General features: G+C 45.1%; 5 protein-coding genes across 12 annotated transcripts; 1 reads left to right on the forward strand and 4 right to left on the reverse strand.

Moving 5' to 3' along the window:
- Window positions 1–15,360: 15,360 nt before the first annotated feature.
- LOC102236978 (forkhead box protein B1-like) lies at window positions 15,361–16,965 on the reverse strand. Its single transcript, XM_005816335.2, has one exon. The coding sequence runs from the start codon at window positions 16,721–16,723 to the stop codon at window positions 15,824–15,826; it is 900 nt and encodes a 299-aa protein (XP_005816392.1). The 5' UTR covers window positions 16,724–16,965; the 3' UTR covers window positions 15,361–15,823.
- Window positions 16,966–26,537: 9,572 nt separating this feature from the next.
- LOC111608437 lies at window positions 26,538–34,241 on the reverse strand. 2 transcript variants are annotated; one of them, XR_002752658.1, is made up of 3 exons: window positions 33,915–34,241; window positions 26,687–33,833; window positions 26,538–26,605 (listed from the first exon to the last, which is right to left on the reverse strand). XR_002752658.1 is itself a non-coding variant. In XM_023332745.1 (3 exons), exon 3 carries the CDS (start codon window positions 33,255–33,257, stop codon window positions 27,153–27,155), a length of 6,105 nt encoding a protein of 2,034 aa, XP_023188513.1. In that variant the 5' UTR covers window positions 33,258–33,833; window positions 33,915–33,971; window positions 34,049–34,241; the 3' UTR covers window positions 26,612–27,152. The 2 variants fall into 2 exon arrangements, 1 of the variants encoding a protein (XP_023188513.1); XM_023332745.1 differs by lacking the exon at window positions 26,538–26,605 and having other exon boundaries at window positions 26,612–33,833; window positions 33,915–33,971; window positions 34,049–34,241.
- A 233-nt stretch (window positions 34,242–34,474) lies between these two features.
- On the forward strand, window positions 34,475–36,761 carry gtf2a2 (general transcription factor IIA subunit 2). Of its 2 annotated transcripts, none has more exons than XM_005817062.3 (4): window positions 34,475–34,648; window positions 35,874–35,978; window positions 36,052–36,240; window positions 36,564–36,761. In XM_005817062.3, the coding sequence occupies exons 1-3, from the start codon at window positions 34,577–34,579 to the stop codon at window positions 36,208–36,210; spliced, it is 336 nt and encodes a 111-aa protein (XP_005817119.1). In that variant the 5' UTR covers window positions 34,475–34,576; the 3' UTR covers window positions 36,211–36,240; window positions 36,564–36,761. The 2 variants fall into 2 exon arrangements, with proteins under 2 accessions (XP_005817119.1, XP_005817120.1); XM_005817063.3 differs by having other exon boundaries at window positions 36,052–36,178.
- Window positions 36,762–39,393: 2,632 nt separating this feature from the next.
- LOC102229133 (zinc finger protein 395-like) lies at window positions 39,394–47,489 on the reverse strand. 5 transcript variants are annotated; one of them, XM_023332754.1, is made up of 10 exons: window positions 46,603–47,489; window positions 41,915–42,051; window positions 41,754–41,845; window positions 41,572–41,684; window positions 41,302–41,498; window positions 40,899–40,999; window positions 40,614–40,821; window positions 40,369–40,446; window positions 39,966–40,036; window positions 39,394–39,890 (listed from the first exon to the last, which is right to left on the reverse strand). In XM_023332754.1, the coding sequence occupies exons 2-10, from the start codon at window positions 42,047–42,049 to the stop codon at window positions 39,779–39,781; spliced, it is 1,107 nt and encodes a 368-aa protein (XP_023188522.1). In that variant the 5' UTR covers window positions 42,050–42,051; window positions 46,603–47,489; the 3' UTR covers window positions 39,394–39,778. The 5 variants fall into 5 exon arrangements, 4 of the variants coding, with proteins under 4 accessions (XP_023188522.1, XP_023188523.1, XP_023188520.1 ...); XM_023332755.1 differs by having other exon boundaries at window positions 46,557–47,489; XM_023332752.1 differs by lacking the exon at window positions 46,603–47,489 and adding an exon at window positions 45,880–46,449.
- A 2,988-nt stretch (window positions 47,490–50,477) lies between these two features.
- LOC111608438 lies at window positions 50,478–58,993 on the reverse strand. 2 transcript variants are annotated; one of them, XM_023332762.1, is made up of 6 exons: window positions 58,732–58,993; window positions 56,946–57,088; window positions 53,158–53,218; window positions 53,020–53,080; window positions 52,862–52,939; window positions 50,478–51,720 (listed from the first exon to the last, which is right to left on the reverse strand). In XM_023332762.1, the coding sequence occupies exons 2-6, from the start codon at window positions 57,065–57,067 to the stop codon at window positions 51,431–51,433; spliced, it is 612 nt and encodes a 203-aa protein (XP_023188530.1). In that variant the 5' UTR covers window positions 57,068–57,088; window positions 58,732–58,993; the 3' UTR covers window positions 50,478–51,430. The 2 variants fall into 2 exon arrangements, with proteins under 2 accessions (XP_023188530.1, XP_023188531.1); XM_023332763.1 differs by lacking the exon at window positions 58,732–58,993 and adding an exon at window positions 57,412–58,099.
- Between the last annotated feature and the right edge of the window lie 5,599 nt (window positions 58,994–64,592).

A 64,592-nucleotide genomic window follows, 5' to 3' on the forward strand; every position in this document is an offset into this window, starting at 1 on the left:
AGCACTGTTACACATGGGATTACTTTGGAACTTTGAAATGAAGCATACTGAAAATTTCAAAATAAAAGCCTTGAATATTTTTACATCAGGTAATTGCTGTTTTTGGCTTTATATGACTTTTTCATCCAAAGCACTGTTACACATGGGATTAGTTTGGAACTTTAAAATGGAGCATAATAATAATTTCAAAATAAAAGCCTTGAATATTTTTACATCAGGTAATTGCTCTTTTTGGCTTTATTTGACTTTTTCATCCAAAGCACTGTTACACGTGGTATTAGTTTGGCCCTTTGAAATGAAGCATTCTGAAAATTTCAAAATAAAAGCCTTGAATAATTTTACATGACGTAATTGCTCTTTTTGGCTTTATTTGACTTTTTCATCCAAAGCACTGTTACACGTGGTATTAGTTTGGCCCTTTGAAATGAAGCATACTGAAAATTTCAAAATAAAAGCCTTGAATATTTTTACATCAGCTACTTGTGTTTTGAGCATTATATAACTATTTTAACCCAAGGACTATTACGCATGGGATTAGTTTGGCCCTTTGAAATGAAGGTTAACAAAACTTCCAAAATAAAAGCCTTGACAACATTTTAAATCGTACCGAACGGTGCACGTCCGCCTCGCTTAACGTTCTTGCGGTTCTCCGCGTGCCACTGATCACGTCGCGGCGTCCTTTGGCGTCGACGCCGATTTGTGGCGCGACGACGCCGGGCCCATGCCCGACGGGCGCGCCTTGGCAGGCCCCGGCTAAATTTCTTCCGAAATTTTCTAGTTTTTACAATCGGGACTCTGAAGACTCACGTGAAGATGACGTGTCGCACGTCTTTTCCGGTCAGTCGTCATGGAAACAGGACGCTCATCCAGCGTGCTGATGCGGACCAGAGTGGAAACAAACATGTTGTAAAATGAAAACAAAGTACCACTGTATCCACCTTTATGTGTGTAAACACCCACTGTTGCTGCACCTCATTTTTTTAATGTTCAAGTAAAACATTTTAGAATTGATTTTATATTATATTGGGTATTGTTAAAACGTCAGTGCTTAATAAATGTTTTCAGAATCTTGTAATATTGTTTATGAAGCATATAATATCTATGAATATGATCTATAAAACTAATTTTATGAAGAATGAATATTACTCTATGCAATTGCATTGCCTTTATTTTAGTGAGGTAAGTACAGTTATTTCTGCACAACAGACCCTGTCAGACAGACAGACAGACAGACAGACAGACAGACAGACAGACAGACAGACAGACAGACTGCTCTGATCAGAGGAGCACAGAGAAACTGCAAAATATTGACCTTATGTTTAGTTTCTACCTTCATTAAAGAGCCTCAGACTAATTGTGACGTTAGATAAATGACTTGTAACTTGTTGGTTGTTAAAGGGAGAGTGGAGGCTCAATTCCACATCATGGTTTAAAACCAAACCTGCATGATCAGAACCTTGGACCCGGTGTCACAGCTCTCGTCTCTGCGGCATCACAATTCTGGGCCCCGTAAAGCATAATCTCTTGTTTATGAGGTTGTTCATGAGGCTAACATGAAGGTAATAACCTCTGAACTATACATTAGCCCTTATATATTTCTTCTCCCAGGTACATGTCTGATCATTTCTTTCTCTCTTATTTCTGTTGCAGCCAGAGTCTTTGTATGTGGACACTCAGTATTTGCCGTCTCTTCAGTTCCTCTTGTCTGTCCTCCACAAGCAGGGACTCACTGATAGACCACTCTGCTTCTGGGGCTGACACACTCTCCCACGTCCCCACACCCAGTGTATCCTGTACAGGTATGCAAGTTTGCTAAATAAAATAAATAACATTGACCTTAAAGGTGTAGTTACCTTAACCAAACACCTCAGTTATGGGAAAAGGAACTGGAAATGCAAGTTGTGCAACTTCACAACATCAAAAAGATTAGACCTGCTGAAACACAGCAGGCTAATGCATGGGCATTTTGGTCGGGTCCACTCCATCCCCTGCCTCTATGCAGATTGTCCTTGCACTGTCAAGACATGGGGTGCATTAAGGACACATTTATCAAGGCAGCATTCTCAGTCTGTCATTTAAAATTTTATTTGTGTCCTTTTATTTCCTAGATCAAGGAAGAGTTCAGACGTATCACGACAGTTTCCTTGGAGGAGACATTCATGCTAAAGCTTGATGAGTACACACCAAGTCTTATGCAGCTTATGCGTGCTAAAGGAGGGGCTGCTGGTTCCAAGATGCACCCTCTGTTGGACACTTTAAATGACGTATGTTATTTAACTTTTTTTCTCAAATATGTCATTATTGATATACGTGAATTAATTTGTAAAGAATTGCTTTGTTGTGCACAAAGTTGAGCTCCTTACCAACTTAAACTACCCTTTTTTTTAAGCAATTCGGTGTTAGTGTATGTAATTCTCTCCCCACTTTCCACTAACAGTCTTTTCACTAAATTGTATCTCCCTACAGACACAGAGCATTGAGAAAAATAGGGATGCAGTTGTCTGCTGCCTCATTAACTACCTTGGTGAAAGACAAGAAGATCTTTTCCATGACTGCCAGGTATGTCATTGATAACAGATGATTGATTAACTCAAGGGATCCTCTCCTCTTTTGATCACTCCCCTCTGCTCTCCTTTAGATAAGTTGAAATGTATTGAAACAGCATATTCAATAAAATTAAAAATGTGTATCTTTTTTGTTTCTTTCTTTTTAACATGTAGGAATGTGAGGACTACACAGACAAAATAATGAAGGTGATCGTGATGCACAACATCATGGCTGAGGAGGATCCATCAGATTGTGATTGAGGGAAACCAAGTGATGGACGGATGTGGAAGCCGAACATCTGTACTGCTGATGGGACTGATATATGCCCTCAACCATGACTATCCAAAGCAGCTCAAGAACACATTTGAAGCTTTTCAAAAACTTTTTTTGGAACTTGATGGGGCAAAACTACTGAAGAAGATCCACAGCCTCAAAAACAAGCTCATGCAATAGACATACATTTCCCCTCTTATTCCAAGAGGATCTTTTGTCTGGACAGAGAGTTTTAATGGAGTATAGTTTTATATTTTTGTTCTCTTCCCTCCTCTGCTCCACACACAGACACAGAAATATCTGTACAGATGGATACATAAGTATGTTGCAACCTCTCTCAGTTTTTTTGTTGTGTATAAATACACCTGCAGATTTCAGATTTGCTCAGTCACTGTTGTGTGAGGCCGAAGAAACACAAGTAAGAGTTTAGATACAAGAAAATCTTCATGTGATTGGACATCTCTTGCACCTCTGCTCTGATCACCTCACTTCTCCTTTTCTCTGATCTACTCCTTTCTTATCGAGCAGTCTGGATGTTCTAAAGCAGGGATATGTTTTATTGTCCAACATTACTGAAACAACAGTTGAAGTTGTTGGGTTATAATGCAGGTTCATTATTTGAAATGTTGTGTGACACTGTTGTGCTGCAGTTTATTCTGTGTTTTTGTTTTTGATGACTTTATGGATTAAAAACATTGAGAAGGTGTACGAGCTGAATGTCTTTTTTGGGGGTACATCTTACCTTCTCTGAATAAGTAATGGTTATTAACTGATTTTAATTAACTTTGATTTGTAATTATCAGGTATTACCTACTAGCAAACAAGACATAGTTTTACCTAATTTAACTGAGTAAGTAGCTGTTGAATATATACATAAATATGAGGTAAAGTTTACCCAATTTCTTTAAGTATTTCATATATTTTTTGTTCAGTTACTTTATACTCAATATATGGAATTGAATTTACCCCAAAAGAGTCAATGCAAATTGTTACCTCAGATTTATTAGGTAAATTCTATAGATGAGTTTTTTCAGTGTGGAAAAATTCAGAGCAAACATGAATCTCTGATACCAGAGGTTCTCTTGTCAGAGGTTCATGGGACTGGTTCTGGACCGTTTTGTGCTGGTCCAGAACCAGCAGAACCAGTCCGGTCTGAAGCTCCACTTGTCTTTTCTTACAGTAAATCCAGCAAAAATGATTTTATTTTCATTTAAAAAATAAATATTAATTTCAGCAGTCTTTCAGGATGCGTTCAGGGACGGTGGGAGAGTTGGACCCGGCTGGTTAACCAGAACCAGAACCGCAGCTTAAACCTCCATTAATTATTAAATGAACTCAAAGCCGAGAAACGAGATCAGACACCGAACCGGGGCAGTAATCTGATTACTCTCTTTCTGGTTTCACCCCGATGGAACGGGTCTGAGTTGATTTCCGCTGGGACCAGCACCAGACTGGAGCTGAAGCATCCAACAGAACCAAAACTCAAAGAGCAGAACAGAAGAACTTTAGACACTTGAACGTGTTTTTCACAAACAGAAACATTTTATACTTTGTCAGGATCCAAACAGGGCTCAGCCGGAGCAGAAACGGACCCGGTAGCGGCCCGGTTCCGATGCAGCAGCCCTGAGGAACACCAGGCTGGCTCCTGATGGACGCGCCGTCTCCCTCATAGTCAAGCAGCCAGAAAGAGGCAGCAGGAACTCTGACCTTCATGATGTAACGGAGCAGCGAAAGCCAATGAAGTGAACAAGGCCGCGCCCGGCCTCTGATTATGATAAAATATGTCTGAGCGCCACCAAAGACAAACGCACGTCCCCCCGTGACAGATATGGCTCCATATTTTAATAACGGCCCAATTTCTGCAGCACTAAAGTGTTTTACTGCAACCCATAAAACATGGAGGCCGACACAGGAAGCCTGGTTCCCAACGCCAACGAGCCAGAGGAGCAGGAGGAAACGGAAAACACAGAGGAACCAAAGAGCCATGGGAATATCCAGATAATGGTTTTCCAAACAAATATTTCCCCATCACACTAAAACTGGGTTTAGATTGCAGTAAAGGTGTAGTACGCATCATCAGGCCTGTTCAGTCTGCTTTAACCCGACTCCGGTCCGTTTGCTATAAAGTCCGGTACGGTTGGTGAGGTGTGGACGCTAACCGACCTCTGACCTCTGGTCCTCTGGTCCTCCAAACCTCAGTCTGGGTTTGGTTGAAGTGAACTCTGGTTTGGTTTGAATATGAACGCCCAGCAGACCAGAGGCTCCAAAAGCCGGAAGTGGACTACAGCGCAGGGCATTCTGGGTAAATACAACCAAAACAAATGTGCTAGTTTAGCGCTAGTGGGAGAAATGGCTCCTGGTCTTTAGCCAGAAACAAAAGAAACTGGAGGAAAGCCGTCTTTGATAATGTGAAAAACTACGATATGTTACTGTTTTTTAGTGGATGGAGATTGTAACTTTATTAGCAACATTTCATAAGAGATACTAAATAAATACTAATAAAGTCCTACCACTTTTTAATAGCTCAATAACATTTTTATTTTACAATAAAAATGATTGAACTATTACTTACCATAACTAAAAAACAGTTATTATGCACATGAAAAACTTCATACCTGGTCCCAGCGAACCCAAAGGAACGGGCTCTTTGCACCTGCTGTTTTTATTCATTATGCTTGGGTTGTTAGCTTAGTCCCAAATGCGGCTCTTTTTTACCCTTTGAGTTACCATGACAGCTAGAAAAGACAAAGTCTTATTTCAGACGCAGATAAAACAATACTATGAACATTATTGTCTTCCTAATATAATGGGCTTTTAAGTTTTCATGGATTTCCAAGCGGTCCTGAATTAAGAAGATGGTGGCTTGTAAATATTCGTGGCTACCAGTTAAAGCTAACGCCGCACAGCAAAGTTTACAGCCTTCACTTCACTCCGGATCAACTTGTTCAGCCTAAAGCAGAAGGTAAAGGAGCCTCCTGTGTTATTTCCATGGACTCACTTCTGTATTCAGCCTGAAAGAGTTTATGGGAACCAGAGAGCAGACCAGAGCCAGACAGCCGAGCTACTGATCCGCCTGTACACACTGCTGGAAACACCGTCCTGCTTCACTAGAAACATGCTAAACTAATAAAGCGAAATAACATGGAGACTTTAAGGAACACGGCCATATTTTTCTAAAAGCAACAACTGAACCTGAACAGTCAGCTGAACTAGAACTCCGACACCAGAGCTGCTCTACTGTTAAGCTATGGGCTTGTTGTTCCTCAGGCTGCAGAAACAAAAAGCCTGAACCGTAAAATCCCCGTTACTTGGTCTCTGACACTAACAACAATAAACCACGTAATATACTTGAAAACAAGGTAAAAACATTGTCCGTTAGAATGGATGAAAAATGTTTAGATACTTAAATAGCACATTTTTATAAGAAAAATGTCAGAGAATATTGCCTACTAGCATAAGCTAAAGCTAATGTTAGCCACAAAGTTTAAAGAAAGTAAAACTCACCTTCGTATCTGTATAACGAGGCGAACATCTTAAAACCTTTCTCCAGCTTATTGTCGGGGCTTCAGATCGATGTTCATCATTAATTGTTACCTTGGACAAGCCCTGCTAACACCCAGTGGAAAGAGCCTTTTTCAATAGATCGGAAACGATTGAGCCGCTTTTCCCCGAACGCGGAAGCTGAGGAGCAAAGAGCCCATAGAGACCGTATGCTAGCAGGAAACTTCTGACCCACCATAATGGTACGGCCCTGTAGGAGCCATTTCTCCATTATTTTCAGTTAAAGTTTAGAATGTAGATTATTTAGTTTATTTTTTTGTTTTGTAGTTTATTTATAATTAGAATGTTTATTTTGTTGTTTCTAAATAAGGTTTTGGTTAGTAATTCACTTAATTAGTTAATTGATTTCAGTTTGGGAAGTGGGTGTGTTTCACAGTATAAATACGTAGAGTTTAGATGAGTCTTCAGGCTTATGGGTGGTCTTATGGTTTTTTACCTGTCTGTCTGTCATCAGTCAGTCAGTCAGTTTTATCAGTGAGAACAGGTCCAGGAGTTAGGGTAGGTTTATCTGAAGCCTGCAATTTGTTTTTAGCCAAAAAAACTGAATAAAGTAAACAAAAGCTGCATTATGACTGTTTTGACCTTTTGTTGGACTGCGTAAACCAGAACCCATGATGCCCAGTATTGACTGTTTGAGTTTATTTCATTTTGCTTTGATCACCTTTGAGATTTGAATTTTTTTGATTTTGGAATTAAGTTTTTGGGACAAATAGTCAATACAGGCCCGTTAAATTTATGCATTTAAACACCGAACTGGAACCCAAAATAACACTCTACGAGCTTAAGAGCCCATATCTCACCATATCCATAATAAAGGATAGACGAGTCAAGCAGCATGATCCGGACCCTTGGCTCATTTGCGCATGCGCTGAAGAAATTCTTCCGGATTCTTTAAACATACATCAACAAAGTGTAAAATATTCATTTATGTTGACTGAAATACTCCTTGTTATAAAACACATTTTAGGCAATTTTATAATTCTCTTAATGAATAACTGTCATAATTTAGCTAAACGATTATTAGATTAGAATATTGTGTATAAAATATACACAATATTACGGAAGAGGATTAGGGCCACCGAAAAAAAAAAAAAGAGTTCCCTAATCCTCTTCCGTACAATATAGTCTGCGGGATGAAAAGCTACCTAGACTGTTAGCTAGTAGCTACCGTCAATGCTCCCTCTGGTGGACTCATCAGAGACCAAAAAACTTTATTTTTACAATAATTACGGTACATCTTTTATGAGATTAAATGTGTTATTGGACTGCACAAGACGACATACCGTGTTCATGGGAAAACTAATTTATTAGTCATGGGCAAATTAGTTGACACCGGAAGAGATCGCGCAGTGACGGCTTCCTTCTGCTCTATTAATAACCATAGTTTCAGGGATTTTGTTGGGAAATGTTTTATTTTACTTTTCTACATTTTCCAGAAAAGATGCTAAATGTTGTTTGCATTTGTTTTGTCTAATCAACACCCAGCTTGGTGTTCATGTAAGTGCTGTGTTCTTTGTATAGCTACTTCATTCGTTGGTTTGTTGTCATTTATTTAAAAGTAAATGAATAAATAAACTTCCTCCTGCTCCTCAGAAAAGGAGGGAGTCTCCATAGCAATCTTTGATGCAGCAGCCGCTTTCTCTCCCTGATGACATTAAATCAGATTTTTTAATGTGTGTGGTCCTGATGACGTCACTAATCTGGACGGCGGGCCCTGACAGCCGGCAGGGAGGCGGGATCGTCCCGCCGCCATGGACAGCTTCAACGCCAGGCTTGAAATTAGTTTGGAAGTCTGCGGGGTGAAAAGCTGAGCGCCTCCACTCTGGAAAAGCCAAGAAGAAGAATTAGGGCGACTGGGAGGACTGGGAGCATGTGTGGTCCCTTCAGTCGGAGTGGAGGGAAGCTGTCAGCCGGATGAGGAGAAGGAGGATGAAGAGGAGGAGGAGGAGGCATTGTTCCTCCTGAGTGTCGGCAGCCGCTGAAAGGCAGAGAAGACGGCTCCGGTAGTTGATTTAGTCCGGACAAAGCCTCGGTCTCTCTCCCGGAGGAAAGTGATTGAGCGCGGCTTTGTTTGGGCCTGAATGGCTGCGAGACAACACGGCTGGAAGTGAACTGTTAGCTTAGCACATAAAGCCGCCATGCAGCCCAGCAGGCAGCTGCAGAAAACTTTACCACAGCTTCAGAAACAGAAAGATCTCATTCATCCAGTTATTTATTTACCTGCTCAGGTGAAACCAGCTAACAGGGAGAATTCACCTGAGAGGCTCCAGCTTCACTAATTATAGTTCATATTCTCAGCAACAAACACATTCAGAAAATGAAGATTTTAGCAGGAACTGTGATGAGGTCATCACATTTTAATAAAACCACATGTCAACAGATTAAGCAACATTTAGAGTGGCTAAAACAAACACCAACTTTAGTTCATTTAGAAACCAGGAGTTCCCATTCCAGTTCTCTCAGTGAACTGGTTTCTAAATGAACTGGTTTCTGTGAGAACTGAGGAGGAATCGGGTTATTGGAGCAGAATGGACCGGGTCGGCGCTGCAGCAGGAGAACCGGCCTCTCGCTCCACTCCACATGAGGCCAGACGGGAGCAGGAAGCTGGATGAGGCCTGGCCTGCTGCAGCCCGCATGGCCTAGTTAAAGGCTGCATGTGAAGGATGGCAGCTGTGAAATCCTGATGAAGAGAATGAATCTTTTTCTTCTGTCAGGTTTTGCAGATTCAACTCAAACTGTTTGTTTTGTTTTAATCTCTGGAACCGATCTGTGGTGACCACCTGGGGGCGGTTGCCACGCCAACCTGAAATACTCGCAGGGCGTTCACACCGACATCAGAACCACAGTTCTGGACCAGAACCAGTTTAAAGCTGTTTATGGATCCAGAAGAGAAGAAATGCTTTTACATGTTGTAACTGATAGCTGTGGACAGGAAGGAGCTCCTGTAGCAGCCTGTGTTACAGCAACTCTGAAAACCCTCTGACTGAAGACTTTAGGTGTGACAGTTTCATGAAGAGAATGTCAGTCATCTGTTCTTGATTTTATGAAGAATCCTTCTTTTCATCAGAACCAGAACTAGAGACTGAGCCGCTCCAACATGGAGACACCAGAAGAGTTCAAGTTTGAGTCAGAATCTGCAGAAATTAGACTAAAAAACAAAAACTTTGCTTACAAGAGAAACTGGTTCCAGTAACTGGGACTAAACCAGGCCTGATGGAAGACGACTGGTTCTGTGCCCTCCCAGTTCAGAACCAGTTCAGAACCAGTTCTGGACTCCCTTCCGTTCTCATTCTGCAGCATTTTGTTTGGATTCTTGGTTTCTGATCCTTAAAATACATTCTGTGCAAAAGTATTCACACTGGGACAGGAAGCCTGATGGAGAAGAATCAGAACAATCTTGGATGGCTTAGATGGGTTGGAATGGCCTAGTCAAAGGCCAGACCTGAATCCAACTGAGAATCAATGAGAGATGATAAAAACTGATCCAAACTGGAGGAGAAAAACTGCAGACGGCCTGCAGCCACAGGACCTGAGTGAAGTTGGCCCCCCCACCTTCTTCAAATTAGACAAAATTGGTGTCAAACGTTTGTGCTGGTTTGTGCAGCAAAACTTTTTGTTTGTGCCGCTATCATTTTAAAGATATAAAGAAATGTTTTTAGAGGTCATCAAAGGTCAACCAGCCCCCCACCTTCTTCAAATCAGACGAAATGGGTGTCAATCAACTCGGCTACATTTGTGCTGGTTTGTGCAGCAAAGATTTTCATTTGTGCTGCTTCGGTTTTGAAGATATTAAGAGGGCTGGTTGACCTTTGATGACCTCTAAAACATTTCTTAATATCTTTAAAATGATAGCGGCACAAACAAAAAGTTTTGCTGCACAAACCAGCACAAACGTTTGACACCAATTTTGTATAATTTGAAGAAGGTGGGGGGGCCAACTTCACTCAGGTCCGTCCCAGTAAGTCAAACTGGAGCTGGGGGTGTGAATACTTCAGGATAAACAGTTGTTTCCTGTGAACCAGTGGCGTGACCTCTGACCCCTGTTCCTCCTGGATCCACCTGGCTTCCCTTCGCCGCCTGCTGCAGATTGGCACCAAGAAGCCAATCTGTTGCCATGGCGACCGACTGCCAGCCTGAATAAATCATCCTACAAGAAGGTGGAGCGGCGTATGACCCGGCAACCACGGCAACAAGGTTTCATCTGCTGCCCAATCAGAACGCCTCGTTGCGTATCCAGAACCAGAACCATGGACCGGTCTAATCATAAACAAAACAAAGGAGATGACTGTAGATTTGAGAAGGAACGGGGTCAAAGGTCATTATTTCCACCATAGGAGAAGATGTGGAGGAATGTAAGTAGCACAGACTGCTACAGGAGCCTCTGACATCACAGCCCTTTAAATTACAGCAACATTAATTCTGGAGTGAATCTTTAGAAAAATGAACAGCAATAATTTATTCAGCAGAAAAACATGGAGGTTCAGTTTTCATTTAATTATAAAAATCATTTTAAAATAATATTTTATGAACTAAATATTTAGCTAATATGCTAATTAGCTTGTCGACAATTACATTCATAGTTCTTCTGATCTGGAGCTTTAATGGAACCAGAACTGGATCGGGTTCTTGTTTCCGTCTGAGAGGAAGAGAGATGAATCTTTATTGTCATTGTCACAACAAAAATAAAAAAAAAATAAAAACAACGAAATTCAAAAGGTGCCGTCAGTCAGTGAACATGCTTAAAAAGAAAAAATAACTGTCCCACAATTCACACACAATGTAAGAATTAACAAATAACTGGTAAAATAATAATAATAATAATAATAATAATAATAATAATAATAATAATAATAATAATAATAATAAATAAGAACCAGATTAGCCCGAGCGGGTCGGAACGGAACCGCTGTCACTGAGCCGGTTCTTTTCTGGACCGGTTCCTCCTCCTCTGGTCCGAGGAACTGTTAAAAACATTTCTGCTTCCTAACCGTTAGCAGATCTGACTGGTTCTGATCCGGACTGTGTTCTGAAGGAGACGTGTTGGTTTGCAGAACCTGAACGGACCCGTTGGGTTCCTGTAGGAGGCGTTGAGGCCCGTTTGGTTCCCAGGCTTGAAGATGACTGATGGATCCGGACGGAACCGGTTCCAGGACCCTCGGGTCGGGTCGGGCAGGGCCGGGTTTGTCATTTTGACTCCTGAAGCTCCGCTGCGGTTCTCCTGATCCAGTTGGTTCTGGTTCTGCTTGTTGCTGAGGAATGCTGAGATGATAACAGACTGCCGGCCGTCACAACCTGCCGCCTGCGGCGCTTTGCGGCGCTTTGCGGCGCTTTGCAGCACTTTGCAGGACTTTGCGGCGCTTTGTGGCGCTCTGCGGGTTATTTACGAGCAGCTCAGGAATCCTCTCCGGCCGTAAACTCACACCTTCAGCCGCGCGTCAAAGCCGCCGCCGCATCGAGGCGTCAGGCGTCCCGCGCCGCGGCGCTGCGCTGCGGGCCACAGGGCCGAACCGGGCTCCAGCGTCAGGCCACAGAGGAAACTGGACTCATTCTGTTCATTAGAACAAGCTCCAGTTCTTATCAAGGCCAGAACATTTCAGCCACCTGATGCTTTGCCAGATGAAAACACCAGAAACAAACAAGAAACTTTATTTCACAGCAGCAAAGTAAAGAAAACGATGAAACATTAAATCCAGACTGGAATGAATCTATTTCAGTTATTATTAGTCAAAGGAACTCTTAAGTTTTACACCGCCAACCTAAAAAGTACCTAGGCTAGCTCTGCTAATGCTAAATTGCTACACCAACAGGGTATTTAACAAAAGCTAATGCTAAATTGCTACAAAATGGTATTTAGTGGACGCTAATGCTAAAGCGTTGAATTTAACCATGTGTCAGGAAAAGAATGTGAATTTTTCAAAATAAATCATATGTCTGTATTTAACATGTATTTGTTTAACACTTCACTCATTCATTTGTTGTATTTGTCACTTGCTCAATAAAGAAGAGAGAACATGAAGACAGGACTGTTGCATTCAAAATAAAAGCATGAATATAAACGTTTAACTACTTGAATATTCTTAGCTGAAACTTCAACACAAACAAAATGCATTCAGCTGAAAGTTACAACCAAGTAAACGGCTTCAGAATCTATCTGTGCTCTAAATGTTTTAAAAGTTAGCATAAAGCCTGAAGCACTAAATGAAAATTAGCGCTGCGCCTCAGCGGATTAGCGCCGTAGCTTTAGCAGGGTGTTCCCACCACTGGTATTTAAAGGAACTCAGTGTTTCGGCTGTTTTTCAGTTTTCTGGAAGATTGTTCTAGATTTGTGGAGCAGAAGTTGAATGCTGCTTCTCCATATTTGGTTCTGGTTCTGGTTTCGTTTGGACCGAATCTTCCTGCTCTGATGAAACCGCCTCCACCCGTGGGTGGAAGTGAAGTGAGTGCCAGGGAGGGGGTAATGGGAAGTGACGTAATCATCATTGTCATCATCATCTTCTTCATTGTCTCCTCCTTTCTGACGGTTTGCTAATTGAAGGTTCGGGGACTCCGCCTGGCACCGCGGAGTGATTCATTACAGCTCAGCAGCACATCTTCATCATCATCCTCCTCATCATCATCCGGCTCCGCTCAGCTGGAACTGAGCCGGGAGCTGAAGAACGTTCTGTCAGTTTGGATCTTTTCTGTTTCTGATCTGGAGCAGCTCCTCTTCCTCCTCAGCTCCTCTTCCTCTTCTTCTGCGGTCGGTCTCCGTCTCCTAGCAACGCTGTCAAAGAACCTCAGCTTTAATGGAGCTGACTGTGTTGGGCTACGGGCCGGGTCCGCTGGACCTGAGTCCGGATCGGACTAATTCTGGGTTCTTCCGAACCGTCCTGTTCGGACCGAACCTCAGACTCAGACAGTAACTGTGTTTCCATTAACTATAGAATTGCACAAATCGGAATTAAGGAAATAAATTAATTTACTGGAAACCCAGTAAGTTTGAGAAAAAAACTCATATTTTTTCATAAAAGGTTTTTTGCTGAATTAAATGATTTTTATTCAAATAGACACGTTGAATTAAACTGCAATCAAACACTGTTTAGAGTCACGCGATCAACGGCGGGACATCTACTGGCGGAACCCACGAAGAAGACAACAGGAAGTAGTTTTCTTAGTAGTTTGTAGTTTTTATTAATTTATGTATTTTTGACAACAGGAAGTTGTGAGTCATTCCAACCTGTTGAATCCATTGCTACTCGATAAAATGGCCGACTACCGCATAGTAGCCGCCCCCACGTGGGCGGGGCTTGTCGCTGCAACGCCTCCTCTGATTGGTAGATGATGAGCACAAGCGGGTAAATTATGAACATATCTGATATAACTTCCAACACTGCCTTGACTTTTAATGACTTATCGCGTGATCAGGCTAATTCGCCTGTGATTTCAGTTTCATGTTGTTTTTAATAGAATATCGACTAAAATTTGCTCACATTTGTAATGAAAACGCAGCAAATTTCTTCCATCATGAGAGGAAGAAGAAAGAAGCTGATTCTGCAGCTCTGGAGAAACATCTTTAACCAGTTACTGACACATTAACTAACCAGCTAACTCTGTTAACTAACCTCTTTAACTAACCTGTTACTATAGTTACGCTGTATGTTTTTCAAAAACCTTCGGGTGCCGGTTCTGTTTGAAATGAACGGACCTGAAACCTGAGATGGAAAGTTCTAGTTCGGCCCAAACAGAACCGGATCAGAAGTCTGGTCAGTAGCTGGTTGATTTTGAGGTTCTGGTGCCGGTCGGGTCAGATCATGTTAGAGTGAGACCTCTTGTTTCTGTACCAGCTTTGTTGCTCTGTTTCGTTGTGACACTTTCTTGCATTTATCACCTTGTCAGTATTAATATTAGTAAATATTCTGCTTAAGTTTGTGATATTATGGTTTTATTTATTTCTATTATTTTCTCATTTAGTCTTTAAAATAATATTTGCACATGACGTCATATATTTTCTCTCTGTGATGACGTCGTTTTAAAATATTAAATGATACGTTCAGATCAGAACTAGTTTTACTTTATTTCCTCTAGTTTGAGAAACTTCTTGGACGACTTTTTACTTTTATTTGAGTAAAAATATTTTCTCTTATTGCGACTCTTACATGAGTTTATGGATCATCTCCACCTCCGCATATAAACACACAGAAAGCATAACGCTGGATGTCATTTCTTATTTTAATATACATTTCTTTAAATTCGGGCTGCAGGTGAATTTAGTTAGAAAACTGCAGATGCGCGCGCCTGTGTGTTTGAAAATAAACACATTTAAGGAAAAATGAGTTTTTGTTTTATTTATGAAAACAATTTTTTTCCTGTCATGAAAACAAATTTGAAAAAAAAAACACATTGTAGGATCAAATCAAACGAAACAAAGTTTAAAAAAGGACATTTAATATTTTTTCACACAAAGTATCACACGAAAAAAAGAGAATAAATTAATAAAATAAAGGAGATGAACATCCAGTAAAATAAAATAAAGTTTCTGATTCACAGAAACATTAAATCTACTGACTTTCTTCATCGGTAAAAAAAAAAAAAAAGAAAGAAAAACTTTGAACCCGCAACTCCAGAAGCAAAAAGTAAAATCAGTTTTCATCTGAATTACAGAGAATTTCAGCGGAAACTGAATCTGAATGAAAACAGTTTGAAATCAAAGCGACGGGAAGCGAGAAGCTGCTGGAGCTTCACCTGCGGACAGGTGAGCCGCTGCTCCTGAAACACACACACACACTTATTATTAATCATTTTCATTATAAAATCACTTTTAGCTTCTATTTGTCGGTTTCAGTTTCAAACTGTTAATATGAATATGAACTGAATTTGAACGTCAGTAAATTGATTTTGTTTCTGGAATTAAAATAAAATGATTGTTGTAGTTTTTCAACATTTGCAACAATTAGAAAAAAAGAGTAAAATGTGGGATTATGTTTTTTAAAAAGAGCCAGAAATAAATTAAACATTTTTTAAATATGTTCTTTAAATTTTTCCACCAACAACAAGAGAATGAAGCAAACAGAGGAGCTGCAGACGATTCATGCTTTTTGATGCTCAGGAACATTTTTACAGCAGCATGCGCGCGCGCGCGCACACACACACACACACACACACACACACAGCGAGGCCTCTGGTTCTTCCTTCAAAGTGCTTCTCCGTCGTGGTTCCGTTCGGTAGAACTGTTCTCTCAGTTTTAGAAACAAACTGAAGTAATTTTTTTTCCCGGAACTTTCCTCTGAAGTTCTGATAAAGTTCGGTTTCACTCATGAGTTTCCTTCAGTTCGGTGGGTCTCTGCTGGACCCACCGAACCTCCAGATCCGAACCGGGCTCCGTGGAAGGTCAGAGGTCTCATTAACAGACACGAACCCGCAGCTTGCCCCGAGTCTTGCGGTCCTGCGTGGCGCAGCGCGGCGCTCAGTGCACCGCCACCGCGGACTGCAGCGGCTCTGCGGGCCCGGCCGGGCTGCTCTGGCCGGCGGCGGTCTGCGGAGACGTCGGGCTCAGGGAGCGCGGGGAGTGGGCCAGGAAGGCCGGGATGTGTGCGGGCAGGCCGGGTGCGGGTTTGATGGGCACCGGGATGGCGGGCAGAGTCTGTCCGCCGTGGCAGAGCGTCTTCAGCGGCATGCCGTAGGCCGAGTAGTCCGCGGGCGCCCCGGAGAGGGGCGCCGCGGGGTCCATGACGCCCGGGCCGTACATGTGCGGCCAGGCCGGGCTCAGCTGGTTGTGCAGCGGGTAGCCGGCGGCCGGGAAGGCGGCCAGTCCGCCGGGAACCTTGTACTCTCTGGCGATGATGTTCTCGATGGCGAACGGGTGCTTGAAGCTGGACGGCTGCGTGGAGCTCAGGCCGTACCCCGCGGGGACCTGCGGGAGATGCGCGGCGGCGTGCAGCGCGCTCAGCCGCAGCTTGGCCTGCTGCTGCAGGTAGTGCGCGGCGTCCTGTGGCTTGCTGGGGCACAACGGGTCCGGCACCGGCACGCCGCCTACCTTGAAGCGTTTCCGGCGTCGCAGGAAGCTTCCGTTCTCGAACATGTCCCCACAGTTGGGGTGCAGCGCCCAGAAGCTGCCCTTTCCGGGCTGGTCCGGCCGGCGCGGGATCTTGATGAAGCAGTCGTTGAAGGAGAGGTTGTGGCGCAGGGAGTTCTGCCAGCGCTGCGTGTTCTCCCGGTAGTAGGGGAAGCGCTCCATGATGAACTTGTAGATGTCGCTGAGCGGCAGCATCTTGTCCGGGCAGCTCTGGATGGCCATGGCCGTCAGGGAGATGTAGGAGTAGGGCGGCTTCTGGTCGCTGTACGTGTTCCTGCCGGGCCGCGGCATGGTTCCGAACGGCCCAAATCACTCCAGTCCGAGTCTCTCCAAACTTTCAGCTCCTCACTGCGTCTTTACGCACAGCGACTCGCATGGTTCCGTCTGGGCTGAGAGGGAAACTCTGAGTTAAAGTTCAGGGAAAGTTGGATGAGCAGCAGCGGATGGTCCTCCGGTTCTCCTCCGGCAGGCAGCGGGGCTCCGTGCTGTCTGTGGCCGCTGCTGCGCTGCGCTAGGCGGCCCTGTCCTCCTCCATGTCCCGCTCTGCTCCGCTCGGCTCCCTGCGCGGCTGTCAGCGCCGGCAGCGGAGCGGCTTCATTAATGGGACGCTTTTCCACAGTCACGTGACGGCCACACGCAGGAAGGGGGGTGGGTGTGTGGGGGAGTCGCGCACGCTCACGTGGACGCCCTCAGGTTGAGTGGAGGAGCAGCTGGCGGAGCTGCGGCCGGGCAGAGGAGGCTGATGATGGGGAGGATCCGCGCTGCGGGTCGCTGCGGGTCGTTGCGGAGCCTCTCACGCACGGTGTGACTGTGGGAGCGGCGGGTGCGTGTTTCTGAGTGGGCTGTGGGGCCCCTCCAATTTGCTGTGACAAATAGGTCCGCTGAGAGCCGCTTTCATTTCTTTATCCTCTTCAGCGCTGCTGAGGAAGAGGAGGAGGAGGAAGGCTCAGGTAAACAAGCTATAAAAAATCTAAGTATGAAGAAGTAAAAAATGAATGAATTTAATTTCTGCGGCCTTTTTATCTAATTTATGGGGCTTTTTGTTTCTTTTAATCAAATATTAAATGTTCATGGTTCGTTTTTTCTGCTGCTTCTGGATTCATATTTTCTTTATTTAATCTCCTTTAATGTCGCGGACAGCGAGGAAAATTAATCTTAAAAATGTTATTTAATTTTAATAAGAACTTTTGTAGTCAGGTCTTAGTTTTTAAATATTTTAAAATTCTAAGTTCTGTGTTGGCGCAGTTATATAATAATAATAATAATAATAATAATAATAATAATAATAATAATAATAATAATAATAATAATAATAATAATGATGTTATTGCAGCATTTTGTACAATTCAAAGAAACGTTTTTTTCACGCTGTTGTCATAAATGTTGAAGCCGATTTCATCTTTTCTGTTCCGCTTATTTGTCACTTTTGATTCTAATTATTTAATTAAAGATTAATTTCACTGAACAGTTTAAAGAATTTATTTTAGCTTCATGTTGTGATGGAGCAGATGGAGGATTAAACATGAAGAGCGGGAGTGTGTGTGTGTGTGTGTGTGTGTGTGTGTGTGTGTTTGGTGGGGGTCGGTTGCATTTAACCACTTTAACACGTCTGACCTTTGACCCGACGCTGCTGATGTGACAGACGGGATAAAAGTCTCATTAATTTATATTTATTGTGAAATAATTTTGTAATTTCCTTTTTTGCTCAGATTCTATTTATTTGATCATATTTTTGTTGCTTGTTTAATTATTTGACTCAATAAATTAAAATGAAACTGATGAATTATTTACTTCTTCTCTCATATGATTTTATTTTATGCATATTTTAGTCGTTGATTTTTAGTTTTAAATTTCGTATTTAAGCAAAATTTTCATTGAAACTTGGAACCAAAACAGAATTAGTTTATACTTTTAAAAACATGGAAATGCATCTATCTTGTTTTTGAGTTGAGTCTGGAATAAAATGTTTAAAAAAACTGAAATTTAACAGATTTATTCATTTGATCAGAAATGATGAGAAATATTGATTTAACTGGGGAAAGTTGATCAGAACAAACAGAATTTACACAAAGCAAATATTTCCTGGGCCAATAAAAGCAGACAGGCTGAGGGCCTCTGATTGGCTGCTGCTCAACCAATCAGAGGGCCTCCGCTTCTGACGTCATCCAAGTAAATAGTTTTTTTAAATTGAAACTCTTCAGTCTTGTGGCTCCGCCCCCTCATGTCAAAGGAAAGTCACCTTAGAAGGGTTGAGACAGATCAGAACCAGACGGGTCCAGTTCAGCCTGCAGGTTTCTGGTTCTGGAGGTTCTGGGTGTAAACTGGGAGGCAGGTCTGCTCTCCAGTGGAACCAGCTCCAGTTGACCTGGATTCTGTCCTCTGAAGCTGGGGTCATCCTGAGCGCTGGCTGTAGTCATGCTGCTACAGGACAAACTGACCACTTCCTCCTCCTGCTGGAAGGGCGGCGTGTGTGTGTGTGTGTGTGTGTGTGTGTGGGTGTGTGTGTGTGGGGGGGTACCTGGTCTTATTTTAGTTTTAAAAGCCAGTTTTTCGTAAAATAAACCTTTTTGATCTTTCATCATGTTTTTTCCTGGAGTGTTGCTTTGACTCGTTCATGTTTGAAAAATCCTTTTAACCATTTCACTGAGCAACACACCTGGGTGGACCGAGTCCCTGCTGAGCCCAACAGCTGCTGCTCAGAGCACCGCTGGTAAAAATGTTAAAGAGTTTAAAGAGGAGCCATGTTGGGACAACTTCCTGGAGGCGGAGCTTCAGGAAGAGCAGGAGTTTTTCCTGCTCCCGTTATCCTCTCAACATTCTGCTAGGACTCTGCAGTGCTACACACTGGGACTCCATCAAGCATCTCATTGGGCTGTGGAATGCCAAATGTCCCACAGACAGTGAACTCAGCACATCTGGGAGGTTCAGTTGCCAAGGTAACTAAATACCTGAGTCTTTGGTCAGGATTAGACATGTCAGAAGTGAAATGTTTCAACGTTTTGGGCTGTTTGTCGTTTCTGCTCAGTGCTGGAGCAGAACTTGACTTCAGTTAAATCCAAAGTAAATGGATCATCAGAACCGATCACTGACAGGCCGACCAGCTGGGCTGGGTTCTGGTTCAACCAGCTTCATCTTCATCGTGTTCTGGTAGGACCTAAAAGTCTGAGTTCCCTTCAGGAACCTTTCCTTTGTTGGAGTTCAGAGATGTTTTCATGCTCCTCCCATCCAAAGAGCCTCCAGGTGAGTGAGGAATGCGGCTTAGGTGTGTCAGAGTTAGCTCCGCCCACAAGGTGAGCCAGTGCTCTGACAGAGCCAGAGTGTTTTGGAGCAGCAGCCTCCTTGGTGTGGTCCACTGAGCAACCAGAACCTTCACTGTGTCTGTTGTTTCGGGCACCGCTAACTAAAAACTTAGCTATGCTAACCAAAGCACTAAACATAAACATTAATTCTGCTAATGCTAAACTTCTACGCCAACATGGTTTTTAGAGAATGCTAACGCTAGAGCGCCAAATTAAAAATTAGCTCCACTGTTAGCACATTAGCAGAAATGCCCCGTCGCCCCCACTGTTGCCATGCCAACGTCAGGGCCAGGTCCCCTAAATACACCGACCTCCATGTTGATTCTACCAGACATCATGGCCGCCGCTGTCTGCGCCTCACCTCCGCCCCCTGGTGGCGGCTCTGCACATGTATGTTTTAAGAACTGATGTTGAACTCTGACCCCACAGCCAACATGGCGCTCAGGAAGCAGTCTGCAAAGGTTTATACTGGGAGTGATGGGAATCACTGCAGAGCCAGAGAGAAACTGGAACCTTTAACTAGGCCAGAACAAAGTCTGCAACATAAAACTAGATCTGCAGATTCTAGAAAACTGTCCAGTAGAACCGTCTGCAGCTCAGGAGGATGATGGAGATCAGAGTTTATTTTTCACTAATTGCTTCACAATAATCACAGGTAGATAAAAAAAAAACAGAAATGAAATCAAATTTGGTAAAAATCAGGAACTCCGGCTGACCTCCAGGGAAAACCGTCGGGAACGTCTCAGAGTTACCGGGGAAACTGCTGGAAGTCTGATCCCAGTCAGACCCGATGGGACCTGACATCGGATCAGAACCTGATTTAGCTTCCGGCTCGTTAAAGCTGATCTCAGGTCTGAATGTCTAATTAATAATTAGTCAGTAATTCCTCCTCAGGAGTTATTATCCCTCAAAGCGGCTGGAGAATTTAATTATTAGCAGCCTTTTTGTTTCCGCGCCGTCATTACTGTCAGGATTGATGAAACATAAACTTCATTAAAAATTAAAGTGGGATTCTTTAATTACGAGGCCGCCCTCACTGCAGCCTGAATTAGCCAAGTCAGTGATGTGCAAATGAGAGCATTATTTAAGAAACATGCTGGAAGTAGTTATGCTAATTCAGCGGCTTCACAGTGGCAGAGCGCTGCGCTGCTCCTGCACATCCATTAAATGCTGGATGCAGATTTAATGTAGCAGCCGTAGAAACGCCTGTTCATTTACTCAGATTTATTGAGACGACTTGTAAAAAGTAGCCGTTTAATTAGCTCATCTGCTGCTGATGGCTGAGCTTTTTAAAAACACTCGGCAGACGCACGCCTCCTTTCCTTCAGAGGAGAAGAATTGCTGCTGCTGCTGGAGGAGGAAAGGGTTCTGAACACGAGGAGAGCGGGCCGAGCCGGGCCGCAGGCGGCAACACGTCAACGTGGGTCAAGTTGACCTCTGACCTGAGCGTCGGTCTGACCCAAAACTCAAAACACAAATGTAATTACGGATGTACACGTTCATTAACGCTGTCAGAAACAGGAAGTTCCTCTGGTCCACAGGAAGTTCCTCTGGTCTATGAGCTTGAAGTTGGATGCCTGGATGTGACTGAAAGTAGAACCAGAACTGGGTCCAGATCTGGGAACAGCAGCAGGACCGGAAGCTGCTAGAGTTCGGTGTCAGCCTGGTTCGGTGTCAGCCCGGTTCGGTGTCAGCCTGGTTCGGTGTCAGCCCGGTTCGGTGTCAGCCCGGTTCGGTGTCTGGCGAGTTCGGTGTCAGCCCGGTTCGGTGTCTGGCCCAGTTCGTTTCTCAGCTGTCAAACAGCTGCAGAGTTTGCCGCTGAATCCTCTGGATCAGGTTCGGCTCTGATCCCGGCAGGAAGCTGTTAGCAGCTGTTTATCCGCAGCTTCCCGTCCCGCCGGTTCGGCTGGGTTCGGCTCGGAAAGCCGCCGCTCCTCGGCCCAGAGAGGCAGCGGAGAGCCGGAGGGACTAAACCCACAGATCAGAGCCGAAATCCCCGAGGCGAGTTCCGATCAGGTCCAGATTTACTCGCTGATCGCTCTGCTCTCCAGACGGAGTCAATTTGACCTGAGAGCGGCGGCATTACGGCGCCCAGGGCCCTCATGAGGGGCCCGGGGGCCCGCAGCTCCCGCAGTAATGGGACATTAATGCCGGGCTTCGCGCTGAATCCCGGTTCCGGTTCTGTTGGTGCCGCATCAGTCAAGCTGCCGCGCTGCATCCTGGGAGCCGTTAAGCTGGATGGATCTGCTGTATTTATTGGGCTGTTATGCAGTAATAAACACAGAGGAAGTGACGCTCTTTACACAGAGAGGATTTATCTGCTTTAACCTGCAGCTCAGACTCCTGCTGATGCTCCAGACGAACCGGAGGAAATCTGATCCATGGAGCTGCTGGAACCGAACTGGGAACAGGCGGGATCCGGACCTTCGCTGCGATGATTGTTAATGATTTCCTCTGAATGCATGTTGTAGTTCTGTTCATAACCAGAAATAAAACTGCGTGTTTCTGCAGCAGAGGCTGACAGTTCAGTCACTCTGAGTTAAGAACCGGATCAGAGACTGATTCCAGATCAGAGATCCGGAAAAAACTGAATCGGGAAAAAAAAGAACTGGACTAGAAAACAGAACCGGACAGGAACCTAAACAGGGAGCTTTTCCGGTTCTGGTTCCTTCTACAGCCTCGTTCTTTCCTCATTCTGGTCATTTGAGTTTTTCTCAGAAACTGAATCTCTTTCCTGGAGAATCTCAGAGTAAATATTCGCAGCAAATCTCAGTGAATGAAACTGAAGCTGCTGAACAAACAGAACAGATTCAATTAGCAGAAGATTAATGTTTGGTTCTGTTCAGAGATGAACTTTGATGTGATCGCAGCTCGGTGGTAATTAAATCCAAATCCTCCTCAAACACCACAAGCTGCTGTCTGCCCGAGTTTTTACAGGACTTAGCCACATCCCGCTTCCTGCCACAGCGCCGGCCAAACACCAGAACGTTCTGATCCGGTAAGCAGAGTACCAGAGGAGAGAGGCTGGACCTGTTCGGTTCATTAAGAACCGGGCCGGAAACCAAAGTTAGCCTTTAGAAAGAAAGCAGGTAAAGATGAGACATCACAGCTCTGACTGACCAGAACCAGAACTAGGACTAGGACCACGACTAGAACCAGAACCAGGACCGTCTCACCTGCCCGCCTCTCTGCTCTGCGGCTCCAGGATCTTGTGAGCTGATGGTGAATCAAGATGGATGCGGCGGCGGCTCAGCAGGAGGACACTCCATCTTAACATGGCCGCCCGGTGTCTTATGATATCTTATCATTAGTTTCTCTGACAGTGATGGAGCAGCCGCCAGCGCCGCGCCGCCAGCCGTGTATAAAAGTAACCTTCTTTCCATAATAATGGCCATTCGTCACTTCCTGAACTGTCACGCAAACAAAGTGGCCTTTAACAAGGTGTGGGGGGTCAGAGCGTTCAGTGGTCCTCAGCATTCACCTGCTGATGCGTTCAGGGAGAGTGGGACCGCAGAGCATCATGCTGCCAGGCCGCGTCCTTCCGGACAGACCGCAGACAAACTGCAGGTCAGAGCGGCCCGCTGCCTGTCAGGCAGAGCGCAGGGAAAAACGTTTGACTAATTCTGGAGGATTTACAGAAATGTTAATTAATTGTTCCTGATAAATAAATAAAAGAGCAGAAATCATAAATAACATCAGATTATCCTCAAACATCATTAGAAAGTTTTATCACTTTTATTCACTTTTCAACAATAATTACATCCGTTTAGCATAACCCCCCCCCCCCCTCCCCCCCCACACACACACACACACACTTTGAACAAGGCTGGTTTGGATCTCCCACAGAACTGGACCGGTCCAGATCCGCTCTGCAGAGAGCTCCTTCAGAGGTGACCTTCACTTCCTCCAGGTCAAAGGTCAGGAGAGGTCAGCTACCAGGACTTTGACCTCCAGGGCGGCGCTACAGAGACGGTTGATGAACTCCAGGCTGTGAGTCCAATAAACCAAAGTCAGACTGATTGTATGAACTCACAACCAAAGCTGGTTCTGGTTCCGGTTCTGATGGTTTTCCAGAGATTATTACGTTTTTCTATTTCTATTTGAACTCTCAGGGTTTTTTTCTGGAGGTTGAAGCTGCATTTTGATTGGCTGTTGGTCTGAATGAGAATGGGTTCAGCTTTTAAACTGATCAGAACCTCCAGAACCTGCAGAGCTCAGATTTGGGTCGGGCGACCCGTGATGCAGGAGCGGAGCTGAGATTAATGGCAGCAGCAGCAGCTCTGCTCTCATCAGTCTTTAGAGCCGTTTCCCTCAGATTGATGAGTCTGATTATCTTCATAAAACGCTGCGAGAAGCGAGAAGAGGTCGGTCATCTGGTGGAGGAAGAACCAACTGGCAGCGAAGTCCACTTCCTGTCAGAGGAGAAGAAGAGCTGCAGCTGGTCGGACCGTCAGGCTGCAACCTTACAGTAAAAATGAACAGCAGTAATTTAGGTTAATCTACGTCAGACCTCACAATGTTTGTAGCTAAATATTGAGCTGATCTAAATATATTTGAGTTAAATATTTTGAAGGTAAATATCCAGGTTGCTAAGTAGCTTAATATTTAATTAGCTCTGAGCTAACCATTTCCATACATCCATTATCTTATCAATAGTGGAGTCATGAGAGGTGATGGTGACTGACTCCAGCGGGGTTACCTGGGCGGGTTACCTGGGCGGGTCACATGGGCGGGTCACCTGGGCGGGTTACCTGGGCGGGTCACATGGGCGGGTCACCTGGGCGGGTCACCTGGGCGGGTCACCTGGGCGGGTCACCTGGGCGGGTCACCTGGGCGGGTTACCTGGGCGGGTCACCTGGGCGGGTCACCTGGGCGGGTCACCAGTCCATCAAGCTAACTACTTGGCTTGGAGATAAATATTTAGCTGGCTAACTAATTATTCTCTTAAGACAAGCTTAATAATCCAAAGTATTGCTGATCATTTTTGAGTGCGGCGCTTTACAACCTGCAGCTGCTACGATCCTGATCCTAACATGACAAACAGAAACAGGAACATCCTGGTGAGTTCTGACTCTTCTTTGGGTTTTCTGCTCCCAGCTCACAGGAAACGTTCCTCTGAAAAGCTTCTGAAGAAATTTATGGAAACTACACACTGAGTCTGTAGAAGTTCAAAAAACTGAGGTTTCCAATGTGAGATGGAGTTCCTGAATGCATCACTCAGCTGGATGAAGCTCCATGTTTGACTGCAGATTAGCGACAGCTAATTAGCTGTAATGCTGCTAATGAGAGCGTCCATGTTTACCCAGACATCAGAGCGCGGCCGGATTACAGGAGAAATCCGCTGAAATCCCTCCCAACATGAACTGTTTGTCTTCCTGTGAGGAAGCTCTGTCTGCACACACACACACACACACACACACACACACACACACACACCCACACACACACACACACACACACACACACACACACACACACACACACACACACACACACACACACCAGGAGAGCCGGCCTTACTGGGACACAGCAGAACCAGGTCTACACTTGAGAGACCAGAACCGGACCTGAGAGACGAAGCTGATCATCAGAACCAGAATAAATGAAACGAGGAGGAAGAGGAGGAAGAGCAGTTCCCAGCAGGAAGGTTGGAGAGAAACCATGAGAGCCGCCGTCCCCGTTCGTTTGGACACATCAGTTCAGTGATGTCTCTAGTCACATCTTTAGCACGTTGGGCCACTGGATGACTGACCAGGTCAGAAAGTGCTGTGGAGGAAAACCTGCATCATGTCTGCAGGCAGAGTGAGAGACACGGCTGGCTGCCGCCTCTTCGGCTTCCCCCTGTCTCTGTCTCCATGGTAACCACCTTTCCTTCCAGGTGAGATGAAGGGTTCAGGAACTGCTGCATGTGGTGATGTCTTCATGCTGTGTCTCTGCAGCGACCCGGGTCGAGTCGGGTCTGGTTCCGGACCATAGTTCAGATGAATGTTTCCATCGTTTATAATCGTTCTGCCTGCCGGCCGCTCTGTGGCTCCTTGTTCCTCTGGGGGTCAAAGGTCAGAGCAGTGGCTGCTGAAACAGAGCCGTCCGCTAGCACCCGTCCATCACATGCAGTCGGGTCCCAGCACAACCAGAACCAGAACTAGAACCTGGCCTCCACCTGCGGGGCCTTGCTCTGAAAGGAAGCTGCGTGACGGAGCAGAGAGGAAAACCTTTCCTCAGTCCACTTCCTGATTATCATCATCCGCTCAGCAAATGAGGCTTTAGGAATTAAAATTAAGAAAATAATGTTAAAGCAGCAGAGATTAGATCCATCAGGTATATAAAATGTTTATGATATATTTCCATAAGTTTATTAAAATTAATTTCAGTTTGAAAGATTTTCTCTGGATTTAACCTAAACTAGAAAATTAAAGTTAACAAAAAAATAATTTTTTCACAAATTTCCTCAGACATGCATAATTTCTGGTCTGAGCTGATCATTTTTCTGGGTTTTCCTCACATTTTAACCCCTCTTGGTTTATTCCCCTTTTCTCATCACATCCAATCCGCACCAACAAAGAACCAGAGCAGCAAACGGGAAATAACTGGCCTGTATTATACTGCCACCTACCGGCGGATCCCAGCAAGCACAATACACACACACACATACAGTATATATATATATATATATATATATATATATATATATATATATATATATATATATATATATATATATATATATATATATATATATATATATATATATATATATATATATATATATATATATATATATATATATATATATATATATATATATATGTAGCTCCAAAGTGACAACTCTGGCACGGCTTTCTTAAGACGGGCTCTTTAATTTTTGCCGTGAAAACTACAGAAATAAAAGACAAAGCTTTAGACATAGATACATTTACAGACAGACAGGTGACACGTGCTTTGACAAAAAAGTTACCTCGTGGCCGCCTGCCACTTCGGAGGTCTTTAACAGAATGATTCGTCGTTGTACACTCTAAACCAAAATATTAAGTAATTAAAACACCATAACCAATAAATTCACAAAACATTACAAACATAAATACAAAATACCTTGACAACGACAGGACACGAGGCTGCTACACATAGCTCTGGCACCAGCTTCTGCTTCTTCTATGGTTACTTAAGTCTCGCAGCCTCACACATGTACACAAATCTCGCGATACCTTTCGACAAAAAATTATTTGACACGAAATAAAATACAATCATTTAACACAAATCTTAAAACGTGAACCAAACAACTTAAAATACATTATTCTATCTTTCAGAAATAAACATACATTTTTTCAAGAAATAAACTATTTTATTGACACTTACACTCCCACCAAAATCACTAATTGGTTCTCAATGTGATTTTCCAATGAGTGTCAAGAGTAGAGTCTGTTTTACTCTGTATTAGTCTCAAGTAATGTCACTACCTTGTGAATAGGTCTTTCTAAATATATCAACCTTGTCAGTGGTTTTCCTTTGTCAAATGTTGTTTCACTTGTCTTTAGTTTCACCTTTCGAACCTTGCCGTCTGGGCTTTCTAGAGTCTCTACAACTAGAGCTAGTTTCCATTTACATCTTGGAGCATTGTCATCTTGTAGGATCACAATGTCATTAATGTGCAGGTTCCGTGAAACTTTCTGCCATTTCTGTCGCTGTTGGAGATTTAGCAGATATTCTCGTTTCCATCTTTGCCAAAACTCGTTTGCTAGAAATTGTACTCTTCTCCATCTTTTGTTCAAGTACAAATCCTCTCTGCAAAACTGTCCTGGAGGGGGGAGAATAACTGAAGACTTCATCGTTAATATGTGATTGGGAGTTAATGGCTCTGGACCCAAGGGATCATTAAGATACTCTATACTTAAGGGTCTGCTGTTAATGATGGCCATTGTCTCGTAAAGAAGTGTTCTTAGACTAGTTGTATCAAGTCTGTTTGAGAATTTATCTAACATTGCTGTTAGTACGCTTCGTACTGTCCGAATTTGGCGTTCCCAGATGCCTCCCATGTGGCTAGCTGATGGAACGTTCATCACAAACTCGCAACCAATAGCTCTTTGTGGTTCTTGGTCCATATCCTTCATTAGCTCCAAAAACTCTCTTCTGGCTCCCACAAAATTCGTCCCTTGGTCACATCTTAATTGTCGAACAGGACCTCTTATGGCGATCAGAACCCGAAGAGCGCTCATGAAAGCATCAGTTGATAAGTCATCAAGTGTTTCAATATGCACAGCTCGTGAACATAAGCAGGTGAACAATAATCCATATCTTTTGACTTCCTTTCTACCTTCCTTTACTATGAATGGGCCAAAACAGTCAACACCACAATATGTAAAAGGAGGTGCTGTTTTTGTTCTTACTTCTGGTAACTCTGCCATCTGTTGGACATTTGTGGCCTTTCTATATCTCCTACATTTAACACAGTGGTAAATGTGCTTAGAGACCATACTTCCACATCCTAGAATCCATATGCCATTTGCACGCAATTCATTTATGGTCATGCCTCTTCCTTGGTGATGTACACGTTCATGATAGTGTTTGACGATGAGGGTTGATACATGGGACTCCTTGGGAAGAATTGCAGGATGTTTGACATGATGATGCAAGGCTGATTGAGACAATCTTCCTCCCACCCTGAGAACATCGGATTTGTCCAAGAAAGCATTTAGCTGCTTTAGTCTGTTATGCTTGTGCAGAGAATTTTCCTTCTGTGATCTGATTTTCTGTATTTCCTCAGTGAAAGCTTCTCTTTGCACTAGCTTGATAATGAACACTTCTGTGTCTCTTCTTTCTTCAAGATCTGTTACTTTGTTTGTTCTTTCTTGAACACCTTTAAACTCTTTTATGCATCGTTTGAGTCTGGCAATAGCCTTTACAGCTCTCGACCAATCAGAGAACTTCTTTAGACGCTCTAGAACAGGGTTCACTTCTTTTGACTGCACGGTGTGTGCATGACCTGCACGAAGTTCAGGATCTGTCTCTTCAACTTCTCCCACCATTTCCCTTTTGATTGGAAGATTCTTTCTCCAAAGGAAATCTGGACCCTTCAACCAGTTTGATTCTTTCAGTTGTGCAGCGGTTAGACCCCTCGAGGCCTGATCAGCCGGATTTTCTTCTGAGCAGACATGCTGCCATTTGTCAGGACTCGTACTGTGTCTTATTCGTTGAATCCGATTGGCAACGAATGTGTGAAATCTTTTAGCGTCATTGCTTATATATGCCAGTACGACTTGTGAATCTGTCCAATAATATTCTAGTAGATTTTCAATTTCCAGTTCTTGTTTGATTACATCCGCGTTGCGGACTGAAGTTACAGCCGACGACAGTTCAAGTCTTGGGATGGTCATTTGTTTGATGGGTGTAACTCTTGCTTTTCCCATGACGAGTGAACAGCTTATCTGTCCTTCCTTGCTTATTGCTCTAAGGTATGAACATGCGCCATAACCGTCGAGGCTCGCATCCGAGAAGTTATGCAATTCATACTGTATGATGTTGATGTCTTGTGAGTAGCTTCGTGGAATCTTCAGAGCTGCCAGCTTAGGCAGGTCTCTCAACCATGCTTCCCATCGTGGTAGAATGTGGTCTGGAAGATCATCATCCCAGTTAACCTTGTTTTTACATAATGTTTGGAGTATTTGCTTTCCAATCAATGTGAATGGGGCGACGAACCCAAGAGGGTCATAGATGGAAGCGACAGTCGAGAGTACCCCTCTTCTAGTCAATGGGTGCTCTTTAACTTGAACTCTGAACTGGAATTCGTCTGCTTCTACGCACCATTGTACTCCAAGTGCACGTTCAATGTGGAGTTCTCCAAAAGCCATGTTCTGATCTTTGGACTGAGCTTGTTCTTCTTGGGGAATTGTTGCAAGCACTTCTTTATTGTTTGATACAAATTTATGCAGATGTAGTTTGCCTGTTTTGCAAAGTTCCCTTGACTCTTTGACCAGCTGTATAGCTTTGGCTGTTGATGTTACACTAGCAAGTCCATCATCGACATAAAAACCTCTTTGGATGAACTCAACAGTCTCTTTGCTGAACTTGTTTTTACCTTGCGATGCAATGTGTTTGAGTCCAAAATTACAACATCCAGGAGATGAGGCTGCTCCAAAAAGATGTACTTTCATCCTGTAAACTGAAGGTTCGGAGTTCAAATCACCTTTGTCCCACCAAAGAAATCTTAAATAATCTTGATGTTCCTTAATGACGTGGAATTGGTGGAACATTCTTTCCACATCACACATAATGGCGACGGGGCCCTTTCTAAATCGGCATAACACTCCGACCAGTGTGTTGGTGAGATCCGGTCCAGTCAAAAGATGATCGTTTAGAGATGTTCCCTGGAAGCATGCAGAACAATCAAAAACCACACGTATTTTCTCAGGTTTGTGGGGGTGGTAAACCCCATGGTGCGGGATGTACCATGCTGTCTTGTTGTCCAGCTCTTGTTCTGGCACCTTTTCTGCATCTCCGCGAGTTACAATATCATTCATGAACTTAACATAATCTTTATAGTATTTCTCATCCCTTTTGAGTCGACGTTCCAATGAAGACAATCTGTGTTCAGCACTTTGCTTGTTATTTGGGAGATTTGGATTGTCTGTTTTGAATGGTAACGGAAGTTCGTAATGACCATCTTTCTTCTGTTTTATGCCTTTGGTCACCTTTGACATGAACAAAATGTCGTCCTGTGAAACTGGATTGTCATCTGTTGCATGTTCAGAGAAATCGGATTCCAAAGCCTTAATCACATCAGTTGGACTGACTTCCTTTATTTGAGTTCTGCATACAAAATGCACTTGTTGCTTGAGTTCAACTGCTGGTTGTGAAACAGGAAATACTTCACGAACAATGATTCTGTGACTTGTACCGATGATATCATTGTGATTTTGAACTTGAGACGAACAACCAACTATACTCCAGCCGAGATCAGTTAACTGTGCGTAAGGTTGGTTCTCTTTGCCTGCAAGAACTTCACGTGGTAGGAGGGCTTGTTGACAGTTATAGCCGATAAGTAGACCAACTTCGCATTCAAGCAGTGGAGGTAACTTATCTGCCAGCTTTTCCAGATGAGGCCACTTTAAGGCGGTTTCAGACGTTGGGATATGTGATCTGTTGACCGGGATAAACTCTCTTGTATAGACTGGTGGCAATGTAATTCTCTTTTCGTCCTTATATCCTCTAACTTGAAGGTTTACCAGCTTGTCACATGGTATAACTGTTGACTTGGCAGATATAGTTGACAAGCGCAGATTAACTTTACTTTTATTTGTGTCAAGATCTTGGGCTACTTCATTCAAAATGAAGGATGTATCACTCTGTGAATCAAGGAGTGCATAAACTAAAACCTCTCTGTCTGGGTCATTCTTTGATGAAACCCATACAGGTAGTATAGAGGATGTCAATGTGCTTGAAGTTGCTTGAGTTACTCTGTTAGAGATCGCAACCGTTGGTTTGTCTTCTTCTTTAGCGTCAGCTTCGTCCTTGTCTTGAGACTTTTCAGTCACTGCAGGTATTACCTTTTTACGCTCAATGAATGTGTCATCGTGCAGACATGTTGGATGTCTCTTTTGACATTTTTCACATGTGCTCCTTTTGTCACACTTCTTGGAATGATGTCCTCTCTTTAAACATCCAAAACACAGCCTTTCCGCTTGTGCAAACTTGATACGGTCTTGGAGTGGGGTTTCTTTAAATTTGAAACATTTATCAAGTGGGTGACCATTTCTTTTGCAGAAAAGACAGGTTACAGTATTTGTGTGATTTGAGTTTGTTGTTAGTGTTTTTGCTTGGATGACTTGGTTGCGTAATTGTTTGGGTTTACTTATTTCCAAACCTTTAAGAGCTTGCATTGATGCTATGGGATCACATGCTAAGTCTGCTTCAGTGGATACAAAATCAGCAAACACATGAAAAGATGGATATTCTCCATCACTAGCTCTTCTTATTTTCATGGCTGTCCGGTTCCATCTTGTGGTCAACCAATCTGGAAGTTTTAGCAAGAGTTTCTGGATTTCCATACAATCATTGAGAACCTCCAATGACCTTATGTGCAACATTGCAGCTTCACAATTCTTCAGGAAGTCAGCAAATTCTCTCAACTCACTTCCATCCTTAGGGTTTATTTTAGGCCAACTGTGAAGCTTATCTCTGAAGCATTTTCCTATGGTGAATAGATCTCCAAAACGTTTTTCCAGCACTTTCCAAGCTGAGTCATATGCTTCATCTGTCCCCACTAGAAGAAAACCTTCCACTGATCTCTTCGCGGTTCCACCAAGATACTTTCTGAGATAATAGAGTCTCTCATTCTTTGGAATGTTTTTCCTTTCTATCAGGGTTTCAAATGACAACTGCCAATCTTTGAACTTTAAAGGATCACCAGTGAACAATGTCGGTTCAGGAGTTGGAAGACGATTAGCACTTATTGCTTCTGCTAGTATTCCAACTAGCTCGTAATTTGACTGTTGTTGAGCTGCAACAGAGGGAACCTGTGTGGCTTGAGGGGTGAATGGTGGACTTGATGCTTTAAGTGTTTGGCTTATGATGGCCTTAGGTTGTTCACCAGGACTTTGTTGAGTTTGGTTTATTACTGTAGGAATATGTGGCACAGATCCAACAATTGTAGCATTATGGAACTGAGTAGCATTTAGAGCTGGAGAAGAACTGTGTGCTCTGACAGGGATTGCTTGGATTTCACTTTCTGCTTTAATGCTCTGTGATGAACTCTGACTTGCAGAAATACTTTCAGCTTCATCATAAACCTTTGCTCGTGCTTTTGCAGCATTAAATTTTTTAACTTCTTCCAAGCGTTTAATCTTTCTTCGCTGCTCTTCCATTGCTTGCTGCTTTTCCAAATTTTCACGTTCCAGTTTTTGTAACTCAATTGTTTCCTTTTCTTGCTCTTCCATAACTGCTAATATTTCTTGTGATGCAGCTGCCTCAGCCTCTGCTTCCAGTCTCTTGGTTGTTTGTGAGCTTTCTGAGCTACTTTTAGACCTTCTGGATTTTGACCTTGATGTCGTACTTTCAGATCCTAAGCATGACCCAAAATCTGGCCATGGCTCTTCGTCACCTTCTGCAAAGTCTCCTTGCAGTTGTTTCTCAGCTCTTCTGACAATGAATGCAGAAAGTGATGTACATGCATCTACTTTGCGCCTTGCATCTGCATCAGGAGTTTGTATTTGTCGTATTTCTTCATAAATGGTTTGCATATCTCTGCAGGTGATGTTTACATTGTTAATCAGCTCCTTTAATTCACTGTCTGAAGCTTCTTTTCTTAGTATTACTTTGCTCAGTCTTGCTTCATATCTCCATTTTTCAAAACCAACTGCATATCTGTGTTGAAGCGTTTTAAGTTTCTCCTCTTGAAGCTCTTTACCTTTTTCAGTTAATGTTCTAACTCTTTCACCTCTTCGAACAGTCTGTGGTTCTGAGATTTGCTCAGTATCATTTTCCTCCACTTCAGTACATGATACAGCATAGAGCTCTTTATGATCTTTGTCAGTCATCTTATAAGTCTGGTTAAATGTCACTCAATGCTCTATTTAAATTGCAAAACACTCCTTACAAATTCTAACTTATGTGACTTGAATATTACTTTGATATTACTGTACCTATAATGAGCTTCACTCTTAATACAGATGTATTTCAACTTAAAGAACTTTGTTAACTTCACACTTAATTTGACCTCAAGATAAATACACAACACTCTTTTCTTAACAACAACACATCACTTCGAAGTTCAGTAGAAAATAAGTAACCTTTTGACAAATGTTATAGAAACTTATTGTGGCTTTAAACTTCACTTTAACCACTCTTATTTTGCTCTTAACACTGTCCTTTCTTAATTTCCACCTTACTTCAGTTGTACAAGGTTGTTGCTGCTGTGCTTGACTTCTTGTGAACGGTGAGCTTGTCAAATGGCGCCCTCTTGTGTTACACCACGGTACCGTCACTCACTGCAGCTGCCGTCTTTTTAACGAGCTTCTTGCCGGCGCTGGCTGGGCGAGTTTTCACTGTAGCTCCAAAGTGACAACTCTGGCACGGCTTTCTTAAGACGGGCTCTTTAATTTTTGCCGTGAAAACTACAGAAATAAAAGACAAAGCTTTAGACATAGATACATTTACAGACAGACAGGTGACACGTGCTTTGACAAAAAAGTTACCTCGTGGCCGCCTGCCACTTCGGAGGTCTTTAACAGAATGATTCGTCGTTGTACACTCTAAACCAAAATATTAAGTAATTAAAACACCATAACCAATAAATTCACAAAACATTACAAACATAAATACAAAATACCTTGACAACGACAGGACACGAGGCTGCTACACATAGCTCTGGCACCAGCTTCTGCTTCTTCTATGGTTACTTAAGTCTCGCAGCCTCACACATGTACACAAATCTCGCGATACCTTTCGACAAAAAATTATTTGACACGAAATAAAATACAATCATTTAACACAAATCTTAAAACGTGAACCAAACAACTTAAAATACATTATTCTATCTTTCAGAAATAAACATACATTTTTTCAAGAAATAAACTATTTTATTGACACTTACAATATATATAATTTTATAAAGTCATAAAATGAAATGTCCTCGCAGATATAACGGATCCAGGACCAATAAGATCCTCCGAACTACAGGAAAAAGCTGCTGAATTTACCTGCTCAGATTCCGGTTTTATTTTGAAAAGCTAGGAACGAACGTCTTTCTTTCAACTGCGTTTATTGTGAAAGGTTTGGGCGGAAGCTAGTTAGCGGTGGATGCAGAAGCTAGCTAGTTCTGTGAGGTTCGGTTTAGTGCAGTCAGAACCAGAGAACCATGGCCTACCAGCTGTACCGGAACACCACGCTGGGGAACAGCCTCCAGGAGAGTCTGGACGAGCTCATCCAGGTGACACCGAGCGAACTCACCGAACCGCGGCGGGGGGAAGGTCCGGATGTCGGTCCGGAGCCGGAGCAGCTAGTTAGCTGTTAGCCTCGGCTGATCTCGCTATGTTCTGGGTCAGAACCGGTCCGTAGAATGATTTAGATCTGTTGACAGTGACCCAGAAAATAACGTCCGAACTGGATTTAAACCAATTAATGTTGAACTGATTTGAAACTGGTACCATGAACTCCACTGCTGTGGTCCGGTTCGGCTCAAAAGCTCCATTTTGGTGTTTCTGGAATAAATCTGAGACTAATTGAGACAGATCCGGGTCAAACCTCAGTTTGTTGGTCAGATTCTGTTATTAATAGCAAACAGGTTATACTCCTAGAAGTTCTGTTTTATCGGCTTCGGATCAGTTCGGGTCCATCGGGACCGGACTACTATCACTTTCTATGCCTAAGAAATTCTTTAGGCCACCCGGATTTTCTATCTTTATCTTCATAGTTGGGTTCCAAATCTGGACCTTTGCTTCTTCACTGATAAATGAGGCAACAGCATGAAGCTGTGCCGGCTCTGTTAAGAAAACTACAAGTCCCATGATGCAATGCGCTCCAGTCAATCACCAGCGATCAGAGGCCGTCCAGCTCCTCTTCAGATACTCTGGTTGATCTGCAGACCTCTGCCCTGTTTTCAGCCGTAAACTAAACCCGTGGCTACGGAAGACGACTAGGGCCACTAAAATAAAAATAGATGTAGAATTTTTTTTATATTTTGAAATGTTTTTCTGACTTTTATCTCCAGAGTCCTGGTATTTTTCTAATTCTGACTTTGTTCTCTCTGGGTTTTGACAGTGTTTTTTTTTTTTTTCAGAATATTTTTTTTCTATGAATTTTTACTTCTCATTTCAGCGTTTGAATTTAATTTTTTACTCTCTGAATTTCGACATTCCCCCCCTTATCCTCTTTAGATTCTGACTTTTTAATTTTACGTTTTTTTTCCCCCTCTGAATTTTGACATTTTTTCCCCCTGAGTATTTACTTTAATTTCTGAATTTTGTTATGTTCTATTTTGTAGTCTGTCAGTAGCTGCAGGTTCTGTGATGATCTGGTTTTCCAGCAGAATAAAAGTCAGATGAAAGTTGAAGAGCAGATCTTTTTCTGGAATGAGCAAATCTTCCTGACCCAGATGTCCTCAGACGGCTCTGATGCTCCCAGACGGTTCTGATGGTTCTGCTCTGTGTGCTCAGACCCAGCAGATCACCCCCCAGCTGGCCCTGCAGGTTCTCCTTCAGTTCGATAAAGCCATCAACGCAGCACTGGCCAGCCGGGTCCGGAACCGGGTCAACTTCAGGGTGAGTCTACGCTCCTGTGTGTCTGGTCCGGAACCAGTACCAGGTCTGAACCGGGCCTCCTGTTTCTCTTCAGGGTTCTCTGAACACCTACCGGTTCTGCGACAACGTTTGGACCTTCGTTCTGAACGACGTGGAGTTCAGGGAGGTCACAGAGCTGGTCAAGGTCGACAAGGTGAAGATCGTCGCCTGTGACGGAAAGAGTGAGTCCGAGCAGAACCGCAACAGAACCTGAGAAAGAGTCCGGAACCCAGATCAGCTGCAGGTTAGCAGCAGCAGAACCTCAGCTGGACCTGACCCGCTCAGCGACTGAAACTAGACGGGTCGGCTTCAGAGGAAGTCTGACATTAAGCCCAGTCCTTTCTACCAGATCTGAAAATTCTATCAGAACCGCTACATTTGCAGGTCCAATAACAGCTGCAGTACCAGGTTAAACCAGCAGGCGGAGTCCTGCTCCAAATGTCCTCGTGACGGAGTGCGTCTCCCTGACGGCGTCCCGTGACCCAGGATGCCTGGACACTGTGTGATTCGGGACTGTAGTCAGACTGTTTGGTTCTGCTGTAACGTTTTCCTGTCTCCCCTCCTCAGATTCGGGCTCCAACGCTGCAGAGTGATCCTCCATCGGCTGGACTGTACAGATAACTTATACAGCACAATTACACCTGTGTGTGGGCGTGTGTATGTGAGTGAGAGAGTGTGAGTGTGTGTGTGTTTTTTATTCCCATCAGGAGAAGTGTGTTCAATTTGTTGAATCATCTTTAATAATAAAAGTTGATGGAAAGCTGCTGCAGACTGTTGGCTCCTCGTCTTTAACGCTAGAGTCGGCTGCGTGGTTCTGTTAGGTTCTGCTTGGTTCTGGGTTGGGGTGAGCATTGTCATATTATTTATCAGGAAAAAAATTCTTATAAAAATTGCGATTTATTGTTGTCTTAATGTTAAAAAAAAGCTAACAGATTTATCCACCTTATTCCTGGGAGGCTTACTGAGGAAAGGATCAAGAGTCTTACTTCCGGCGCCCACCGGAAGTAGCAGTATTTCATTGTAATTTGTAGGGTTTTTTGCTAATCTATATTCATGATAGAAGTTACATCTCTCTTTTAGGTTATAGTACAATATTTAGTAAAACTTGTTCACGGACACACCGTCTTGTAACAGAGAGCTGCTCAGTACATAGGATCGTAATTGTGCGTTTAATCACGGGGAGCGACAGGAACACGATCATTACGTTTTGTTACGGAATGACCTGAATTAGCAGCTCGTTTCTCTGAAGAACTGACAGTAATAAAGAGAAAAGCAGAGAAGCTGCTCAGAGATCTGAGCTGCAGGTTTGTGCCGATAGTATAAAACACCAGAACTGCATAATAGTTCTGGTGTGATGTGAGTTTTATTTTTCGTTTGAATTTAAAAAATAATAAAGTTTATGATCTGAGTCTTTTTCATTATGATTGGGCCAGCAAAATTTATTTATAAGACAAAATAACATATCTGGGTTTATTTAGTCCATCACAACCAGAACCTCGAGGTTCTCCGGTGCTGAGTGTCGCTGCAAATCAGCGGAGAAATATCTGCAGCTGCTGCGCTCCAGACCGTAATACGAAGAATCTCCCCACTGTACCAGAACCGAACCGAATCACACATTAACCTGTTATAGAGAGCAAGTTGCCACTGGAAAGTGTCTGCCCTTTCGGAGCTCAGTAACTGTTGTGCTGTTCGTGGCTGTACTTTAACCCGATTCGGGCTACCAGATCGCCGGCGATCTGAGATGCATACATATTTTTCAAATGCCGGTAGAATTCGAACCACGTAAGGTAGAGCAATTTTTTTTTTGCATATTAAACTGTAAGAATTGCGCTTCCTTTTCCGACCCTAAACATCCCCCCCGAGTTGCTGTGCGCGCGCAGACGAGTTCACAGATTTATAGTAAAAAGGATGGGTCCACAAACATGATGTGGCATCCATCCCTCTATTTGTAGATCAGCTCGGGTCTGGCCAATCACTTCCTGTGTTGTTCTGACGTTGACAGAATGAAATACTACGAGATTTCATGAAATGTCACATGACTTCAGGTGAGATTTCATGAAAGTCATTTCCGTTTCCTGCACGTGCTATTTGGCTCTGCTCTTGCAAATGTCTGTCATGTGGACAGACATTTTCTCATGTGAATACACAAAGACTGACACACTTTCATTTAAATGTTTGTATTTTATTGTTGATGTACAATGTGCAATGTATCTTCTGCACTTCTTTTTTCTGATTGCACTGATAAAAGCATTTTTTTTATTTTCCCTCGTTTTATTGTTTTTAGAAAATTGGCTGTAACTTTGAAACGAAGCTTTGAAAAAACTCCAAATAAATTGTGTTTGGTTTAGAAGGCTTGTGTGCAACTTTTTTGTATTGGGAACTTTGGTAAATAAAGTTAGGAAACTCTTCATATTTACAAAAATATGTCAAAAAAATTATAAACGGATGGAGTTCTTGTTATTGTTTTGCAAATTTTCTATTTTTAATCAGTTATTATTGATAAATGGCATACAAACTTGGAAAGGAGGACTTATAAGGATTTTATAGATGTAAAGAACATTGGAGTGCTCCTAATAATGACTCTGCAGCATCCAAAAATGTAAAAAGATGCTCATGCGGACTTTTATAATGGTAGTCCTAGAAGGGTTTTAATAATCAGACCAGGTTTAATCAGTGGCAGCAACAGGTGAGTCTGGAACGGCTCTTAAAACAAAAGCGGTGGTTTTCATCGCCCACCGACAGATAAGAAAACAAAAAGAACTTGGCTAAAAGTTCTAAACCTGAACAAAATGCTTTATGTGATCATTTCAATGTGTGGACAGAAAACCAACAGAAGAAAACCCGCGTCTGCATCCGAAGCAACTGAGTCAGTGAAGGAGCTAACTATGCTAGTAGCTAACTATGCTAGTGCGACTTGAAGAAATGCGGCCATTTCTTCAAGTTGCCATCCCTCCCCGCAATAGCTGTAAAACAATACTGTCACATTTAAGCTTTGATAGCTGGTGTTCCCACATATTTTATAGCCTAAAAGCTCTGACGAAAGCCGGTTAGCGAGTTGCTAACATGTAAACAAATAGCGGTTCCGGTTTGCGGCGGAAGTCGCGCCCATAAATCACGCAAAGTCTTATGGGGGCTTGGAAGAAGGTGGATAGGAAATAAAATTTTTATTATTTTCTCCGGTTTGGTCCTCCAGATAATCAATAAATATCAGAGATGAAATTCAGTGACTGTTAAGTTTACCGTTATAAATCAGAGTTTAAGCTCCTGCTTCTGATGTGTCCGAAAAACAGTATTTGTGTTTATGGCCCTATGAATACTGTTAGCTAAAAAATAAGCAGAGAATATTTTTTCATATTTTCCTCATACGACAAACTATCCCAATCAATTTCTGAAGCAGTTCAGGTTTTACTGCTTTATTACAACATCAATATTTACATAATGTAGAAAAACAAACGGACCTAATGTCCGTCTGAGGAACCGGGTTCGGACCTCCGAACGAGTAGCACCTTAGACGACCTCCAGGTCCGTCTGGAGAACTCGGAGGACTGGGAGGCCACGCCTCCTCATAAGTGCTGGCTTCCTATTGGCTGGATCACTGAATAAACTGCAGCTGAAATTAAAAATATTTGGCGGTGTTCATCCTCCTCCCTGACCCGACCTGAGATGACCCAGCAGCCTGGAAACATGCAGGATGAAGGTCTGCATCTCATCATCACTGCTCCATGCAGAACATCATCATCAAATAAAGGCTGAAGGAAAACATGGACTGGAATCTCCTGGAATCAGTCCAGGAAGCGCTGGCAGGCCTTCTTCCAGCGGCAGGCTGTGCACCACAGCTCTCGGTGCTCGATGCCGTAAACTTTCCGACACTTCTTGGCCTCGCTCCGAATCCGCCTGAAGATCAGACACACAGCGGTCAGAGCGCCCCCGGAGGCCACCGAGGGGACAACACTACACAGAAACACCGACCTGCAGGGGGCGCTGTGCTGCTGCAGCCACTGCTCTCCCACGCTGACCGACCGGACCCGGAACGTTGCTCCCTGGAAAGGTCAGGCAGAAATGACCTGAGCTGCTGGCTCTGCTGCAGTTCCACCTGCCGGCCAGCAGGGGCAACGCTGCACCGGTAAATAACCTGAAGGCATCAGGAAGAAGAGCAGCAGCTCCCTGCACTGCTCAGGTCAGGAGGTCAAAGTTCACAGCAAATCAAAAGAATAAATTTAAAGTTGAAGAACACAGAACATGAAACCGTGGCAGAAGAAGAAGCTATGGGAGGTTCTGGTTCTGGATGTGGACGGACTGACACCGCTTTAGAACCAGAACCGGATCAACTTCATGTTTCCCAGGAAACAGCTGGTAGTTTTCAGGGATTTACCTGTCTGCTGCATGTGGTGGGCGGGGCCGTCAAAAGACAGGAAGCTGCTTGTGAAACCACCTGACTTGGGGGCGGAGCCTAAAGCAAAGATGGCATATTAAATTATTTTAATAAGAAAAGATATGAACCAGCTGCAGCAACTTCAGGGTGAATATCTATTCATTGATTTCTCAGGCTCAAAAAACAAACGATCACTCGTTAACGAATTGTCAGTCATGTGACTCCCTGTGATAAGCCCTGCCTACCTGGTAGGAGTGCTCTGATTGGACCTGCCAGAAGCTGCTGCAGGGTGAAGGCGCAGAGCGGCTCAGAGCGCTGCCGATGGGAGGGGAGGGGGGCGGCGGCGGGGGAGCAGAGGGAGGAGACTGACAGTGCGGCTCCTCCCATTGGTTGATCTCGCAGTAGTAAAAGTCTTCCTCGCTGCGAGAGCATCGCTCGTGTTCGCCGCCGTGGCTGAAACACAGAGGTCAAAGGTCAACAATCAATCATTTGTTGACGTCAGTTCTGGTGGCTTGACAGCCGGGCCTTACCACAGGTGAACCGTCCTGATGTGACGTTTGATTCCCACCACCGACGTCAGAACCTTCCCGCAGGCCGGCCACAGGCAGCGGAACGCCGCCTTCAGTGAATTCTGTGGACGAAAACGCACCATCACCGTCTGACCGCCGTCTGACCGCCACCCCTTCTAATCGTCATGTTTTTGTTTTTTTAAAAGGTTTTATTGGCTCTAGTGGCCTTTATTTGATAGTTATTGACAGGAAAGTTAATGAGAGAAGGGGGAAAACATGCAACAAAGGTCAGGCCGAGATTCGAACCTGCGACAGCCACGTCGAGGACTAAGGCCTCCTTATGTGGGTTGTGCTCAACCCCTGCGCCACCACATCACGTCCCTATCGTCATGTCCATCTGTTGCTACCTCCTGGTTATGCTCACCCTGCGTTTCCGCGGCGCCGGTTCTTCAAACAGAACCTGGTCGAGCTCCATGTCCAAGCCCTCATCAGGGGGCGTGGCTGACCCGCCTCTGGCTTCGTCTGTTGGTGAGGAAGGGGCGGAGCTTTTGGGATCGACGCTCCAGTAGCCGCTGCTGCCGCTGACCGAGAGCTCAACGGCGCCACCGTCTGTCAAAGGAGCTGAAACAGGAAACAGGAAGGGAGTCAGGAAATACTTTTATCACTTTTGTTTTGTGTTTCTGTTGTTTCTTACCTGTCGTGTCTTTGTGGGCGGAGCCCTGTGGCGGCGGCGGGCTGCAGGACAGGCTGCTCAGCACCATGGCGGCCGTTAGCTCGTCCATGTCCACTTCCTGCGGCGCATTGCGGCTGCAGCAGAGCATCATGGGTGAGAGGATGTTTACTAGCGAAGGACAGACGGAGGGGGCGGAGCCTAACCTTCTGGGAACGTCGATGCAGGTGGAGACGGACCTGCCGCAGGAGGTGTTCGCGGCCCGTGGGTCGCCTGCATCGTCGCACTGGAAGAACACCTGAGAGAGGAGCCAGGTGTTCAGAGCCCAGCAGGAACTGACAGAAATCATTCTGACATTTCCTCTCACCTTTAGGTCGCTGTGACCTCTGACCCTGCTGATGCCCTGTGGCCCCATTGCCACGACGACGCCGGGCCTGGTGGTCTCGGGGCTGACCAGCGCTCCGAACGGTGAGCGTTTTCCCAGACGAGTGTTGGGCATCATGTCTGGCAAAGAAAATATCACAAACCATCTTGTTTCTAGAGTCCTTCACAGGAAGCTGCGACCAAATCTTACGGTGTTTCTACATGTTTGTTAACCAGCAGCAGCAGACAGTGGTTAGATAGAGGCCGACTGGATTAGTTAACGTGTGATCTTGTTTAGACGTTATTGTTCACATTTCTCTCCATGTTTCTTCATGAAAGTGAACAGAACTATTAAAATAATAAACTGGAAGTCAGCCTAAATTAAAATTTAATTCGGTTTATTTCAGGGTCTGGAATTAATTAATTGCTTTTAACCAAAAACCATTTTCACTTTAAAAAGATTTTCTCAGTCGGAGTTGAACATATTTGGGCATGTCTGACCACATCTCAGTGGAGCTGATTCCTGTCTACAAGCCTCTGGCCTGCAGAACTAAGCCGACCACCAGAATAGTTCAGGTCTGGACTGAGGAGGCCTCCTCTGCACTTCAGGACTGCTTTGAGCATACAGACTGGAGTGTGTTCAGGGACGGCGCAGACTTGGAGGAATACTCATCGTCCGTTCTGTCCTATGTTCAGTTCTGCACCGACGCTGTCCTCCCTGTTAAGACCATAAAAGTGTTTCCAAACCAGAAACCATGGCTGGACAGCACAGTACGGGCCCTGCTGAAAGCCCGGGATGCTGCCTACAGGTCTGGAGACAAGGTTGGCTTATAGCAGGGCCCGGTCGGAACTGAAAAAGGGTATTAAGCAGGCCAAGCTCCAGTACAAACAGCAGATTGAGGAACATTTCATCAACAACAACCCCCGAAGCATGTGGAGAGGCATTAGAACCATGACGGACTACAAACACAGCACTCAGCTGACCAGCCGCGACCCCACCCTGCCTGACACCTTAAACAGTTTCTTTGCCCGCTTTGACACGGCGGGCAGCAGAGAAGCCGTACATCTACCCCAACTGGAAGAGCAGCACCAGCCCCTCGTCCTACAGAAGCATCAGGTGACGTCCACCCTGAGGAGGATCAACACCCACAAAGCTCCAGGACCGGACAAGGTGTCAGGCCAGACGCTGAAAACCTGCGCCGACCAGCTGGCAGGAGTGTTTCTGGACATTTTCAATCTGTCCCTGCAGCTCGCCACGGTTCCTGAGTGTCTCAAGTCTTCCACCATCATCCCTGTACCGAAGAAGAGGTCCATCACCAGCCTGAACGATTACCGGCCCGTCGCTCTGACCCCGGTGATCATGAAGTGCTTTGAGAGGATTCTTCTGAGGTACATCAGAGACTTCATCCCCGCAAACCTGGACAGCCTTCAGTTCGCCTACAGAGCGAACCGGTCAACAGAGGATGCTGTCTCCATCACTCTGCACACAGCCCTGACCCATCTGCAGCATCCCAACACCTACGTCAGGATGCTATTTGTAGACTTCAGCTCAGCATTTAATACCGTCATCCCAGACAAGCTGGTGCTGAAGCTACTCGAGGTGGGGCTGCCCGCTTCACTGTGCCACTGGATCAGAGACTTCCTCACCAACAGGCCTCAGGTGGTGAGAATAAGTGGCTCAACATCGTCCCCACTGGTCCTCAACACAGGCACGCCGCAGGGCTGTGTGCTCAGCCCAGCTCTCTTCACCCTGTTTACACACGACTGCGTGGCCATCCACCCCACCAACACAGTCGTGAAGTACGCGGACGACACAACAGTAGTGGGTCTCATTTCAGACAACAACGAGACCCACTACAGAGAGGAGATTCTGCAGCTCACTCAGTGGTGTTCAGCCAACAACTTGGTGCTGAACACAGGGAAGACCAAGGAGGTCATTGTGGATTACAGAAGGTCCAGGAGGACGGATCACACTCCCCTTCTCATAGATGGAGAAGTGGTGGAACGTGTGGACAACATCAAGTTCCTGGGCCTCCACATCACGTCTGACCTCTCCTGGAACACAAACACCTCCCACCTGGTGAAGAAAGCACAACAAAGGCTCTTCTTCCTCAGGAAACTGAGACGGGCTGGACTTTCCTCACGGCTGCTCGTGAACTTTTACAGGGCGATGATCGAGAGCATCCTCTGCCTCAACATGACTGTGTGGTATGGTAGCTGCACAGGACTGGAGAGGAAACAACTGACACGGGTGGTGAGAACAGCACAAGGCATTGTGGGATGCCCCCTCCCAGACCTGGACTCCATTTACACAGACCGGGTCAAGAAGAGAGCTGGATCCATAGCCATGGATTCCAGCCACCCGGGCCACAGACTGTTTGTGCCGCTGCCATCAGGCAAGCGGTACAGGAATATACGGACTACAACAAATAGACTGAGAAACAGTTTCTTCCCCACAGCCGTCAGAGCCATTACTCCCTGCCGCCCCCCCCCTCCCACACATATCATAACCTCGCAGTCACACATACATATCCCCCACCCCCACACGGCCATATTGTTCTGCACTTTGCACTGTCACATTATCTGTACTTTGCCATAATTGGACCTGCTGCTTCTTCTTTGGTGTGGTTGAGTGCCTTTAGTTAATTTAGTTGTATATATTGTTATTATTATTATTGTGTGTTTGCTTATTTATACTGTATATATTTGACCTTTTGCACGGGAGCTGCAATGGAAATTTCGTTGAATTCTGTTCAATGACAATAAATGCTATCTATCTATCTATCTATCTATCTATCTATCTATCTATCTATCTATCTATCTATCTATCTATCTATCTATCTATCTATCTATCTATATTTATAGTCAGATCGTTCATGGAGCTTCTTTAGACATGTGGACTATGGACGCTGATATTAGCATTAACTGCTACCTGTTAGCATTGAGATGCTATTTTAGGCTAGCATAGCTTCACTGATAGGCTAACTGCTTTTGGCTCAACTTGAACACGACAGAAGTGTTTTCCAGCGTCCAATCAGATCGCATAGAAGCAGAAATTAAGAGAATCCGCTTCCACTGCTGCTGTTAGCGATGTGGTTGTGCGTCAGATTTACAGTTGTACCAGCAACACGTGAATGCAAAGGTTCCGCCTCGGTATTTTTGTATGCAAACAAGAAAAAATTGATTAATTGTGTCAAACTTTTTAACAAATCAAAATCTATGTAATTAATCTACATTAGCAGGTTGAAGTCCTGGCCCTACTGTAACCTCAGCAGCACAGCGTTGGTCAGATGAAGGCCTGTAGGTGGTGCTGTAACCCTGAGCAACACGCATCGACAGGCGTTGGGATGGAGGTCGGGTTGGAGGTGGGGCTGTGACATCATCAAGTGGCTCAGGAATTTCTCCACATCATGTCGGGTTTAACGAGCTGCTGAGGTTCCTGCAGCTTTAAGAGCTTCGCCTGGTGACTAACGCAGAGAGGAACCAGAGCAAACAATTCCAACTCTGAGTCAACTCCATGATGGCTGAGCTGAGCACCACACCGCTGACCTCTGACCTCACAGTGACACTGAAGCTTCACCAACCCTCTTCTTGCTCTGCTGGAGCAGAAGGAACAGAAGCTTCAGACTTTCAGCGCCTCATCAACTCGCTGCTGTCTTTCAGGTCGCCATGGTTACGATCATCCGAGCTAACTGATCCACTTGATTCATCGAAACTGTTGTCCCCATAAAACACATTTCCACCAGCAGCTGCCAGCCAATCACAGCCCAACAGGCCTTCACAATAAAAGCCTGACATCAACAGGAATCTGAAGCTTGGAAGCGTTTCCTCTGCAGGCAGAAGTTTCTCTGCTCCAACCGAACAGGAAAACAAGCAGAAAACAGCTGGAAGAAGCAAACAAAAGCCTCAGAGCGTTTCTCCAAAACGTCCAGCAGCAGCTGCAGCACCTGCTGCAGCTGCTGCACCTACCTGCAGAGTCTGAAGCTCCAACACAAACCAGAGGAGCTGCAGCAGCTCCAGGAATCCTCTGCTGCTCAGTGAGACTGACACTGGGAGGACGTGCATTTGGAGGTGTGTGTGTGTGTGTGTGTGTGTGTGTGTGTGCTTGTAGTGACAGGGAGAAACTGGCTTCCACCGAGACCTGGACTGGATCAGACTGGAGAGAAATGAGTTTGAGATGAGAGTGAAGAGATGACACCATGTGACACGATGATAGACCAACAGTTAGTTAGTTAGTTAGTTAGTTAGTTAGTTAGTTAGTTAGTTAGTTAGTTAGTTAGTTAGTTAGTACCAGCAGCATCGATGAATGTAGGTTCACACAAAAAAGTGTCAAAAATATATAAAAATAAGATTAATAATGATAACTATGTGCTGTACAGATCATAACCTAAAACAATGTGCTGTTAGTTACATAATTAGTTTAACAGGTTTGTTAACTAGCTAATTAAATAGCTAATTAGTTAGCCTGTTAAGTTAGATACCTACTTAGCTAGAAATGGATTTAGTCAGATAGATAGATAGATAGATAGATAGATAGATAGATAGATAGATAGATAGATAGATAGATAGATAGATAGATAGATAGATAGATAGATAGATAGATAGATAGATAGATAGATAGATAGATAGATAGATAGATAGATCACCCCATCATCTGTTTCCATGGCAACAACAGCCCATTTTCCCCCAAACCTCAGAGCAGAACTCTGGACCGAATCCTGATCCCTGCCTCCGGTCCGCTCCTGGTTTTCCCATCAGCCTCTGGGTCATTTTCCTACCGTCTAGTAAACAAGATGAGCACGTGACACCGAGCTGCACGGTGATTGGTGGAGAGGAGCTGCGCACGAAGCCTCCTGTGTGTCTTCAGGGTCAGAACAAGACTCAAACTCTGAGCTGGAGCCGAACCAGAACCAGAACCTTCGGAACCTGCAGGTACTTTACTGACTCAGGATGACCGGCTGCCGGAAACGCTGCTGCGCGGTGCTGTTGGGGGCGGAGCCTCGGCAGGCTGTATGCGCGTGCTGGGTTGTGCGTGCGCGCCCCTCCCCCACGCACACACGCGCAGCGCTCGTGAGCTACGTGCGGAGTGTGAGCTGCTGCCTTAAAGGAGTATTCCGCCTTTTCTCTGCTGCTTCCTGGACCGAGACTGGTTCCGGTCCAATCAGAACCAGCCAGACTCCCTCTGACCCTCAGATTAAAACAAAAACTATCAGAACCATGAAGCTCTGAGAGCAGCAGCCTCAGATGGATCAGAACCCACCTGTCCGGTTGAACGTGTCCATTTGGACCAGAAGATTCCCAGTCGAACCTGCCGCTCCTAAACTCTGAGATAATAAAGGTTCGGCCCTGCTCGTCAGAACCTGATCTGGGTTCAGGTCCAGGTTCTGGTCTCTGGTTCTGATCCAATCCTGATCTTTGTGTCTCCAACATGCGGTTCCCGGGCCGCATGTGGTTCTTAAGAACTTAGGCTGAAAATGAAGAAGAACCAGTCAAAGTTTTAAGATTTTTGAAACTTTTCCAGTTTATTCCACAAAATCGACATAAAATAAATAATAAAAATCCTCTTTCTGATAATTTTCTGTTTTAAATCCTAAGAATAGAAATTAAATGGTGCTTCTGTAGTTTATCTAAATTATAAGATTCAAGATTTTCAAAAAATCTTCTTATGCTTGTGGCTTTACAATATATTATGATCATCGCCACGCTGGCAGAGGAGCTGAACCTCTTCTTTGCCCGCTTTGCGGTGAAGCCAACAGAGGCAGCCACACTACACCAAGCGACCCACAACACCACACCCCTCATTGTAGAGGAGCACGAGGTGAGGCGCACACTGCGGGCCGTCAACCCACGGAAGGCTGCTGGACCTGATGGCGTCCCTGGACGTGTCCTGAAAGACTGCGCCGATCAGCTGGCTGGAGTCTTCACCAGGATCTTCAACCAGTCCCTAGCCCTGTCTACAGTCCCATCCTGCCTGAAATCTTCCACCATAGTCCCCATACCCAAGAAACCTCACATCTCCTGCCTCAATGACTACCGGCCAGTGGCACTAACCCCTGTGGTGACGAAGTGTTTTGAAAAACTGGTCCGGGGTCACATCACAGCACTTCTCCCTCCTGGCTTTGACCACCACCAGTTTGCCTACAGAGCCAACAGATCCACAGAGGACGCTGTGATCACGGCCCTCCATGCTGCTGTCACATCTGGAGCAGCAGGGGAGCTATGTGCAGATGCTCTTTGTAGACTACAGCTCTGCTTTTAATACCATCCTCCCTCATAGACTGGTGGACAAACTGGGGGACCTGGGCCTCCCTCACTCCACCTGCATGTGGATCCTGAGCTTCCTGACCAACCGACAGCAGAGAGTTAGGGTGGGAAAACATACATCCACTGCCCTCAGCCTTAGTACTGGCTCTCCACAGGGCTGTGTGCTGAGCCCCCTGCTCTATTGTCTGTACACATACGACTGCACCTCTGCCCACCACAGCAACACCATCATCAAGTTTGCTGATGACACCACAGTGGTGGGGCTCATCTCAGGAGGCGACGAGTCCGCCTACAGGGGAGAGGTGGAGCGGCTGGTGCAGTGGTGCAGGGAGAACAATCTGCTCCTCAACAACTCAAAGACAAAAGAACTCATAATAGATTACAGGAGGAATAAAACGGACATTACACCACTAACCATTGGGGGAAAATGTGTGGAGAGGGTAGCTGATTTCCGTTTCCTGGGGGTCCACATTGAGCAGGGCCTCACATGGAACATGAACACCTTGGAGCTGATAAAAAAGGCCCAGCAAAGACTGAACTTCCTGAGGGTTCTCAGGAGGAACAGCATCAAGGAGAAGCTGCTGGTGTCCTTCTACAAGTGCTCCATAGAGAGCATACTGACCTACTGTATCTGCGTCTGGTATAACAGCAGCACTACGGCTCAAAGGAAAGCTCTCCAAAGGGTTGTGAATACAGCCCAAAAAATCATTGGCTGCCCTCTCCCCTCACTGGAGGACCTGCACAGCGACCGCTGTCTAAGAAAAGCACAACACATCACAAAGGACACTTCTCACCCCGGACCTTCTCTGTTCACACTGCTGCCTTCAGGCAGAAGATACAGAGCAACCAGAACCAGAACCAACGTCTCAGAGACAGTTTCTACCCGACAGCAATAACAAAACTAAATGCAATCAAAAACAACCATTAATCATCATAAATGATGTTGTGAGAATGTGGCTGTTCTTATTTTTATTTTCCAGTTGTTTGTTGATTCTTGCGTTGTGTGTGAATTGTGAGACAGTTATTTTTTGTTTTTGGGCATGTGCACCGACTGATGGCACCTTTTGAATTTCGTTGTTCTTGTGACAATGATAATAAAGATTTATCTTATCTTATCTTATCTTATCTTATCTTATCTTATTGTTGGAGTTCATTCATTCTGTCTCTGTGCTCCACCAGGTCCGTTTACCAGCTTCAGAACCCGACCAGAACCTCTGAGTGTAAATTACCTTGAGGAATGATGAGATGTGGTTATATATGAAAACAGGCTTTAGTGCCGAAAAATGAGCAGATGTCAGAAGCCGTACATGTCATCCAAACGGATCAGAACCAGAGTTACATTCACCGTCCAGCACCGGCCCACTGAGCTCAGTCTGGACGGAACCAAGTGAGGCGAAGACTGGAGAGTTCAGTTTTTATTCTTCTTCATATTTGATCAGACGGAACCTGCAGTCACACATCAACATGGTTATGTAAGCTGCAGCGTGTGCGTGTAAGCAGTTAAAAGAGAAAGAGGAAAAGACAGAATCCATAACAATAATTTTATTACTGCTGAAGCCGTTTAATGCTCAGGCTGAGAGGTCAAAGGTCACGCCGGCCTCTCTGTGTTTCCATGTGGTTTATTTTGGCAGCAGGACGATTCTGGGTTTGAATCCCTGCACACGTTTTGTTTCTTCACCAGAGCCTGAGTACAGACCGGACCAAAACCAGGACCAAATCCCAGAACCGGGCCTGGACCCGGACCTGCAGCTGCGGATGGACGTACTCGCTGCCTCGTCTTGCAGCTGACCTCTGGCTGACCTATGACTCAGAAGGAAGTGGCTCACAGGCCGGTGCTGACCTGTTCTGCACAGCTTGGTTGAATCAATGCGCCTGAAGCTGATCCAGAACCAGAACCAGAACCTGTAATGCTGGCCATAGTGAGAGCTGGAATACACTGCTTATATTGTTATTTTATGACTTTATAGATGATTATGGGAAATTTTAATGTTTTTGCTATTAAATTATTTATTAACCTGCAGATAAAACAAATGAGGATTTTTTACGACGATCGTCGTCAGAGGAGAGAATCGGCGTAAATATGCCGCAGTTATAGATATGAGATTTTACTTATTGTCAACCATTTGCAAAAGGTTTTTTAGTAAATGTCCCATTTTGTTGATCATTATTGATTTTTGTAAAACAATAAAAGCATAAAACATCCAGCCGAGTATGCAGAGCATTCAGGATTATGAATTTTATTTTCACATTTTTATTCTCTGTCATCCAAAACAGAGAAAATATCGATGAAATCCCCGTGCAGCTTGTCAGGAGAAATATCTTTATTGATGAGAGATTAGTAACAAAACTAATCAGATGAATGAAAACGGAAAAGATGAAGTTTACAAACATTTTCCAGTTTATCTTTGATCCAGACTTCCAGGAAAATCAAACATTTAGGAAACAAACTATTTTACTCTGATATGTTTGATTGAAAATAGAGTGAATGTGATGTGTTGCTGTGCAGCGCCCCCTGTGGGCCATCCACGGAAATCCACTCAGGTTTTCATTCTGTCTCTATGAAATATGGAAACTTTATGATAAATATAAATGATTGTTTCTGTCGTTCCTGTTTCATCAACATGTTTCTGTTCCTGATTTACTGGGAGGAAAAACGATAATATTTCATCAGAAACTTAAAAATCGAGCTTCCAGAAACAATCAGTCATTTAATCTGGAACTTCAGAGAGAAATTAATAACTTTATCATTTGTAATGTTGATGCTAAATCATCACTAATGTTTGAGAATATTATTATTGGTTTTCATGGAAAGAATACCAAGACAGGCAGAAAACTTTCAAATAATTATATTTCTCATATTTTGTATTTCATCACCTTCACCTTTTTCAGTTTTAGGGAACTAAAACTATATTTATCCAATAAAAAGACAAAAACAAAACACCGAACACGTATCAATCTTCCTGTTTTTGTACCACTGTGTTTAGAAATCTTTAAAATCTTTTCAACTTTATTTCAGTTCCTGTTCCTGCAGCGCCCCCTTCTGGATGGACATGAAGCGAGCAGCAGATATCAGCTGATCAGAACCAGTTTGGGTCGGAACACAACGGACCAATCAGAACTCAAAAGTTTCATGCAGGATGGTTTCCAAAGATCCGCGTTTCCATGGTAACAGACGGTTTGAAGTCAGATGAGGCGTCATCATCATCATCCTCTTTCTCTCTGCAGCTGGCTGCCACAGCGCCCCCTGGTGTTGGGGTTATTCTGCTCCGTCCTCCCGCCATGTTTCCCGGTCGGGCCGCGGAGGGGAGCGCTGATCCTCAGGCTCCTCCCCCCGCGGTGGCCCCGCCCCCCCAGGTGTGGGAACAGGTGAGTTGGCCAAGCGGAGTTTCTTGCTGACTCGAGCGTAAACCGTGTTCCTCTCGTCGGACTGAGTGACGTAATGAAGCTGCGTTGACAGCCGATTGGCTGTCGATCCCAGCGGTTCGCTGCCGTGGCCCCGCCCATCTCTGACGTGGTCGCAGGTTCGAGGGGCGGAGCCTTTCAGGTCTAAGGGGAAAAAAACACTGACGTCATTAAGAACCCGAGTCCATCCTTTATCCCACCCTGTCGGGCTCTCAGCCCCTCCTCTGCTCTCTGGCGCCACCAGGTGGCTCCTCCAGGGAGGCACGCGGGCTGAGGTTCCCTCTGCGGGGTTTGGGTCTGAAAACAGGCATCATGGGAAATGTAGTCTGGTGTTGAATCATGATGACACAGCGGCAGCTAAATCTAAACGTTAACAATGTTCTGTAGAAACGTAACAATATGAAGTGAAGCTGCTGCTGAACTGCAGACCGAGACGCACAAAGCGGCGTTTCCGCAAATCCTTCCCCCAACAAACCCAACAGGTTTCATCATTCTGCTCTTAGCTGCAGCGTTTTCACTGCTTACTGTTGTTTTTATGCACATATATATCCATACACATGCTGCACATTTTACTTTTCTAAATTATCCTAAATGCTGTAGTATTATTTTCATGTCGGCCCGATTGCAGAGAACCGTTAGTAAAGTTACAGTTAAAAATTCATTTGGGTTATTTAGCCAAAAAGAAAATCAGGATTCGTTGTTCAGTCGTATTTTCACATTTATTCACTTATAAATGTTACAGTTTCAAGCCAAATATTTAGTTAGTTAGCTCTAGCTAAGCTAAACATTTAGCTTCCAACCTTAATATTTACTGCTGCTCATTTTTGAGCAACAGAAACTCTACAAACTAATTTAATTACTGTTGTTTATATTTTTCTACCTTTGTGTGAATCTGCTGCTGCGTTTCCAAATGTGTGGGAGATAAAAATATCTTTATATTTGTTTCCTGTTGCAGTTTCTCCTACAGTGAAGCAGCATATCTCTAATCTGAGCCGCTGTTATACGGATGTTTAATGCAGGTGAAGTCTTCTGCAGGTAAATATTTCCAATAAACGGATTGATCCGTTTATTGGTTCTGCTGCTCGGCTCTCTGGGAATCTGACATCATTTGACATGCAAATATTTAGTCTGTCCATGAATTTAAATGAGCAAATATATCAGAAGGTTATACTGAGAGCTGCAGTGGGAGTTGGATATTTAATGAATTATTTTTCAAAGCATGTTCTGGTTCTGGTTCTGGTTTCTCTTCCTTCTGAGCCTGTTTGGCCCACAGAACCAGCCTGACCTGGGCGGCTCTGCAGCTCCCCCTGTTGGCCCTCGGAGGAACTGACCGGTTCAGCTGGATCTCCTCCAGGACTAAACTCTGCAACAGAAAAAGGTCCAAACTGAACAGGACCGGATTCCCCGGGTTCTGCAGAACCTTCTCCGGATCAGACGGCTCACCTCTCTCGTCCTTCTGGATCTCTCCAATCATCGGGTTCTCCTTCACCTCCTCCAGCTTCACCTGCAGACCAGGTCACACATCGGTTAGTCGGTTCCGGCTGGAGTTCTGCAGCCGATCCGCGGTTCTGCTGATCTTACCACTCGGATGAGAGCTGACGGCGGTTTCTCTGTCTTTGAGTCCTGGAGCTCAAACGAGTTTCTGAAACCCAAACAGATTATCATCTGCTCCAGATCTGACCGCCATGGATGGACATATTCTGGTTCTGGTGCCAGATTTCAGGTAAAGGTTCTGATCCACTATGGCGGGCCGTTTGTAAAGTCGTACTGTCACAAATTAACAGCAATAATTTGGGTCATTTAGCCTGTCATAAGAGGAAAAATGGAGGAAAATGTATTATTTTCACCATGTTGTTCATTCATTTATAAATGCCACAAATCTAAACTAAATATTTAGTTAGCAAGCTAGGTATGTACCTAAAATGTAAATATTTAGGTAGCAAGCTTACGACATATATAACTGGAAAAAATATACATATATTTTAATGACAGGCTAAATGACCTACATTATTGGGGTTTGTGTAACGGTATAAACGGTCCCCATCGATTCCATCACTGCTATGAGCTGCATCTGTCTGCGTCTGACTGCGTCTGACTGGGTCTGACTGCGTCTGACTGCGTCTGACTGGGTCTGTCTGCGTCTGACTGGGTCTGTCTGCGTCTGACTGCGTCTGACTGGGTCTGTCTGCGTCTGACTGCGTCTGACTGGGTCTGTCTGCGTCTGACTGGGTCTGTCTGCGTCTGACTGCGTCTGTCTGCGTCTGACTGCGTCTGACTGCGTCTGACTGCGTCTGTCTGCGTCTGACTGCGTCTGACTGGGTCTGTCTGCGTCTGACTGCGTCTGTCTGCGTCTGTCTGCGTCTGACTGCGTCTGACTGCGTCTGTCTGCGTCTGACTGCGTCTGACTGGGTCTGTCTGCGTCTGACTGCGTCTGACTGGGTCTGTCTGCGTCTGTCTGCGTCTGACTGCGTCTGTCTGCTTCTGACTGGGTCTGACTACGCCTGACTGCGTCTGACTGCGTCTGACTGGGTCTGACTGCGTCTGACTGCGTCTGACTGCGTCTGACTGCTTCTGACTGGGTCTGACTGCGTCTGACTGCGTCTGTCTGCGTCTGACTGGGTCTGTCTGCGTCTGTCTGCGTCTGACTGGGTCTGACTGGGTCTGACTGCGTCTGACTGGGTCTGACTGCGTCTGACTGCGTCTGACTGCGTCTGACTGCGTCTGTCTGCGTCTGACTGGGTCTGTCTGCGTCTGTCTGCGTCTGACTGCGTCTGTCTGGGTCTGTCTGGGTCTGACTGGGTCTGTCTGCGTCTGACTGCGTCTGACTGCGTCTGTCTGCGTCTGACTGGGTCTGACTGGGTCTGACTGCGTCTGACTGGGTCTGTCTGGGTCTGTCTGCGTCTGACTGCGTCTGACTGCGTCTGACTGGGTCTGACTGCGTCTGACTGGGTCTGACTGCGTCTGACTGCGTCTGACTGCGTCTGACTGCTTCTGACTGGGTCTGACTGCGTCTGACTGCGTCTGTCTGCGTCTGACTGGGTCTGTCTGCGTCTGTCTGCGTCTGACTGGGTCTGACTGGGTCTGACTGCGTCTGACTGGGTCTGACTGCGTCTGACTGCGTCTGACTGCGTCTGACTGCGTCTGTCTGCGTCTGACTGGGTCTGTCTGCGTCTGTCTGCGTCTGACTGCGTCTGTCTGGGTCTGTCTGGGTCTGACTGGGTCTGTCTGCGTCTGACTGCGTCTGACTGCGTCTGTCTGCGTCTGACTGGGTCTGACTGGGTCTGACTGCGTCTGACTGGGTCTGTCTGGGTCTGTCTGCGTCTGACTGCGTCTGACTGCGTGTGTCTGCGTCTGTCTGCGTCTGACTGCGTCTGTCTGCGTCTGATTGCGTCTGTCTGCGTCTGTCTGCGTCTATCTGCGTCTGACTGGGTCTGTCTGCTTCTGTCTGCGTCTGTCTGCGTCTATCTGCGTCTGACTGCGTCTGTCTGCTTCTGTCTGCGTCTGTCTGCGTCTATCTGCGTCTGACTGCGTCTGTCTGCTTCTGTCTGCGTCTGTCTGCGTCTATCTGCGTCTGACTGCGTCTGTCTGCGTCTGACTGCGTCTGACTGGGTCTGTCTGCGTCTGTCTGCGTCTGACTGCGTCTGTCTGCTTCTGACTGGGTCTGACTACGCCTGACTGCGTCTGACTGCGTCTGACTGGGTCTGACTGCGTCTGACTGGGTCTGACTGCGTCTGACTGCGTCTGACTGCGTCTGTCTGCTTCTGACTGGGTCTGACTACGCCTGACTGCGTCTGACTGCGTCTGACTGGGTCTGACTGCGTCTGACTGGGTCTGACTGCGTCTGACTGCGTCTGACTGCGTCTGTCTGCGTCTGACTGGGTCTGTCTGCGTCTGTCTGCGTCTGACTGGGTCTGACTGGGTCTGACTGCGTCTGACTGGGTCTGACTGCGTCTGACTGCGTCTGACTGCGTCTGACTGCGTCTGTCTGCGTCTGACTGGGTCTGTCTGCGTCTGTCTGCGTCTGACTGCGTCTGTCTGGGTCTGTCTGGGTCTGACTGGGTCTGTCTGCGTCTGACTGCGTCTGACTGCGTCTGTCTGCGTCTGACTGGGTCTGACTGGGTCTGACTGCGTCTGACTGGGTCTGTCTGGGTCTGTCTGCGTCTGACTGCGTCTGACTGCGTGTGTCTGCGTTTGTCTGCGTCTGACTGCGTCTGTCTGCGTCTGACTGCGTCTGTCTGCGTCTATCTGCGTCTGACTGCGTCTGTCTGCTTCTGTCTGCGTCTGTCTGCGTCTATCTGCGTCTGACTGCGTCTGTCTGCGTCTGTCTGCGTCTGACTGCGTCTGTCTGCGTCTGTCTGCGTCTGACTGCGTCTGTCTGCGTCTGTCTGCGTCTATCTGCGTCTGACTGCGTCTGTCTGCTTCTGTCTGCGTCTGTCTGCGTCTGACTGCGTCTGTCTGCGTCTATCTGCGTCTGACTGCGTCTGTCTGCGTCTGTCTGCGTCTGACTGCGTCTGTCTGCTTCTGTCTGCGTCTGTCTGCGTCTGACTGCGTCTGTCTGCGTCTATCTGCGTCTGACTGCGTCTATCTGCGTCTGACTGCGTCTGTCTGTGTCTGTCTGCGTCTGTCTGCGTCTGACTGCGTCTGACTGCGTCTGTCTGGGTCTGTCTGCGTCTGACTGCGTCTGACTGGGTCTGTCTGCGTCTGACTGGGTCTGACTGCGTCTGACTGCGTCTGTCTGGGTCTGTCTGGCTGCGTCTGACTGCGTCTGTCTGCGTCTGTCTGCGTCTATCTGCGTCTGACTGCGTCTATCTGCGTCTGACTGAGTCTATCTGCGTCTGACTGCGTCTGTCTGCTTCTGTCTGCGTCTGTCTGCGTCTGACTGCGTCTGTCTGCGTCTATCTGCGTCTGACTGAGTCTATCTGCGTCTGTCTGCGTCTGACTGAGTCTATCTGCGTCTGACTGGGTCTTTCTGCGTCTGACTGCGTCTGTCTGCGTCTGACTGAGTCTGACTGCGTCTGTCTGCGTCTGACTGCGTCTGTCTGCGTCTATCTGCGTCTGACTGAGTCTATCTGCGTCTGACTGCGTCTGTCTGCGTCTGACTGAGTCTATCTGCGTCTGACTGCGTCTGACTGGGTCTGACTGCGTCTGTCTGCGTCTGACTGAGTCTATCTGAGTCTGACTGCGTCTGTCTGCGTCTGACTGAGTCTATCTGCGTCTATCTGCGTCTGACTGGGTCTGACTGCGTCTGTCTGCGTCTGACTGAGTCTATCTGCGTCTATCTGCGTCTGACTGCGTCTGACTGCGTCTGTCTGCGTCTGTCTGCGTCTGTCTGCGTCTCAGAATGTTTGTGTTCGGGCTGCAGATCTGACCTGTTGCAGTCGCTGCAGAGAGTAGTGAGGAAGATGGAGAGGAGGATGATGAGGATGAGGAGCAGGAAGAGTTCTGGTGTCAGGAACCACGACCCGGTCGCTTCCGCTCCCACTGCCGCCATGGAGGATTCCCGGATCCGACCCTGGAATTAACCCAACAGGAACCAGGAAGATCACCTGAGCACCGAGCTTCTCGATCAGAACCAGAAAGTTCTGTTCAGTGAGGACGGAACCAGCGGAACCAGAGATTACTACTGGAATGGTTCTGCTCGTCGTGGTTCTGCACAGACACCAGAACCCGAAACATCCACTGTGCTTCAGAAAAGATCAGGTTCCAGAACCGTTCTGGCTTAACAAGCCAGAACCTGGGTCACAGGTGAACCGAAGGTAGAGCAGTAAATATAGAAGCCTCAGCCGGGTCCATCAGAACCATTTGGACCTTTTTTCATAGATAACAGTGACTCACCAGCCTGTGTTCTGACGCGTTCAGCAGATTAGTTAAAGATGTCGGCCACGTTGGAAATAATCAGGAGGTTCTGGAGAGAGACTGTGAATCGTAGCACTTGGGTCGGGTTCTGCCCGGCAGAACTCTGATGGTTCTGGTTCCTATGAGAGAAGAGCTGCAGCCCGACGCCAGCTTTCAGCCGTAAATGAAAATGAGTTTGTTTCTGTTTCCTGCAGCATGCAAATCGGGTCCGACCCGAATGACGCCTTTCAGGACAAACCCACAAAGACGGCTCTGTCAGAACCTTTAGTGTTCTGATCGGACCTGTAATGGGTCAAAACCTCCTACATCCTGATCGGACCTCTAACAGCTCATGTTTACACTGAGGAGGTACCGGGTGTGTTCAGGTCCGACTCGCTGTGTTTGACTTTCTGGGTGTTTCCACCTCCGACGGTTCACCGGATCAGATGACAGACAGGTTCTGTCCAACCGGCCCGATCAGAACCTAGAGAGGCCAACACATTCTGAAACCGTTCGGAACCGGGTTCCAGGAGCAGCAGCAACTGAAAGACGAATCAAACTGCTGGGTTTCCTTAGAGAGAAACTTGAAGTTCAACTTGATGCACTGATTGATAACTGGGCCTAACTGGGACTAACTGGGCCTAACTGGGCCTAACTGGGACTAACTGGGCCTAACTGGGCCTAACTGGGACTAACTGAGCCTAACTGGGCCTAACTGGGCCTAACTGGGACTAACTGAGCCTAACTGGGCCTAACTGGGACTAACTGAGCCTAACTGGGCCTAACTGGGACTAACTGAGCCTAACTGGGCCTAACTGGGCCTAACTGGGACTAACTGAGCCTAACTGGGCCTAACTGGGCCTAACTATGATGACCCAACTGACCAACAACCTGACAGGAGGCTGAAATCGGCTTTGAGATGGAAACAGACGAAAGTTTCACATTAGAAACCAGGGAATCAAAAAGTGGATCTGTGAAAGTGATGATGAAGAATAAAACCTCCTCCTCTTCTTCATCACCGTCATCATCATCATCATCATCGGTTTATTTTCAGAAGAAGACCTTTCATCTCATCTAGTTAACCTTCATCGCCTTCAACCAGCTGAAACCTGAAACTCAAACAGCTGATCGACTGGAGATCAATCATCTATAATCACATCTTCTGATCTCTGCGACCTTTGCCCTCTGTGATGTCAGAGAGAGAAGCTGGAAGATTAGTTTAGAACAGATCAGTGTTAACTGGTCTCCAGTTCCAGTTAAACAGGCAAACTGGTTTCTAATTTGAGCTAAACTGGTTAAGAAGTTAAAGTACAAACCAACCTGAGTTCTGGGAGTTCTGGTTCTGCTGGACTTCCTGCTCCACGTTTACGGAGCGACTGAGAGAGCAAACATGCAGCTGATCACACCAAAACACACACACACACTGTGGCTCTTCCTCCTCCTCTTCCTCACTGCAGAACCAATCAGATGTTTGTTGATGCTCTGAGTTTTACAGGAAACGGACCGGCTGCCTGGTTCTGTTCTGGCTGCCTGGTTCTGTTCTGGCCCGGCTGCCTGGTTCTGTTCTGGCTGCCTGGTTCTGTTCTGGCCCGGCTGCCTGGTTCTGTTCTGGCCCGGCTGCCTGGTTCTGTTCTGGCTGCCTGGTTCTGTTCTGGCCCGGCTGCCTGGTTCTGGCCCGCCCTGCAGCTGATAAGCTGCTGAAAGCGGAGCGTTATCTGCGGCTCCAGGTTCGGGCGGGTTCAGACGTTTCCCCCAAACTGAACCAACTGAAATCTTCAGTGAATTTAAACGGCAGATTTTAAAAGATGATTTTACTCCAGATAAATTCGGTAATTTAACGGTCAGACGGTCATTATGTCGCTTTATTAATGAACCTGATTACTGCTTTTTAGTTTTAGTTCATTTTCAGACATTCACAATCAACAACTTCATATTGACCATCCTGAATGATTATTCAAGATTTCTGAAGTCACATTATTCTATGAAGAATAATTAATAATAACTTACATTATATTATTATTATTGACAGATTCTAATTCATTTCAAGGTGGCGGTTTCATCATCTGAAGGGTCAGACATCCGGAACTACATAAATATATGGCAACATAATTATGACTTAGTCTACAGTTTTAGATACAGCAGTTATGAAATGTTGCCACTGAGGTGTCCAAAACGCTGCCTGCAGAATTTTGGGTTTCCTGCATAAATGATCAGAAAATGCTTCAGAGTGGAAAAGATCAGCAGGATTTTAGAAAATGGATGGGAGGCGAGGGGAACAAGAACTTCATAATTATTCTCTGCCGAGACAGAAACGTCCCGTCTAAGAGCCTTACAGTAAAGTGTCGCGGTGTGACCAGCAGGTGTCACTGTGGTTCAATAACAATGGGAACCTCTGCGGGTTTGCTGACGGCTGATCAGAGTTAGCTGCTGTTTGAGTCAGTGGCTTTCATGTTTGTTAAATAAACTAAAGACCGGTGGACTCCATTTTGGAGCAATAAATGGACAAATGTTTCCTAGAGTCAAACAAACAGTAAACCAAAGCTTCAGTAAAATATTATAGAGCTGGAGGAGCTAAAAGTTCTGCAGGCGACCCAAGATGCAGTTTCTAAATACTTTTAAAATACTTTGATTGTTTCAATTTCAAAATGATATGTAAATCTGTGACGTTTTAACAGAATAATTGCTAAAGATATCAGTGATGTCACAATGTTACTTCAAGAATCTCAAGATTTCTGAAGTACATTAAAAATGTCAAGAATTACTCAGAATTATGCTAGTCAGAACAAAAATCGAGACGTCTCAAATTTATTTTATGACTCATAATTTACTGGTGAGTAAAATTAATGGATGGAACATTAATTTGCATTAATTTTCCATGCAAATTAATTGTAAGTATGACGTCGTTTATACCGGTCAGAATGTAATTAGAGACTGAAAACACAATTAGAGTCTGACACTGGCATTCTGGAAGGATGAAGAATCTGCTAAAACACAGAAACAACTTCTTTCTGTCCACATTGGGACTTTTTTTGTCTTGTCCCCCCCACCCCATTTAAAGTATTTATTTTTCAGATTTTCTGTGTACACACTTGTTTAGGGTCCCTGTTTATTCCCCTCAGCGCAAAAGAGAATAATACATTAACATAGTTTGGATTAAAATTGTACCAAAATGAAGACAAAAAATTTAAAAAACGCATGTTTCACAGCAACATACTCAGAGGAACAAAACTGGGAAGAAACGCTACAATTTAACGCAGGTCGCATTTTACCAGCTCACATTCAGATATCTGGAACGGAAGTGTGGTGAAACTGATTTTATGTTAAAACGGCTTGCCATAGCACGATACAGGCTTCAGGTGTCCCATCATCATCATCATCATCATCAGCTGCAGGTCTGTACATCCAAACTTCTTGTTTCTGTCCATTTATGCGCCTTAAAGCTCATTATATGAATATGAATCATATAATTCATATTATTATTATATTCATATAATTCAGTTTGGTTTTCACTGATCGGTGTCTGAAACGGGAGCTGCTCTAGCTAATGCTAACTACTTCGGGCTAGCATGTGCAGCTAATGCGGAATCTGTATTTTGAGTTTGATTGGTGGGTTAAATGTCATGTTGACATCACAATCCTTCCCATCTTTTGATTCTAAGAAAACGTGTAATATTTTATGTTAATCCCATCAGATTATATTGTATTCCCACAGTTCTTACAAGTTTTTTTTACAGTCATTTCCTCCACAGTGGGGCTGCCAGTGTTATGGATTAACTGGTGGCGGCTGCAGGGAAAGACCGCTGTTTCTGTGGGCGTGGCTTTTTAGGACCCCTTTACCAAACCAGGAAGTAAACAATGCGATAAGCTTAAAGAACTAAAAATCTTAGCAAAAATACTATCCGATTCCGTAATACACCTATTAAGATCTCGAGAATAACTAATTAGAAAGACTTCCATCCATCCATCCATCCATCCATCCATCCATCCATCCATCCATCCATCCATCCATCCATCCATCCATCCATCCATCCATCCATCTTCTTCCGCTTATCCGGAGTCAGGTCGCGGGGTCAGCAGCTTCAGAAGGGAGGCCCAGACTTCCCTCTCAAGCCACTTCTTCCAGCTCTTCCAGGGGAATCCCGAGGCGTTCCCAGGCCAGCCATGAGACATTGTCCCTCCAGCGTGTCCTGGGTTTTCCCCTCCTCCTGGTGGGACCTGAACTCCTCACCAGGGAGGCGTCCAGGAGGCATCCTGACCAGATGCCTGAGCCTCAACTGGCTCCTCTCGATGTGAAGGAGCAGCGGCTCTAGTCCCTTCTGGATGACTGAGCTTCTCTCTCTAAGGGAGAGCCCAGACACCCTACGGAGAAAACCCATTCCGGCCGCTTGTATCTGCGATCTCGTTCTTTCGGTCATGACCCAAAGCTCATGACCATAGATGAGGGTGGGGACGTAGATCGACCGGTAAATGGAGAGCTTGGCTTTTTGGCTCAGCTCTCTCTTCACCACGACGGACCGGTACAGCGCCCGCTTCATGGCAGACGCTGCACCAATCCGCCTGTCGATCTCCCGCTCCCTTCTTCCCTCATTTGTGAACAAGATCCCGAGATACTTGAACTCCTCCACCTGGGGCAGGACACCCCTCCTGACCCGGAGAAGGCACTCTACCCTTTTCTGGCTCAAGACCATGATGGCCTCGGATTTGGAGGCACTGATCCCCATCCCGGCCGCTTCACACTCGGCTGCGAACCGCTCCAGCGAGAGCTGCAGATCACAATCTGATGAAGCCAGAAGGACCACATCGTCTGCAAAAAGCAGAGATGAGATCCTAAGGCCACCAAATCGGATCCCCTCAACACCTTGGCTGGTCTAGAAATTCTGTCCATGAAAGTAATGAACAGAATCGGTGACAAAGGGCAGCCCTGGCGGAGTCCAACTCTCACCGGAAACGAGCCCGACTTACTGCCGGCAATGCGGACCAGACTCTGACACCGGTCATACAGGGACCTGACAGCCCGTATCAAAGGGCCCGGTACCCCATACTCCCGGAGAACCCCCCACAGGGCTCCCCGAGGGACACGGTCGAACGCCTTCTCCAAGTCCACAAAACACATGTAGACCAGTTGGGCGAACTCCCATGCACCCTCCAGGACCCCTTGGCAGAAAGACGTTTACTAGTCTAATATGGTATGTTGCCTTTTTAAAAAATGAATCTGCAAAATCATCAAAACATGTAAACTACGCAGAACTTCAGAGGATGAAACTCGTCAAAGGAAGATCGAAATAGATCTCAAGATGCCATAAACAGATCTCAAAGCAAAGATTAATCCCCGAAAACCGACGTAAATGTTGAAGAGCCGTAGAATTAAAAATAAAATGTTTAAAAAGTTCGACTGGCTGTGTTGGTTTTCACATTTCCCTAGTGAAATGTTTTAAACATTGTTTTTGTAACATGTTAAGGGTTATTCCCTTCATTTACAGAAGACATGGCTACCGCAGATCTACGTGGCAGTGTCATTTATTCCTTATTGTTGCTATTTTTCCCTGGTAATTTAACTAAAAGTCTTTATTCTTTTCATTAAATGACCCTAATACTCAACCATAAGAGACAACGCTGAGAAAACTATCCTTATATAGTTTTACATCAGAAACGGGTTAAAATCTTCCCGCAAACTGAGATTCTGAAAGTGTCACCAGTTAATCCAGGTTTGCTTCCTAAAGCGTGGGGTTTCCGTTAGATCAGAATCAATAACAGGTTGGATGGTTGAACTTCCGTCGGCCATTACAGTTTAGTGGCTACAATGGCGCTCTCGGAACTCGGCGACCGCTGGTACGATATCAGCGCCGTCGTCTGATTGACTTGTTGGACCAGTTTATTTTATTGTCTACAAAAGTAATATTCACTTGCTGCCAACGTTTTGGAGTTAATATTGTTTAACAGGTTTGTCAGGCAAACTGACTGGAAGAATATCGCTAAATTACCAAGTTGAGAGTCAATTCCAATGTTTTTCTGATCAGTGCTGGTTATAAAAAGCAGAAACCTTCCACTCAGGTTTACATTGTGTCTGTTCATGAGATGAAATTAATTTATTCTGGTGAACCTGAATGTGAATGGGATTGTCGCGTTACTCGATCTGGTTTTGCTCCAATGCGGTGTTTTTGAAGCGAACTGAACGCTGCTCTGTAGAAACTTGTTTTGAAAAATTATTTTTCACATGTAACATTAAATGTATATGCATCAAATATAATTCATAGTAAAGTTTTGCGAACGGTTTTGTCACATAGTTAGCATTTTTCAACAGGCATTGACGCAGCCACCTACAATTTAGAAACATCTGCGGTGTGCAAAGGTTTCAACCAGTTAATTTAGCCACCAGTTAATTCATAACACCGCAGGCTCATTTGGTCTTTTTTCTTATCAGAAAGTTTTTCCAGTTTGGTCTCGCTATGCTATGCTAGCTTGAGGACCAAGGCTAGCATAGCATGACTGGCAGCCATTTGGAAATGAGGAGAAATAATATGTAAATCATTGATTTTAAATTAGATTTTATTTTTAAAGTGATTGAAAAACAGAAAAATGTTTAAGATTGAAAATTCATTGGCTTTTCTTTATCTCTCATTTCCTGCCAACTTTCTGAGGCCCTCACAGCGCCCCCTGGCGGCCGTACTTTGATAAAACAAACCACCTTGTATAGTTCTGTCGTAATGCTTTGCAATGTTTTCACATAACTCTTGTTTACTTAGATTGATGCTGTTTTTATTGTATTTTACAGCATCTTTGAGCCCCTGCATGTCTCTCAGGAGATTAATAATTTATGTATCTGTGAAAAATATTCTGCTTGGCTAGAGGTTTGTTTACAGCTGCAGAGTGTTTTCCAGGTTACGAAGAATTCCTCCAGACGCGTAGATCTCCATTTTATCTCCAGTTTTCTAGATTTTTCCTTTAAAGTCTGAACTAAAGCAGCAAAGCTGCTGGAAAACCGATCGTCTGTTTAAAGGAAGCTGCTTGAAGCCTCGCGTGATTTGCTGCCCCCTGCTGGTGGTTCGGTGTTACTGTCTAGTAAAGTTCTGCTGTAATTACATTTTAATCAGAGCAGAACTGGCGGGAAACAAATATAATAATTCAGTCAACAGCCAGTCAGTAAAACCAGAAGATATCAGAGAAAAGGAAAACCTTAAATT

The sequence above is a fragment of the Xiphophorus maculatus genome, chromosome 4, assembly GCF_002775205.1.
Source record: "Xiphophorus maculatus strain JP 163 A chromosome 4, X_maculatus-5.0-male, whole genome shotgun sequence".
In the NCBI taxonomy this organism is placed as follows: Eukaryota; Metazoa; Chordata; class Actinopteri; order Cyprinodontiformes; family Poeciliidae; genus Xiphophorus; species Xiphophorus maculatus.

Bases quoted from the DNA above. Each gene is read 5' to 3' on its own strand.
- LOC102236978 (XM_005816335.2), bottom strand. From the start codon at position 16,723: ATGCCGCGGCCCGGCAGGAACACGTACAGCGACCAGAAGCCGCCCTAC.
- LOC111608437 (XM_023332745.1), bottom strand. From the start codon at position 33,257: ATGACTGACAAAGATCATAAAGAGCTCTATGCTGTATCATGTACTGAA.
- gtf2a2 (XM_005817062.3), top strand. From the start codon at position 34,577: ATGGCCTACCAGCTGTACCGGAACACCACGCTGGGGAACAGCCTCCAG. The intron at 34,649-35,873 runs GTGACACCGAGC...CTGTGTGCTCAG, and splicing joins GTCTGGACGAGCTCATCCAG to ACCCAGCAGATCACCCCCCA. The intron at 35,979-36,051 runs GTGAGTCTACGC...GTTTCTCTTCAG, and splicing joins GGAACCGGGTCAACTTCAGG to GGTTCTCTGAACACCTACCG.
- LOC102229133 (XM_023332752.1), bottom strand. From the start codon at position 46,111: ATGGTGTCATCTCTTCACTCTCATCTCAAACTCATTTCTCTCCAGTCT. The intron at 41,000-41,301 runs GTGAGCATAACC...TTTCGTCCACAG, and splicing joins CGGCGCCGCGGAAACGCAGG to AATTCACTGAAGGCGGCGTT. The intron at 40,037-40,368 runs GTAAATCCCTGA...TGACCTTTCCAG, and splicing joins CCACCACATGCAGCAGACAG to GGAGCAACGTTCCGGGTCCG.
- LOC111608438 (XM_023332762.1), bottom strand. From the start codon at position 57,067: ATGGCGGCAGTGGGAGCGGAAGCGACCGGGTCGTGGTTCCTGACACCA. The intron at 53,081-53,157 runs GTAAGATCAGCA...CCTGGTCTGCAG, and splicing joins CGTCAGCTCTCATCCGAGTG to GTGAAGCTGGAGGAGGTGAA. The intron at 52,940-53,019 runs GTGAGCCGTCTG...TTTCTGTTGCAG, and splicing joins GATCCAGAAGGACGAGAGAG to AGTTTAGTCCTGGAGGAGAT.